This window comes from Pristiophorus japonicus, chromosome 5, assembly GCF_044704955.1.
Source record: "Pristiophorus japonicus isolate sPriJap1 chromosome 5, sPriJap1.hap1, whole genome shotgun sequence".
In the NCBI taxonomy this organism is placed as follows: Eukaryota; Metazoa; Chordata; class Chondrichthyes; family Pristiophoridae; genus Pristiophorus; species Pristiophorus japonicus.
The window spans coordinates 8,551,093-8,623,181 of NC_091981.1; positions in this window are offsets into that span (position 1 = coordinate 8,551,093).

Consider the following 72,089-nt stretch of genomic DNA (forward strand, 5'->3'; position numbering starts at 1 on the left):
GGATAAACTGTTTCCACTGGCAGGAGCGTCGGTAACCAGAAGGTCACAGATTTAAGATAATTGTCAAAAGAGCCGGAGGGGAGATGATACTAATTGGATACACCTCCCCAACAGGGAAATCCAGGCAACAATTGCCTTCCACACATGCTAGCCATCCAGAAGACCGAAAATAAATGTCACATTCTTTGTAAATCTCATGAGCAAACAGTCAACCAGCAAGCTTGGTCTGGTCTGGTCTGGTTATAACCAATCTTGCTTGCTGTTTGCTGGGCGCAAATTGGCTGCTGCGTTTCCCACGTTCCAACAGTGACTCCGCTCCAAAAGTACTTCATCGGCTGTAAAGCGCTCCCAGACTCGACAAACAATAAGAGAGAGATGGATGAGATATATTGATTACCCACGGACGGGTCTACATGGATTAGTCCGGCAGTATCATTTGTGGCCTCGGCCATTGATAGATTTATGTCTTTTGGCTTAGAGTAAAGTTTAAGCACCTAGACCACCAGGTTTCATTGACGTCTCGGGAGCAATGAACAAATAATGACCAGAACCATCGATAAAATGGGCGTTTCGCGAATTGGTAAACAGGAACAAATGAGTAAATAATTCACTAAAAGAAGTCAAGTTCAATCCAATCAATGATTTAAGGCTGGCTTTAATGTTTTTATAGAGCCATTCTTAAAATATCTATAGAGCGCTTTAAAAGTAACCTGCGACCTAGTAGCCTGTAACATTTTAAAAGTAACCTGCGACCTAGACCCTGCATTGTGTGCTGTGGACTAAGGCCTGTTCACTGCAACTCACCTTCTGTGCTCTCAGGTAACGCCTGCCGAGATGGATAAATATGTATTTCTAAGGAAATACCAAGTACACGTCAGTTGAGGGTGGAGTAAAGCCTGCTTCAGTATTCTAACCTCTGCTTTGGGCAGTGCAAAGTAGAAAAAGAAAGACTTGCATTTATATAGCGCCTTTCACAACCACCGGACGCCTCAAAGCGCTTTGCAGCCAATGAAGTACTTTTTGGCCTGTAGTCACTGTTGTAATGTAGGAAACATGGCAGCTAATTTGTGCACACAAGCTCCCACAAACAGCAATGTGATCATGACCCTGATAATCTGTATTTTTGTTATGTTAATTGAGGGGTAAATATTGGCCCCAGGATAACTCCCCCTGCTCTTCTTCGAAATAGTGCCATGGGATCTTTGATTTCCACTTGAGAGGGCAGACGGAGCCTCGGTTTAACGTCTCATCCAAAAGACGGCACCTCCGGCAGTGCAGCACTCCCAGAGCACTGCACTGCGAGTGTCAGCCTAGATCTTTCGTGCTCAAGTCCCTGGAGTGGGATTTGAACCCACAACCTTCTGAAGTCACACACCGTCCCGACTTGGGAATATATCGGCCGTTCCTTCATCGCCGTTGGGTCAAAATTCTGGAACTCCCTCCCTAACAGCACTGTGGGAACACCTTCACCACACGGACTGCAGCGGTTCAAGAAGGCGGCTCACCACCACCTTCTCAAGGGGCAATTAGGGATGGGCAATAAATGCCGGCCTTGCCAGCGATGCCCACATCCGTGAATTAATTTTAATAAAAGTGGGTCCTTTAATTGTATAATGTTCTCTTGTTTTCCAAATGTTCCAATGGCTGTAATCAAATAAGGTTGGATAAAGTTAAATATGCAATTTCTAATTGGTATCATTTATTGCATAACGTGCAGATTAATTTGGGTAGACAAAGCTAGGCTATGCCTAACCAGATAGATTTAGGTTAGTTTGGGCTGTGAGGCGTCTGTGAGCAGGCCATGTGCCAGCTCGCACCAAGTCCCGCTCACCCCTGTGCTCGCTGACCTACATTGGCTCCCGGTGAAGCAACACCTTGATTTCAAAATTTCCATCCTTATTTTCAAAATCTTTCCATGGTCCTCGCCCCCTCCCTATCTCTGTAATCTCCTCCAATCCCACAACTCCCCGAGATGTCTGCGCTCTTCTAATTCTGCCCTCTTGAGCATCCCTGATTATAATCGCTCCACCATCGGTGGCCGTGCCTTCTGTTGCCTGGGCCCCAATGCTCTGGAACTCCCTCCCTAAAGCTCTCCGCCTCTCTACTTCTCTTTCCTCCTTCAAGATGCTGCTTAAAATCTTCCTCTTCGACCCAGCTTTTGATCAGCAGCCCTAATTTCTTCTTATGCAGCTCGGTATCAAATTCATTTTTTGTCCTAAAGGCTCTATATAAATATACGTTGTTGTTGTTGTTGTTGTTGTCCCCTCACCCACTTTCAATTTTCTCCATGATCTTTGCCTTGGGGGGGTCAATGTACTCAACTCCAGGAACTAGATTTCAAACACTGGCCCTGATTGTGCGGGGCCGATGACTATGCATGCACAGAGTCCGGTGCCGTAAGTCCTCAGAAAGGCCCTGGAACTTGCGATCTGTCACGTACGCCCCCCAAAAACACTTCCGCTGGAGCAGAGGCAGGCTATTTGCCCATCTACTGCCCAGCAAATGGCCCCAAAACCCTTCCGCCTGGCACAAGCAAGCACGGGGCCTGCTTTCACCAGCGCAAGGGTTCAAATAAAGGCTGAATTAAAAATGTTGAACATGATTAAGACATAGAAAAACATTTCAAATGAGTTCAAGTAAATTTCGGGCTGGAATAAAATGTTTCGATTCTCTCTCAAACCGTTTTTATTTTTAGTTGAAGTGCTTAATCAAAGGGGAATTCGCGTTGATTTGTGAACGTGGGAGCATCTATTTCGATTGGAGTTGTGTTTCATTTGGGGATTTTATCGTAAGCTAATGAGGAATTGCCCCTTTCTGATTGGTTGGGCCTGACCCATGTGACCACAGGGACACTTCCGAAGCGCCTGCTTCCCTGAGACCCGTGGGCCTTTAGGCAGCCGTGCGCAAAGCTGCGCAGACACCAGATACTCCTGGATTTTTGTTTTTGGGGTGTGACGCGTACTCCGGAGGTACGCCTCTGACCGCAAATTCAGGGTTAATAGTTGCAGTGTTTTAAAACGTCCCAACAATGTACTGAAGATAATGCACTTGGGTTTTTTGTTTTGTCTTTTTTAAGACGTTTCATTTTGTCCTGGGGTTTTGTTTCAACAGATTAACTTCAGTTTCCCCCTAGTAAAGCAATCCAAATGATTAAATTTTTTATTATTTTATATCTCTAAATGAAATAAGAGGCACAGCGTAGAAGCTGCCCAGTGCTGTCATTTCTGCCGTGCTGATGTATTATCACCACGAGCGACTCTTATCAGATTATTTAATTTAAATATGCTTTAATAAAAAGTGAAGATCTACACAATATTTCTCTGCACTATTATCTCTCCAGCTATAACCATTAGGCATTGCTTTTTAATTTATTTCTTTATTCGCTTTAAAGTTTCATTATGGATCCCATTAAAAAGCTGCACATATATTTTCACACCCTGTCTGCACCATTGCGTTGTCCTAATTTTGCCCGCAGTGTCAGCTGTGGCTCATTGGGCAGCACACGTGCCTCTGAATCAAAAGGTTGTGGGTTCAAGTCCCACTCCAGGGACTTCGGCACCAAATTCTAAGCTGACACTCCAGTGCAGTACTGAGGGAGCGCCGCACTGTCGGAGGGCAGTGCTGAGGGAGCGCCACACTGTCTGAGGGGCAGTGCTGAGGGAGCGCCGCACTGTCTGAGGGGCAGTGCTGAGGGAGCGCCGCACTGTCTGAGGGGCAGTGCTGAGGGAGCGCCGCACTGTCTGAGGGACAGTGCTGAGGGAGCGCCGCGCTGTCGGAGGGGCAGTACTGAGGGAGCGCCGCGCTGTCTGAGGGGCAGTACTGAGGGAGCGCCGCACTGTCTGAGGGGCAGTACTGAGGGAGCGCCGCACTGTCGGAGGGGCAGTACTGAGGGAGCGCCGCACTGTCTGAGGGGCAGTACTGAGGGAGCGCAGTACTGAGGGAGCGCCGCACTGTCGGAGGGGCAGTACTGAGGGAGCGCCGCACTGTCTGAGGGGCAGTACTGAGGGAGCGCCGCACTGTCGGAGGGTCAGTACTGAGGGAGTGTCGCACTGTCGGAGGGGCAGTACTGAGGGAGTGCCGCACTGTCTGAGGGGCAGTACTGAGGGAGTGCCGCACTGTCTGAGGGGCAGTACTGAGGGAGCGCCGCACTGTCGGAGGGGCAGTACTGAGGGAGCGCCGCACTGTCGGAGGGCAGTACTGAGGGAGCGCCGCACTGTCGGAGGGCAGTGCTGAGGGAGCGCCGCACTGTCGGAGGGGCAGTGCTGAGGGAGCGCCGCACTGTCGGAGGGGCAGTACTGAGGGAGCGCCGCACTGTCGGAGGGCAGTGCTGAGGGAGCGCCGCGCTGTCGGAGGGGCCGTGTTTCGGATGAGACGTTAAACTGATGCCCCACTTGCTCTCTCAAGTCTTCTTCTTCTTCTTCTTCTTCATCTTAGGCAGTCCCCAGGAGCCGAGGATGACTTGATTCCACACTAAAATGAGTTCTCAGGTGACCGATGAGTCCAATGCGGGACCTACAGTCTCTGTCGCAGGTGGGGCAGACGGTGGTTGGAGGGACGATGGGTGGGGGGGCTTGATTTGTCATGCTCTCCTTCCGCTGTTTGTTCCTGGCTTCCAGCGAACAGACGTGAAGTGTTTGGTGCCTTCTCGGATGCTCCTAGATGTAAAAGAAACCACGGCACTATTTTGAAGAAGAGCAGGGGGAGTTATCCCCGGTATCCTGGGACCAATATTTATCCCTCAATCAACATAAACAAAAAAAACAGATCGTATCTGGTCATTATCACATTGCTGTGTGTGGGAGCTTGCTGTGCGCAAATTGGCTGCCGCGTTTCCTACATTACATGGCTACACTTCAAAAAGAACTTCATTGGCTGTAAAGCGCTTTGAGATGTCCGGTGGTTGTGAGAGGCACTATATAAATCCAAGTCTTTTTTCTTTCAAAAACATACGTGCAACATACGTGGGTATTAATGAGTGACGGGCTCCAACAACATGATTTTCTGATGCAGTGACCCCAGCTAACGTTAACTGGTAGGTATTTGCCATTCACACTTCAATCATTACAGACAGTAAGCAAGTTACATGAAGCTGAAATTCATGCAGTTCCTGCTCATTTCTTCTTTTGGAGGGGAAAAAAACAAATTTCATAAGCAAGTATAATTCAAGAAACCAAGCATGGGTGAATTCATCAATATGGATTCCTTATCAAGGACCCCACAGTACAACCTGAAGGATCAAGCCCTTCTCGCAAACAGTGGGCCACCATCGACTGCCTCGGAACCGGTCACGGTCGATGGTGCCACCTTCTCCATAGGTGAAAGATTAAAGCCTCCCCACCGTGCGACTGTGGAGCTCCGAATCAGACCCCGGAGCACCTCATCGAGCACTGCCCTCTGAGGGAATTCACAGGCAGCCTACTCGATATCCACGCACTTACACCGGAAGCTTTGGCCCGGATGTCTGACTTATGTATTGCTTTGCTGCTCCCATACAAAAGATGAAGAAGACGAATTCACCAAGTTGGCAATACCGTGGCAACTAGAAGGACCAAGAGAGAAGTCAGAGAAAGCTGACACAGCTGCTTCTTTAGAAAGAAAGAAATTAGAAAGACTTGCATTTATATAGCGCCTTTCCCCGACCATCGGATGCCCCAAAGCGCTTTACAGCCAATGAAGTACTTTTTGAAGTGTAGTCACTGTTGTAATGTGGGAAACACGGCAGCTATTTTGCGCACAGCAAGCTCCCACAAACAGCAACGTGATAATGAACCAGATAATCCGCTTTAGTGATGTTGATTGAGGGATAAATATTGGCCCCAGGACACCGGGGAGAACTCCCCCTGCTCTTCTTTGAAATAGTGCCGTGGGATCTTTTACATCAACCTGAGAGGGCAGACGGGGCCTCGGTTTAACGTCTCATCTGAAAGACAGCGCCTCCGACAGTGCAGCGCCCCCTTTGGAGACTTTGTGGTCCAATCTCCAAAGTAGAGTCATAGGAACAAAGGAGAAGGCCATTCAGCATCTCAAACTTGTTCCGCCATTCAATGAGGTTAGGGCTGATCTGTATCTCTACTCCATCCATTAGTCTTGGCTCCATATCCTTTTACACACTTGTCAAGCAAAAATTTAACAGAGCCATAGTCATCTACAACTCATAAGAACATAAGAACATAAGAAATAGGAACAGGAGTAGGCCATATGGCCGCTCGAGCCTGCTCCGCCATTTAATAATATCATGGCTGATCCGCTCATGGACTCAGCTCCACTTCCCCGCCCGCTCCCCATAACCCCTTATCCCCTTATCGTTTAAGAAACTGTCTATTTCTGTCTTAAATCTATTCAATGTTCCAGCTTCCACAGCTCTCTGAGGCAGCGAATTCCACAGATTTACAACCCTCTGAGAGAAGAAATTTCTCCTCATCTCAGTTTTAAATGGGCGGCCTCTTATTCTAAGATCATGCCCTCTAGTTTTAGTCTCCCCCATCAGTGGAAACATCCTCTCTGCATCCACCTTGTCGAGCCCCCTCATAATCTTATACGTTTCGATAAGATCACCTCTCATTCTTCTGAATTCCAATGAGTAGAGGCCCAACCTACTCAACCTTTCCTCATAAGTCAACCCCCGCATCCCCGGAATCAACCTAGTGAACCTTCTCTGAACTGCCTCCAAAGCAAGTATACCATTTTATAAATATGGAAACCAAAACTGCATGTAGTATTTCAGGTGTGGCCTCACCAATACCCTGCATTGCTGTAGCAAGACTTCTCTGCTGTTATACTCCATCCCCTTTGCAATAAAGGCCAAGATTCCATTGGCCTTCCTGATCACTTGCTGTACCTACATACTAACCTTTTGTGTTTCATGCACAAGTACCCCCAGGTCCCGCTGTACTGCAGCACTTTGCAATCTTTCTCCATTTAAATAATAATTTGCTCTTTGATTTTTTTCTGCCAAAGTGCATGACCTCACACTTTCCAACATGAAACTCCATCTGCCAAATTTTTGCCCACTCACTTAGCCTAAGTCCTTTTGCAGATTTTGTGTGCCCTCCTCACACATTGCTTTTCCTCCCATCTTTGTATCGTCAGCAAATTTGGCTACGTTACACTCAGTCCCTTCTTCCAAGTTGTTTCTGTTATGTTCAGAATAACTCCACAAGACTATATTGTAAGCTCAAACTGTTGTGACCTAGGTCTCTTTAATGTGACTCCAGAGTGGGGAAGCATCATGGTGAATCACCTTTTATACCTGCTTGCCCTGGGTGCACAGGTGACCCTTAGGTCTCCCACAGGTGTGGCCCCTGATGGCTAGTCTTACATATTAGGTGAAGTTTACATATTGCATAACAGTTTATATAGATTGTAAATAGTTGGGGTCCCAGCACTGATCCCTGCAGCACCCCACTAGTTACTGGTTGCCAACCAGTGAATGAACCATTTATCCTGACTCTCTGTTCATGTGGTGAACAGTTATAGGCAACCATGAGGAAAGGTTTCGGTGACTCCATAGATGCCCACAGATCCATGGGTGTAATCAGGAAATTCCCTGTGCCCGATGGCATGTATGGAGTGGCAGAAGAGCAGTTGGTTGACACTCATTTTAGGAACAATTTTGCACCTTGCGGCTCTTTGTCGGCCGGCGCGGACATGATGGGCTGAAATGGTCTCCTTCTGCGCTGTAAATTTCTATGTTACGATGTCGCCCTGCACAAGCGGTGCCTCTTCAGAAAGTATCAAGGCTATGACCAATCCTTAAAGGATACCCTTGGCAGTGATGCAGGTCCATCAGAGTTCATTCGATATAAAGGCAAGGGGCCTGCTGCATTTCCTGAAGTTGGGCCTTCTGCACTCCCTCAGCACTGCATTGGAGCGTCGGCCTAGATTTCTGTGCTCAAATCTCCGGAGTGGGACTTTAACCCACAACATTCTGACTCAGAGGCGAGAGTGCTGCCCACTGAGTCACTGACTGATATAACCAGAAATGCTTTCAGATTTCACTTCAATTTCTGAGTTGCCTTGGATGCTGTATGAAAATCAATGTGAAGCAGAAGGCAATACCTCCATTAAATCTCTTCGGCAGTTCTCCAGTCAGTCAGTTCTTGCTCTTTCATCCAAATATGATGGATTTGGCTGGCTGTATAAAGGCTCAAGACTAATTATGTTATTATGAAATATGTAGTTTTGATTTTTTTTTTAAATGTTTGCTTAAAACTGTATTTTGGACAGAAATTTCAGTTAATCAGGAAAGTAATTGCGGATATAATGTTCTCAAGAAGTGTTTTAAGTGAGTTAATTGGTTCAGTTACTTTTGTTTATTGGTACATTTTCCCGACTGGCCATTATAGCCACTTTCCGACACGTTTGAATTGCATATCCTGATCTCTTCAGTTCTGATTTGCTGCTCCTGGGCTCAAAGTAAAGTCCACTCGTGGGGAAGACCATAACTAGAGGCCATCAATATAAGATAGTCACCAAGAAATCCAAAAGGGAATTCAGGAGAAACTTCTTTACCCAGAGAGTGGTGAGAATGTGGAACTCGCTGCCACAGGGAGTGATTGAGGCGAATAGTATCGATGTATTTAAGGGGAGGCTGGACAAGTATATGGGGGAGAAGGGAATAGAGGGTTATGCTGATAGATTTAGCTGAGGAAAGATGGGAGGAGGCTCGAGTGGAGCATAAACGCTGGCACGGACTGGTTGGGCCGAATGGCCTGTTTCTGTGCTGTATATCCAGTGTAACATTGGTTAGACCACATTTGGAGTATTGTGAACAGTTCTGATCATATTATAAAAAAGATATAGAGGTACTGGAGACCCATCCACACTTTATATCGGAACATCCAAAGGTAGACATTTGGACAAGATGCTGCACTTCAACTGGCAGGTCCCAAAACGAGCCCTCCTCAAATGCTAATCTCCTTTAAATATCTAGTCAATCCCTTAAGTGTCAGCTGTGGCTCAGTGGCTCGCCTCTGAGTCAGAAGGTTGTGGGTTCAAGTCCCGCTCCAGGGACTTGAGCACAAACATCTAGGCTGCACTGTTGGAGGTGCCGTCTTTCAGATGAGACGTTAAACCGAGGCCCCGTCTGCTCTCTCAGTTGGACCTGAAAGCTCCCACGGCACTATTTCAAAGAGCAGGGGAGTTATCCCCGGTATCCTGCCCAATATTTATCCCTCAATCAACATAACAAAAAAAACCAGATTATCTGGGTCATCACTGAAATTTAGAAGAATGAGAGGGGATCTCATTGAAACATATAAAATTCTGACGGGATTGGACAGGTTAGATGCAGGAAGAATGTTCCCGGTGTTGGGGAAGTCCAGAACCAGGGGTCACAGTCGAAGGATAAGGGCTAAGCCATTTAGGACCGAGATGAGGAGAAACTTCTTCACTCAGAGAATTGTGAACCTGTGGAATTCTCTACCACAGAAAGTTGTTGAGGCCAGTTCGTTAGATATATTCAAAAGGGACCTAGATGTGGCCCTTATGGTTAAAGGGATCAAGGGGTATGGAGAGAAAGCAGGAATGGGGTACTGAAGTTGCATGATCAGCTATGATCATATTGAATGGTGGTGCAGGTTTGAATGGCCTACTCCTGGACCTATTTTCTATGTTTCTATCACATTGATGTTTGTGCGTAAATTGGCTGCCGCATTTACCACATTACAATAATGGTTACACTTCATAAAGTACTTCATTGGCTGTGAAGCGCTTTGAGATGTCCGGTGGTTGTGAAAGGCGCAATATAAATCCAAGTCTTTCTTTCTGTTTAATGTTTCCTCCACTGGCGGGCTTCTCTTAGGCAATCTGGTTCACAGATTCACCACCCACTGTGTAAAGCAATTAAATCTAAACAGCCTCCGCACCTTTCCTCACCTAAACTTGCTCTGTGTGCCTTGGTTCTTGAGCTCGTTGTAATCTTGATAATATAATCAGAGCTCAGTTTACTTCTTCCACAGAGATCTTGAATGGTACCTCTGCTGAAATTTCTCTTCTGCAGTGTAAACAATCCCAGTCTCTTCAACATCTTGTGGTAGCTTAGATGCCTTAAGCTCGGTGTCAGCTGTAGCTCAGTGGGTAGAACTCTTACGCTCTGAGATAGAAAGTTGTGGGTTCAATCCCCCCTCCAGAGAAGATCAGCCATGATCTCATTGAATGGCGGAGCAGGCTCGAGGGGACGAATAAGCACATAAAAAGCAGGAGTCGGCCATTTGGCCCCTCGAGCCTGTTCCGCTATTCAGTAAGATCATGGCTGATCTGATCATGGACTCAGGTCCACTTCCCTGCCCGCTTCCCATAACCCTTTACTCCCTTATCGCTCAAAAATCTGTTTATCTCCACCTTAAATATATTCAATGACCCAGCCTCCACAGCTCTCTGGGGCAGAGAATTCCATAGATTTACAACCCTCTGAGAGAAGAAATTTCTCCTCATCTGAGTTTTAAATGGGCGGCCCCTTATTCTGAGACTATGTCCCCTAGTTTTAGTTTTGCCTCTGAGTGGAAATATCCTTTTTGCATCCATCTTGTCGAGCCCCCTCGTTATCTTATAAGTTTCAATAAGATCACCTCTCATTTTTCTGAACTCCATTGTGTATAGGCACAACCTACTCAACCTATCTTCATAAGTCAACCCCCTCATCTCTGGAATCAAACTAGTGAACCTTCTCTGAACAGCCTCCAATACAGGTATATCCATCCTTAAATACGGAGACCAAAACTGTACACAGTGCTCTAGGTGTGGCCTCATCAATACCCTGCAGAGATGTAGCAGGACTTCTCTGCTTTTATACTCTATCCCCCTTGCAATAAAGGCCAACATTCCATTTGCCTTCCTGATTACTTGCTGTACCGGCATACTAACTTTTTGTGTTTCATGCACAAGGACCCCCAGATCTCTCTATACTGCAGCACTTTGCAATTTTTCTCCATTTAAATAATAACTTGCTCTTTGATTTTTTTCTGCCAAAGTAGATAACCTCAACATTTTCCCACATTATGCTCCATCTGCCAAATTTTTGCCCACTCACTTAGCCTGTCTAAATCCCTTTGCAGATTTTTTGGGTCCTCCTCACAATTTGCTTTCCCACCCATCTTTGTAGCATCAGCAAACATGGCTACATTACACTCAGTCCCTTCATCCAAGTCATTAATATAGATTGTAAATAGTTGAGGACCCAGCACCGATCCCTGCGGCACCCCACTAGTCATTGTTTGCCAACTGGAAAATGACCCATTTATCCCAACTCTCTGTTTTCTGTTCGTTAGCCAATCCTCTATCCATGCTAATATATTACCCCCAACCCCGTGAGCTTTTATCTTGTGCAGTAACCTCTTAAGTGGCACCTTATCGAATGTCTTCTGGTAATCCAAATACGCCACATCCACTGGTTCCCCCTTTATCCACCCTGCCCATTACAACCTCAAAGTGGTTTCCTTTTCATAAAACCATGCTGACTCTGCTTGATTGAATTATACTTTTCCAAATGTCCCGCTGCTGTTTCCTTAATAATGGACTCCAGCATTTTCCCAGTGACAGATGTTAGGCTAACTGGTCTATAGTTTCCTGCTTTATGTCTGCCTCCTTTTGTAAATAGGGGCATTGCACAGGACAGGTTCAGTCAAATAGAAACATAGAAACATAGAAAATAGGTGCAGGAGTAGGCCAATCGGCCCTTCGAGCCTGCACCGCCATTCAATGAGTTCATGGCTGAACATGCAACTTCAGTACCCCATTCCTGCTTTTTCGCCATACCCCTTGATCCCCCTAGTAGTAAGGACTTCATCTAACTCCTTCTTGAATATATTTAGTGAATTGGCATCAACAACTTTCTGTGGTAGAGAATTCCACAGGTTCACCACTCTCTGGGTGAAGAAGTTTCTCCTCATCTCGGTCCTAAATGGCTTAGCCCTTATCCTTAGACTATGACCCCTGGTTCTGGACTTCCCCAACATTAATAAGAACATAAGAACATAAGAATTAGGAACAGGAGTAGGCCATCTAGCCCCTCGAGCCTGCTCCGCCACCCAGCAAGTGATACACTCCAGTGCAGTGCTGAGGGAGCACTGCACTGTCAGAGGTGCCGTCTTTTGGATGAGACGTTAAATCGAGACCCCCGTCTGCTCATTAGCCTGAATCAAAGCTTTAAACGTGCATGCGAGTTCTGTGGCCAGATACAGCGTGGGTCGTAATTGAATGCAAACCCATGCTCTTCGTGAAAAGTTCCATCTGTGCCTTTCTGCAGCAGAAGAAGGTCTGCTGTCCAATGAGAACTATGCGTCGTGTCCAGTTGATGCCTTCTTTTCCACGAGGAAAGAGATGAAGGTGTTGCCCCTCTTCAACATAGTGATTATCACTTCTTTGCTGCACGGCAGTACTGCAGTGATGTCTCCTAGGGTGGTTTAGAAGGATGTAATATTATGAAAGCTTCATGCTGTGGAAAGATCTACCACTGGTCCAGATGTTGTGTGCCAGTCATTAGCCAACATATGGCATAACTCTTCAGCAGCCTGTCTTGTGTCTTGCTGGGTTTTTTGCAAACAGTTCCGCTCTGACATACCTGTGCGTCGGCCCTGGGGATGTTGACACAGACGGTCAAAATACCTGCAAGGTCACCTGCACCTCTGTTTGTCAGCTCCTCCCACAATCTTCTTCCTCGTCTCAATGTACAATAGGCCGAAAATTGCGGGCTGGCTGGGCCCGTTCGGAGTGTGCTCGCACCCAAAGAGGCTTCGCAAATTCTAGTTCTCGGGGCGCGATGTGCGTGCGTTGAGAACCTGGCTTTTGCGATCTAAAAAAAATTGACAGATCCCACGCATCCCCGGGAGAAGTTCAACGCGCAGCAGAGATTGGGCTAATTTCCCAACTCCTACCCAGCGAATTTCCTTCAAACTCTTACGCCTGGTAAAAGAAGGCATGTAGTCTATTTTTACCAACATAAGAGTTTAAAACATAGAAAAATTAAATTTAGTCACTTATTTGTATATTAAAAACCCTATCCATTGAGGTAAGTTTATTTCTAAGCCTATTAAAACACATTAAAAAAAAATTCATAAAAATAAGTATTTTTTCTGAAACATTTAATTACATTCAATTTCAATTAATTTTAAATGTGTGAAGTGTTTTTTTTATTTATTGTGTTGCGTTTCTTGTATTTTGGGGCTTTCCTCATTGATGGGCTGTATTCACTGGAGTTTAGAAGAATGAGAGGGGACCTCATAAAATTCTGACGGGATTGGACAGGTTAGATGCAGGAAGAACGTTCCCGATGTTGGGGAAGTCCAGAACCAGGAGTCACAGTCTAAGAATAAGGGCTAAGCCATTTAGGACCGAGATGAGGAGAAGCTTCTTCACTCAGAAAATTGTGAACCTGTGGAATTCTCGACCACAGAAAGTTGTTGAGGCCAGTTCGTTAGATATATTCAAAAGGGAGTTAGATGTGGCCCTTGAGGCTAAAGGGATCAAGGGGTATGGCGAGGAAGCAGGATTGGGGTACTAAAGTTGCATGATCAGCCATGACCGTATTGAATGGTGGTGCAGGCTCGAAGGGCCGAATGGCCTACTAGTGCACCTACTTTCTATGTTTCTATGTTTGTATGATAGCAATGTGAGCCCGTACAAACAGAACTCCCATTATTATCGATGAGAATACTGCATAGTGATTGGTGGCCCATATGATTCTAGGATTATGCATAAATATCTGGAGGACATATCTTGGTCCGAAGAAAGCCTCCGACCACAATTTTCTCCCCATATCTTTCAGAATTTCCCAAGGAACAGCCGCCCTCACTTATATAGGATTATGTAGGATATACAGCACAGAAACAGGCCATTCGGCCTAACTAGTCTTACTAACTAGTCTTACTAACTAGTCTTACTAACTTTGTAAGTTGCCTCATAAAACCCAGCAGAATATGAACAAATGTTTTGGCAGGATAAAAAAATAATAATGACAAAAACGGAAATTCCAATAAAAGCAATCAACGGAGGGAACAAGTGAAGCAAAGAATATCTGGCAATGCAAAAAAAAAATCGGAAATATTTTTTACAAAATTATCTTTTAATGAGGCTTACTAAGTTGGCCGAGCTGATTAAAGCCCCACTGTGCCCATCATGGACGGAGCCTTGCCTGAAGTCAGATCATTAGTTGTGAGATGTAAATGCTTATTATTTACTGACATTTTATAACCTTACTGAATAAAGTTTACTTCAAACCCGCAACATGTAAAATTCGCTCTTTTCCCAAATCCTATCTGTTGAAAAACGTTTTTTAAAAATCCCGAAACGGGACAGGCATCGAACCGCTTCTCCCACGTGAAGAAAGAAAAAGGTTGCATTCATGTAGTGCCTTTCATGAACTCTGCTGAAAAACGTGCCTATCACTAGCCTCACCTATCAGGCCCTGTGGTTAAACAACCTGGCAATGCTCATTGTCTAGTATCGCACAACAACAGCAACTTACATCCATATAGCACCTTTAACATGATAAAGCATCCCAAGGTGCTTTACAGGAGCGTTATCAAACAAGAGTTGACATCATATAAGGAGATGTAAAAGAAAGAAAGACTTGCAATTATATAGCACCTTTCACGACCACTGGTCGTCGCAAAGCGATTTACAACCAATGAAGTACTCTTGGAGTGCAGTCACTGTTGTAATGTGGGGAACGCGGCAGTCAATTTGCACACAGCGAACTCCCACACACAGCAATGTGATAATGACCAGTTAATCTGTTTTTGTTATGTCGATTGAAGGATAAATATTGGCCCCAGGACACCAGGGATAACTCCCCTGCTCTTCTTCGAAACAGTGCCGTGGGATCTTTTACATCCACCTGAGAGAGCAGACGGGGCCTCGGTTTAACGTCTCATCCGAAAGACAGCACCTCCGACAGTGCGGCACTCCCTCAGCACTGCCCCTCCGATGGTGCGGCACTCCCTCAGCACTGCCCCTCCGACAGTGCGGCACTCCCTCAGCACTGCCCCTCCGACGGTGCGGCACTCCCTCAGCACTGCCCCTCCGACAGTGCGGCACTCCCTCAGCACTGCCCCTCCGACAGTGCGGCACTCCCTCAGCACTGCCCCTCCGACAGTGCGGCACTCCCTCAGTACTGCCCCTCCGACATTGTGGCACTCCCTCAGCACTGCCCCTCCGACAGTGCAGTGCTCCCTCAGTACTGGGAGTGTCAGGCTGGATTTTTGTCCCTATGTCCCTGGAGTGGGACTTGAACCCACAACCTCTTGACTCAGAGGCAGAGAGTGCTGCCCACTGAGCCACTGCTGACACCATGGGAATGAAAATGTTTACCAAGTACGTTCCCCCATTTTTTAAATAACAATTTATTGATTTATCTTCTGCAATAATGAAAGTACCACAATGTTAATCCGTGAGATTCAAACCCCCCCGAGCACAGATAAATCTGATAAGACATTTCCCTCGTCGCACAAATCTCTCTCAGAAAGATAATCGCAAACACAGTTCATGAGGGTATTTCTTCTTTAACAAACTAGCAACATGAAACAGCGAAGTGCTTCTGTCATCCTTCACATGCCCTGAGCACAGCCAGCGTACCTGCCCACATTGTGTCGCTCAATCACTACCTCCCGAAAAGATCGATACATTAGTAAAGCATATTATTGGGTTGTCAAAATATATAGCACAGCCGGTTTGACTTCAATATAATGCAAGTGTCAGCTGTGGCACAGTGGGCAGCACAGTCGCCTCTGAGTCAGAATGTTATGGGTTCAAGTCCCACTCCAGGGACAGATATCTCGGCTGACACTCCCAGTGCAGTGCTGAGGGAGCGCTGTACTGTCGGAGGGGCAGTGCTGAGGGAGCGCCGCACTGTTGGAGAGGCAGTACTGAGGGAGTGCTGCTGCACCTTCGGAGGGGCAGTACTGACGGAGCACCGCACTGTCAGAGGGGCAGTACTGAGGGAGCGCTGCACTGTTGGAGGGGCAGTACTGAGGGAGCACCGCACAGTCAGAGGGGCAGTACTGAGGGAGCGCTGCACTGTTGGAGAGAAGTACTGAGGGAGCACCCCACTGTCAGAGGGACGGTACTGAGGGAGTGCTGCACTGTTGGAGGGGCAGTACTGAGAGAGTGCTGCACTGTTGGAGGGGCAGTACTGAGGGAGTGCTGCACTGTCGGAGGGGCAGTACTGAGGGAGTGCTGCACTGTCGGAGGGGCAGTACTGAGGGAGCGCTGCACTGTCGGAGGGGCAGTACTGAGGGAGCGCTGCACTGTTGGAGGTGCCGTCTTTTGGATGCGATGTTAAACCGAGGCTCCGTCTCCTCTCTCAGATGGATGTAAAATATCCCGTAGCACTATTTTTGTGCTCCACTTCCTTTCGGGGACAGTAACCCCAGTTTCGTGAGTGGGGCGGGAACTCACGCCTCAAGAAGGTTGCCGCCCCAAACGGGGGGAGGGGGGTGTGGCTATGCAATTTCCCGGCCCAAATTTCTGCTTGTTCATTGCATCTTCAGCTAATACTATCCTTTCACCAATATAAGGCTTATTGACCTCCATACCCAAATTCCTGATGTGCAGTCCAGACAGTCTAAGCTCCGTGCCAGACCGTAAATTCATAACACAACAAGAAATGAGATGAGGAGAAACTTCTTCACTCAGAGAGTTGTGAACCTGTGTAATTCACAGAAAGTTGTTGAGGCCAGTTCGTTAGATATATTCAAAAGAGAGTTAGATGTGGCCCTTACGGCTAAAGGGATCAAGGAGTATGGAGAGAAATGGAATGGGGTACTGAAGTTGCATGATCAGCCATGATCATATTGAATGGTGGTGCAGGCTCGAAGGGCCGAATGGCCTACTCCTGCACCTATTTTCTATGTTTCTATCAGATTGCATTTCTGTGGTGCCTTTAATCTAGCAAAACATCTCAAAGTACTTCACAGAGGTGGAATCAAATAGAAATGGCTACTGGGATGAAGAAAGAAAGTCTTGCAGTGATATATAGGTTTAATATAGCGCCACCTAATGGACTACTGCTCCACCTAGTGGACTACTGTGGTAATGCAGCCATTGCAGTGAATGCAATAAAGGCATCATGTGACAGGTCACCTGACCAGTTCCTGTGTTGAAGCCATCTTGTGAAGTCTGAGTGTGTTGTGATGTTGTAAGGTAGATACCACATTGGCGATGAAGGATGGGATAATTGGATTTCCCTAGCTCAAATTTTTGTCGGTGGATGATTCAGGCAACTGACAGGGAGACTTTGAGAGCTTCATTGTTTGCAGAACAGCTAAAAATCCAAGGTAAATTACAAGCACGCTTGGCCGAACTGAAAAGTCCAGAAGGCTGCGCCTATGAGAATAATAATTCACTTGGGTGAGTTTCGATGCGACTGTGAGACTTTCAAATGTATTTCACCACGAGCAGTATCACCGAAATCCCTGATGATGAAAACGTAACCATGTGGTGTTAGAAAGAAAACGGCTATTTACTTGACTGAAGCAGACCCCGAGGTGTATGAAACCCTGAAAAATGTGCTTGTTCCCGTCAAACCAAAGGACACATCACTTACGGAGATTCTCAGCACTACAGTCCCTGGAAATTGCTGAAAGTTATCATTTTGGAACATGAGATAAATTAATCGATGAAAGTATCAGTGAGTACATTGTAGCATTAAAAAAGCTAATTTCGGAAACTTTCGGGACCGAGTATTGCGTGATCACTTTAATTGTGGATGAAAATTTAAGCGATCAGAAGAAAGTTTTTGACCACCCCAATCTTGACTTTTGATTTAGCTTGTCAGACAGCTACGTTGATGGATGTGGCCGAAGAATGTTCCCGAAAATTTCACACCATTTCCAGTCGTCAGACAATCGAGGTGAATCGCCTGCAGGTTAAAAGTAAAAGGCAGCTGGGCCCCAAGGCCTCAACAACTGGCCAAGGTAACAGAGCATTGAAGTCGTGCTATCAGTGCCTGGGACAACTCATTGCTCAAAGTTGTCCATATATGAAGCCAGACTGTTTCTCCTGCAGGAAAACTGGGCACCTTGTGAAGGCATGTCGACTGAAGAGTAAACCATCTTTCAAGGCTATGAGTAGAAATCCCCAGAGCATAGAAGAAAAGAAACAGGATGAAGAGATACACATCATCAGGAGCACGAGCGCATCTAACAGTGATTCAGAAAGTGTGAGGTCATCCATCTGGGGAAAAATAACAGTAAAAGGGAATATTATTTGAATGGGGAGAAATTACAACATGCTGCAGTGCAGAGGGACCTGGGGGTCCTTTTGCATGAATCCCAAAAAGTTAGTTTACAGGTGCAGCAGGTAATCAGGAAGGCGAATGGAATGTTGGCCTTCATTGCGAGAGGGATGCAGTACAAAAGCAGGGAGGTCCTGCTGCAACTGTATAGGGTATTGGTGAGGCCGCACCTGGAGTACTGCGTGCAGTTTTGGTCACCTTACTTAAGGAAGGATATACTAGCTTTGGAGGGGCTACAGAGACGATTCACTAGGCTGATTCCGGAGATGAGGGGGTTACCTTATGATGATAGATTGAGTAGACTGGGTCTTTACTCGTTGGAGTTCAGAAGGATGAGGGGTGATCTTATAGAAACATTTTAAATAATGATAGACAAGATAGAGGCAGAGAGGTTGTTTCCACTGGCCGGGGAGACAGCCTCAAAATACGGGGGAGCCAATTTAAAACCGAGTTGAGAAGGAATTTCTTCTCCCAGAGGGTTGTGAATCTGTGAAATTCTCTGCCCAAGGAAGCAGTTGAGGCTAGCTCATTGAATGTATTCAAGTCACAGATAGATAGATTTTTAACCAATAAGGGAATTAAGGGTTACGGGGAGCGGGCGGGTAAGTGGAGCTGAGTCCACGGCCAGATCAGCCATGATCTTGTTGAATGGCGGAGCAGGCTTGAGGGGCTAGATGGCCTACTCCTGTTCCTAATTCTTATGTTCTTATGTTCTTATGATTTGAAAAGTATTATCCAAGTAGATGTTGCAGGAACCAAGATACCCATGGAAATTAACACTGGTGCATCCGTGAGCGTAATACCGGAATTGCTATATCTCACAAAATAGCATGAATTTCCCACTGGAGAATCCAAGATAGAGCTGCGAGGCTACTCGGGAGAGAACATTCCTGCGGTAGGTCATATCACTGTACCAGTGAAATACAAGGATCAATTTCAGAGCTTTATCTCTATTAGTAGTGGCAGGAGACCAGCCTGCCTTCGTAGGAAGAAATTGGTTGGGATCACTGAAGCTGGATTGGAGTGATATTTTCCTGTTGAAATGAGATTTTCATTGAAGGATGATGTCATCAAGCAGTATCCGAAGGTGTTCTGCGAAACAGGCAGTCCGGACCAAGATTTCAAGGTGAGTGTCAGGGTACAGAAGGACACTAGACCAGTTTACTGCAAGCCACGTCCCGAACCATATACAGTCAAAGAGAAATTTGAGCAAGAACTCAAAAGGCTAGAGCCTGAGAACATTATCTCTAAGATAGATCTATGCAATTGGGCTACACCCATTGTCGTACCTAAGTTTGATGGTAAGGTAAGGTTGTGTAATGATTATATAGTAACCTTAAATCAGGTTCTAGAGGGTTATCTACCCAATTCATTACCAAATATAGACGATTTGTTCACAACGCTGACAGGTGGTCAACTCTTCTCAAAATTGGATCTCACAAATGCCGACTTACAGCTTGAACTAGATAAGGAGTCCAAGTCATGCTTGACTATAAATACTCATCTCGGTCTATATCAATTTAATTGGAGTGTCTTCCATCCCCGCCATATTCCAAGGGGTGATGAACTAGATTTTGCAAGGCATTGAAGGGGTAGTATGTTATTTAGGTGACATTCTCATTTCAGCACCAAACAGACAAATCCATAATAAGATATTGAATGAAGTGCTCAAACGGCTAGAGAAGCACAGAGTATGAGTGACTGCTCGCAAGTGTGAGTTATTTCAAAACTCAGTGGACTACTTAGGGCACAGAGTAGACAACGATGGTTTACATCCAACCATGGGAAAGCTGGATGCAATTAGAAATGCACCCACTCCCAAGAATGTCACTGAACTTCGATCATTTTTGGGTCTTTTGAACTATTATGGGAAGTTCCTACCAAATTTGGCTACAGTGTTACATCCACTGAATGAACTGTTGAAAAAACAGGTCCATTGGAAGCGGTCAGAAGAATGCGATGCAGCATTCAAGGAATGTAAAAGCCAATTGGTAAAGAACACCATGTTAGTTCACTGGGACATGTCTGAAGAAAATCATGATAGAGGTAGAGTAAAAGAAAGTGTGAAATTAAATCAGGTGAGAGTGAAGAACCATCACCATAAATGGTTAAAGTGGTTACCAGGAAGCGTGGTGAAGATATGTGATCCTCGCACAAATTTGGTCAAGATGTTTGATCATGGACATGTTAGGTTTGTTAACATTGATCACATTTTACCTACAGATGTGGAAAGAGTTGAATCTTGGAATGATTCGATTATTTCTGATGAGTCGGATATCAGTAGATCTTGTTATCAGTAGAGTACCAGTAGCAAATCCTACATCAGATGTATCAGAAACAAGTCCAAGAGAAAGTCAGAATTTAAGTCTGAGTCCGAGTCAGGCAGACAGTCTGAAGTTGTAGATCAAGGGTATCCCTTCGAGGAAAACGTTCCTCAGGATCAGCCTAGAAAGAGTTTAAGTTCGATACCATCGTTAAAAGGTTCTGTTCGGGAGTGAAGGTATCCTCTTCAAAACAGAAAACCAGTGTTGAAGTTTGATTTGTAAATATGGTAAAATAAGTCCATATCTTTTGTTATGTATAACCATGCAAGTTATGTATGATGATTATGTTGTAATAATTACTTCTTCATTAAGGAGGGAGAAGTATAATATAGTTCCACCCAGTGGACTACTACTCCACCTAGTCGACTACTGTGGCAATGCAGCCATTGCTGCAAATTCAATAAAGACATCAGGTGACAGGTCACCTGACAAATTCCTGTGTTGAAGACATCTTGTGAAGTTTGAGTGTGTTGTGATGTCATAAGGAAGATACCACAATAGGCCAGCATTTATTGCCCATCCCTAATTGCCCCTTGAGAAGGTGGTGGTGAGCTGCCTTCTTGAACCGCTGCAGTCCGTGTGGTGAAGGTCCTCCCACACAGTGCTGTTAGGGAGGGAGTTCCAGGATTTTGACCCAGCGACGATGAAGGAACGGCCGATATATTTCCAAGTCAGGATGGTGTGTGACTGGGAGGGGAACGTGGAGGTGGTGGTGTTCCCATGCGCCTGCTGCCCTTGTCCTTCGAGGTGGTAGAGGTCGCGGGTTTTGGGAGGTGCTGCCAAAGCTACGCATTCCTGATGCTCGCTGCCCGCTGACCCTACCCAGGGAATGTCCCTCACAGTCAAACCGACTGCCAACACTCATTTTCTCGATAAAGAATTGCCCCTTGACTGAGGTACTGGAGATTCCGTGGCACTTATGGTATGCTATCCTAGGATGAAGAGAGAACAAATGAATCTTCATTTGGAAATGTATGCGCAAGATACAGCTAAAAGATTTCACTGTAATAACTCCTACGCTATTTACTTTCTCATCGTTCTTAAAAACAAATTAAAGGATTTACCCTTATTGTCAAAGGGCAGCTGTGTTGCTGTCCTCAAAGGGAAGATTTGTTTACCGAAGACCTTATTTTTTACAGAGCCGCATTTCACTTAGTGAGAAGTGGTTCTTGAAAGCTAGCAACAATTCAGAGTGTTTTGGGAGTAATAAAATCTCAAGGTCCCACTGCCGCATGTTATTCCACATTGCTACCTGCCTGTCTGATGGAGTGCCTTGCAACGGCTAGTACTGATAAGCAACTGGCTGCTTGTGCCTCAATGCTAAGTTTCCCAGAGATAATTCCCTTCTTCTGCTTCTGAGGCAGTCCCCCGGAATCAAGGATGACTTGCTTCCCCACTAATCTAATTTCTCAGGTGACTTATGAGACCAATGCGGGACCTACATTCTCTGTCACTGATGGGGCAGACGGTGGTTGGAGGGACGGGTGGGTGGGGTGGGGGGGGTGCTTGGGTTGCCGTGCGCGCCTTCCGCTGTTTGCGCTTGGCTTCCGCGCGCTCCCGGCGAAGAGACCCGAGGTGTTCGGCGCCTTCCCGGATGCTCCTCCTCCCCTTTGGGCGGTTTTGGGCCGGGGATTCTCAGGTGTCGGTGGGGTTGTTATATTTTTTCAAGGAGGCTTTTAGGGGTGTCCTTGAAGAGTTTTCTCTGCCCTCCTGGGGCTCGCTTGCCGTGACGGAGCTCGGAGTAGAGCGCTTGTTTCGGGAGTGTGGTATCGGGCATGCGGACAATGTGGCCCACCGACTGAAGCTGGCCGAGCGTAGCCATTGCTTCGATGCTGGGGTTGTTGGCCTGAGAGAGAACGCTGATGTCGGTGCGTCGATCCTGCCAATGGATTTGCAGAGATAATGCAGAACGTTGGCTAATGAAGCAAAAAACACTCCATCAAATAAGAAACCCACAGGTTCCAGAAAAAGTAGATGTGAAGCAAGGGGCCGACGCAAATCATTAACCAAAGATAAGATGGCCAGTTCCGTCTTGCTTCACAGGCAGTCCTCCTACGCGCAATTAGCTTCTCACAACTAATGAAAGAAGCAAGTATTTGTGTTTGAAGAACAAAGGGTCAGCCTAGAGACTCCTGCTCATCAGGATGTAGTCAGGCACTCCTGGAAATTCCACTGACAATAAGTAATGTGTTCATCTTCCCAGGCTCCAGCTTCTTCCCACGCTAACGACGCCTCCTTCCTCCCACACACAGCAATCACTTGATTGGATTGGTCCTGTTGATTCGTATTGAAACAGTCGCAATTATTTTGTCCCAAACTGTCTCAAGCCGTGGGCCAGTGGGTAGTGGTCCCTTTAACACGCTGCGCCGCCCATTCAAAATTTCCGCCCGTGCGTCGTTTATTCCCTGTATAAGCCGATGAGCCTCCAATCATCATCATAGGCAGTCCCTCGGAATCGAGGAAGACTTGCTTCCACTCTTAAAATTAGTCCTTAGGTGGCTGAACAGTCCAATACGAGAGCCACAGTCTCTGTCACAGGTGGGACAGATGGTCGTTGAGGGAAGGGGTGGGTGGGGGAGTCTGGTTTGCCGCACGCTCCTTCCGCTGCCTGCGCTTGATTTCGGCATGCTCTCGGCGACGAGACTCGAGGTGCTCAGCGCCCTCCCGGATGCACTTCCTTCCACTTTGGGTGGTCTTCGGCCAGGGACTCCCAGGCGTCGGTGGGGATGTTGCACTTTATCAGGGAGGCTTTGAGGGTGTCCTTGTAACGTTTCTGCTGCCCACCTGGGGCTCGCTTGCCGTGAAGGAGTTCCGAGTAGAGTGCTCGCTTTGGGAGTCTTGTGTCAGGCATGCGAAACTGGAACGTTGGCCCCCCATCCCCCAAGTCTTATCCAAGTTATGTCTCCTTAAAATAACGCGGTAGTCAGATGGGGCTCAGTGGACAGCGCTCTCGCCTCTGAGTCAGAATGTTGTGGCTTCAAGTTCCCACTCCAAGGACGTCAACACAAAATTTTAGACTGACACTCCAACGCAGTGCTGAGGGAGCGCTGCACTGTGTAAGGTGTACGCACTTTGACAGAAGGCACAGAAAGAGGCCAAGAATGAAAAACGAGTGCAGCGAAGGTTCACCAGACTGATTCCAGGGATGACAGGACTGACATATGAAGAAAGACTGGATCGACTAGGCTTATATTCACTGGAATTTAGAAGAATGAGAGGGGATCTCAGAGAAACATATAAAATTCTGATGGGATTGGACAGGTTAGATGCAGGAAGAATGTTCCCGATGTTGGGGAAGTCCAGAATCAGGGGTCACAGTCTAAGGATAAGGGGGTAAGCCATTTAGGACCAAGATGAGGAGAAACTTCTTCACTCAGAGAATTGTGAACCTGTGGAATTCCCTACCACAGAAAGTTGTTGAGGCCAGTTCGTTAGATATATTCAAAAGGGAGTTAGATGTGGCCCTTACGGCTAAAGGGATCAAGGGGTATGGAGAGAATGCAGGAATGGGGTACTGAAGTTGCATGATCAGCCATGATCATATTGAATGGTGGTGCAGGCTTGAAGGGCCGAATGGCCTACTCCGGTACCTATTTTCTATGTTTCTATGTCTATGTTAATACAAGCTTTTCGGGAGTGACTGGACAAAGGGAGAGAAAGGCTGCCAACCCGGGGCAGGTGATGACTCACCACCAATTAAATCCAATCTCTGCGGTTGAGAATCAGGCTGGTTTTATCCGTGAAAACAATGGGTTTGATACATTTGATATGAACCTACCGACGGGCCCCCGAACTGATTGGCCGTGTGGGGAAAAACAATTCTCTCTGGAGACTCCAAGTCTGCAAGAAACCAGGACAACAAAAGGGTCCCCACATTTTTATGAGAACAGAGTGCTTAAGATGAGGAGTTATCTTTTGCCCCGTAGACACCGTGTGCAAAGTGGGGACATTCAGGTCCATCATGGCAATCAGTCAAACGGATCACCAAAAACAACAAAACCGATCCAAACACATTATCGGAAACCGCAGCTCAACGGGTGTTTTATTCATAAAATGGATATATCATCATCATCATAGGCGATCCCTCGAAACGAGGATGACTTGTTTCCATGCCAAAATAAAAGGATGAATTCATAGGTGCTTCAATGAAGGACCCGAACGACATCCTGAAGGGTGGAAGATGCCCTGTGCGTGGATTTTTTTAACGTGGGGTGGCAGTTGCACACCAGCCACCACACGGGCTCGACAGAGCGAGGTCTTGGTCCAGTGGCAAGGGTTAACCAGGATGACTGGAGACCTGCTCTGCTGCACGGACCTAGTGCGCACACATATCGCAGTGTGGGCTGGCCCGTATATATACATGAGCTGGGAGCAGCTCGGGGCAAATGAAAAGGAATAGAATGAACACAGAAGAATCAGAAGAGAAGAGAACAACCAGAAGAGGGAACATTAAAGAGGAACAACCATTCACGGAACCAGCGACCACGAACCTACAATCTACGATTGCAGCAACTAACTGGACTGGTGATTGTATGTCTTCGGTCAATTCTCTCAGAAGTCTTGTTCTTTGTAATTTTTAGTTAGTTTTTGCATAATAAAAACTGACAATTGGGTTAAGCCTAAACTCTGCGTCACATGTAGTCCTTTCCTGTAATTCCCGAGGTCGACGAATCAGGGTGGAGTGTAAAACGAACACCCTACAACTGTCGGAGTTGCTGTCTTTCAGATGAAACCAAGGCCCTGTCTGCTCTCTCAAGTGAATGTAAAAGACCCCACAGCACTGTTTTGAAGAGGAGCAGGGGGAGTTATCCCCGAAAACCAGGATAATAATTATCCATTAATCAACAGTGAGGAGGATAGTGATAGACTGGTGGAATGGGCGGGCAGGTGGCAGATGAAATTTAATGCAGAAAAGAGTGGTGATAAATTTTAGTCAAAGGAAAGAAGAGAGGAAATATACGCTAAAGGCTACAATACTAAAGGGGGTGCACCATCAGAGGGACCTGGGGGTATGTGTGCGCAATTCGTTGAAGGTGGCAGGGCAGGTTGGGACCCTAGGCTTCATGAATAGGGGTGCAGGGATAGAAATTCAGGCCCGCCATAAAGCTGGTGCACCTACCGTTACTGAAGTGTTTTTTCTGCCGCCTCTTTCGCGAAATTTAGCTCTTCGTCATTTTTTTTTCAGGCGGACCGGAGGTTGGTCAAAATGGGGGAGGAAGTGGAGTGGTGAGCAGCAGATTGCCAGCACGAGGGGCGGGAGTGTGGGCGAGACCGAGTCACTGGCGCTGTCAATCATCAGCGGAGTGGCGATGACATCGCGACGCGTGTGCGTCACCACGTTAAGACTTTGGCCCACTGGACCACCGGGCAGGGTTTCGACCGGGCCAGCGGCCTGGCACCCAAGAGGGGGTGCCAGGCTGCCCATTGGCAGTCCAGCCGAATGCGGTGTGCAGGGGGTGGGGGGGGGGGTGGGGAATAATTGTCGGCCCAAACTGGCAGTCGGCCGATCAAAAAAAAAACAACATGGCGGCCGCGACAATGCGCCCTCCCCTTGACTAATCGCCGCACTGCCATGTCGCACACACTTCCAACAAGGTGCACCGACCAGAAAAAGCTTTCCGGGGCACCGTGCGGTGGGTCAAAGAATTTTCACGGTGGATTTAGATGGAGGTGCGGGAGATCGGTCGGGCACCCTGAGGAGGAGTCGGCAGCCGCGGGGCAGAAGTGGGAACCACCGGAAAATCCACCCAGGTGAATTTCGCTGGCGGCGCCCATACGACCGGAAATCGGTGGCTATTCAACTCCGCTGCGTAGCCGCCACTTTCCGACGGTAAGAGGCGTTCTCGGGAGGCTGGATTTCAGCCCCATCGAGTACAAAGGCGTAGAAATCATGATGAACCTGTATAAAACGCTGGTTCAGCCTCGACTGGAGTATTGTGTCCAATTCTGGGCACCGCACTTTAGGAAGGATGGTGAAGGTCTTAGAGAGGGGGCAGAAAAGATTGACGAGAATGGTTCCAGGGATGAGGGACTTCAGCTACGGGGATCGACTGGAGAAGCTGGGGTTGTTCTCCGTGGAGCAGAGAAGGTCGAGAGGAGATTTGATCGAGGTGTTCAAAACCATGAGGGGTCTGGACAGAGTAGATCGAGAGAAACTGTTCCCATTGGTGGAAGGGTGGAGAACCAGAGGACACAGATTTAAGGCGATTGGCAGAAGAACCAAAGGTGCCATGAGGGAAAAATGTTTTTACGCAGCGAGTGGTTAGGATCTGGAATGCGCTGCCTGAGAGGGAGGTGGAGGCAGACTCAATCGCGGCTTTCAAAAGGGAGTTGGATAAGTCCCTGACAGAAAAAAATGTTGCAGAGCTACGGAGAAAGGATGGGGGAGTGGGACTGGCTGACAGTCAGCACGGGCTCAACGGGCTGAATGGCCTTCTTCCGTGCTGAAACCATTCTATGATTCTATGCTATCTGGTCATTATCACAGTGTTGTTTGTGGGAGCTTGCTGTGCGCAGATTGGCTGCTGAGTTTCCCACATTAAAACAGTGACTGCACTTCAGAAAGTACTTCATTGGATGTAAAGTGCTTTGGGATGTCCTGAGATTGTGAAAGGCGCTATATAAATGCAAGTCTTTCAATTATATTCAGCATTGAGGTGCAAATGCAGTGAGGAGACAGATGAATCGACGAGCATTGCAAGCTCGAGCGAGTGGTATGGATCTCTTTCGAGTTTGGGATACACCGTGGTCCACACATCGAGGAAGTACTTGATATCTCCAAAAAGTGAGAGTCTAACCACCGCCCCTTGACATTCAACGGCATTACCATCGCCGAATCCCCCACCATCAACATCCTGGGGGTCACCATTGACCAGAAACTTAACTGGACCAGCCCCATAAATACTGTGGCTACAAGAGCGGGTCAGAGGCTGGGTATTCTGTGGTGAGTGTCTCACCTCCTGACTCCCCAAAGCCTTTCCACCATCTACAAGGCACAAGTCAGGAGTGTGATGGAATACTCTCCACTTGCCTGGATGAGTGCAGCTCCAACAACACTCAAGAAGCTCGACACCATCCAGGACAAAGCAGCCGCTTGATCGGCACGTTACCCACCACCATCAACATTCACTCCCTCCACCACCGGCGCACCGTGGCTGCAGTCTGCACCATCTACAAGATGCACTGCAGCAACTCGCCAAGGCTTCTTCGGCAGCACCTCCCAAACCCGCGACCTCTAACCGCCTAGAAGGACAAGGGCAGCAGGCGCATGGGAACACCACCACCTCCACGTTCCCCTCCCAGTCACACACCATCCTGACTTGGAAATATATCGGCCGTTCCTTCATCGTCGCTGGGTCAAAATCCTGGAACTCCCTCCCTAACAGCACTGTGTGGGAGCACCTTCACCACACGGGACTGCAGCGGTTCAAGAAGGCGGCTCACCATCACCTTCCCAAGGGGCAATTTGGGATGGGCAATAAATGCCGGCCTTGTCAGCGACACCCCCCAACCAGGGAACGAATAAAAAAAAAATAATGCAATACAGAGGAACTGTCTGCTGCACCAGATAGTGAAGTGATTACTCTGTGACGACGGAAACTTTTGATATTCCACTGTTGTCAAGCGAGCAAGATAAATGTGGACACCATTGCGCATCAAACCTCACAGTGCAACTTCTCTTCTTGTCAAACCGCATGATTTGATTGCGGCTGATCTGCCATTTGCTGTTGTGACAAAGAAAACGGCAAACAGAAAATTATAGGGTGTGCTGAGAAATGACTGAGGCCCTGACATTGTGGGATATTAATTTACAAACACTTAATGCTTCACCTCTACTACTTTAGCAGAAGCATTATGTGAATTATTGAAGCTTCGATCTCGCCGATCGTGACGGCAATTTAAGTACTTGACATTGTTTTAGATTCTATCTCCCGCTTGCTCCGAGAGAGCTGATCTTATTAGGGATAAGGTGCAGTAGGAGGGGCTCAGAATCCTTTCAGATCAACGAGGCAGAATCGGGTTAGTATTGTTTCACAGTTAGTTTGTTTGGTTTGCAATGCACAGATTTTTTTCTAAAATAAGGCTTGTTGCAATATCGACGGTTACACTGCCACAGGTCAAAGCCACCTAATAAAATAACAAGGCACCTTGAAAGGTGTCTAACCTGGTAACTCAGTTACTGAAATTCACATTCACAGTTTGAGAAATCAATTGATCTGAGCCTTGAAAACTGGGCGTGTTACATTGCTTTGAGCAGAATAGCAACGGCTCCCTCCCATTTACTTGTTACATTTGCTGTCAATTTAAATGACCAACAATTTTCATGCAGAAATATGACGTATAGAAGCCAGTGCTTTGAATGACTATATACAGGGAAATATCCATGCTTATCTTTGATATTTTTTATATATATTGGCTCCCGGTCCAGCAACGCCTCGAATTTAACACTCTCTGGGCTGGGTTTTCGGTTGCCTCACGCCTCAGTTAGCGGCCAGAGGGGGCGTTAATGGGATCGTAATAAGTTACCGACCGGGAGCACAGCGTTTAGCGCCCCGACCCAAAATTCATTCGAGGCTCATCAGGGGCGCAAACCAGTAGCGCCCGGCTGCTATCGATCGCTCTGATCCTGACGTATTCCTGGTGCAACTCCCACGCTTGCGTCCTGGTCGGTAAGTTCGGTGTGTGCGCCTCATTGAGCGCCCGCCAAGAACGACGTCTGGGAAAACAGTGGGTGCAGGCTTGCAGTGTCGTTAACTGGCGGCTACTTAAAGGGATGAGGAAGCGCTTCCCTCGGAGGTCACAGTCAGTGCAACGTTTACACACAGCACGGTGCGTGAGACTCCCAGTTTGCAGCAGTAGATAGATGTAACAGTGCGGGGGGGGAAAACTAGTGATTTTTGAAAACTTTAATGGGTGCATTATTGTGCCACGCCTTTAAGACTCGGCTTTTCCCGGGATCTGACCCGGAGTTCCGTGCATGCGCAATGGGTCCACAAAATGTACCGATCAAACTTTCATTATCGCTCCCCCCTCCCCCAGCTCTGGTGTGCAACGGCTGACTTATCGCCCCTGTCAACTCTTCGACCGATTCGGACCAATTTCTGGGCGGAGGGCGCAAACTTTTTCAAGGCTCTAAAATTACCGCTCCGCCTCGATTAACGCCCTAAATGAGGCGCGACCGAATTTTCACCCCTCAATCTTGTTTCCAAATCGCTCCAGGGCCTTGCCCCACCCTCTCACTGTAACTTCCTCCAGTCCAACAACCAATTGAGTAGACTGGGCCTGTACTCTCCGCTGTTTAGAAGAATGAGAGGTGACATTGAAAGATACGAGATTCTGAGGGGGATTGACCGGGTAGATGCAGGGAGGGTGTTTTCTCCCAGGGCTGGGGAGTCTAGAACCAGGGGTCACAGTCTCAGGATAATGGGTCGGCCATTTAGGACTGAGATGAGGAGGAATTCCTTCACTCAGAGGCTGGTGAATCTTTGGAATTCTCTGTCCCAGAGGGCTGTGGATGCTGAGTCGTTGAGAAGATGTGAGGCTGAGAGCAATAGATTTTTCGACTCTCGGGGAATCGAGGGAAACGGGGACTGGGCGGGAAAGTGGAGTTGAGGTCGATGATCAGCCATGATCTTATTGAATGGCGGAGCAGGCTCGAGGAGCCAAATGGCCTACTCCTGCTCTGAATTCTTATGTTCTTAAACAATGTTCACTTTAAGCCACTCGGCCTTATGACTGCACAGCTGGCTCACTGGTTGTTAAATGGAAAAAAACACGCATGCATGGAATTCTGAATGGGCCACGCAAATGATTCGAGGGAACCATGCCTATAACCCTCCGCGATATCTGTGTTGCTCTAGTTTTGGCCTTTTGCATATCCCAATTTCCTTTGCTCCACCATTTGTGGCCGTGCCTTCAGCTGTTGGGACCACATGTTCTGGAACTCCCTCTCTAAACATCCCCACCTCTCTGCCTCTCTCTCCTCCTTTAAGAACCTCCTTAAAACCTACCTCTTTTACCAATCTTTTGGTCACCTGTCCCAATATGTTTTTACGCGGCTCGGTGGTCAAATTTTGTCTAATACCGCCCCTGTCCAACAACAAACTTGCAGAGCTCCCGAGCATTGCTGATGGTCCAACCTTGCACTCTCTCTTCATGGCTCTCTCTCGCTGCTTCCAATCTTCCCAAGCCTTTGTTTTTCTGCTCCGCGAATTCCCCAAAATCTCCCTCCTCTGCTCAGTCCCCTCCTGCTCTCCGTTTACTGTGTCCGCTCTCCCCCTGCCCTCTTTCTCTTTTGGTCTTCTTATGCTTTCCATTTCTCTGCTCTTGTCGCACCGAATCCCGCTCACCCATCAGCCCCTGTGCTCGCTGCCCATGTCCTAACTCACACCAAATCCCGCTCACCCATCACCCCCTGTGCTCTCTGTCCCGTGTCCTAACTCGCACCGAGTCCCGCTCACCCATCGCCGCCTGTGCTCGCTGCCCCGTGTCCTAACTCGCACCGAGTCCCGCTTACCCATCACCCCCTGTGCTCGCTGCCCCATGTCCTAACTCGCACCGGGTCCCGCTCACCCATCACCCCCTGTGCTCTCTGTCCCGTGTCCTAACTCGCACCAAGTCCCGCTCACCCATCGCCGCCTGTGCTCGCTGCCCCGTGTCCTAACTCGCACCGAGTCCCGCTTACCCATCACCCCCTGTGCTCGCTGCCCCATGTCCTAACTCGCACCGGGTCCCGCTCACCCATCACCCCCCCCGTGCTCACCGACCTACATTGGCTCCCGGTTAAGCAACGTGCAATTTTAAAATTCTCATCCTTGTTTACAAATCCCTCCATGGCCCTCGCCCCCTCCCTATCTCTGTAATCTCCTCCAGCTCCACAACCCCCGAGATCTCTTCGCTCCTCAAATTCTGCCCTTTTGCGCATCCCTGATTTTAATCGCTCACCATTGGTGGCTGTGCCTTCTGTTGCCTGGGCCCCAAGCTCTGGAACTCCCTCCCTATACCTCTCCGTCTCTCTACCTCTCTTTCTTCCTTTAAGATGCTCCTTAAAACCTGATTTTTTGACCAAGCTTTTGGTCACCTGCCGTAATTCCTTATGTGGCTCGCTGTCAAATTTTGTTGTATAATGCTCCTGTGAAATGCTCTGGGACATTTTACTACGTTAAAGGCGTATAAATATAAAGTTGTTGTTGGTGTTGTCGAGTTGCTGACCGCTCACTCTTTGCTCACTGTCTTCTCTTCTTTTTCTCCCTTTCTCTCTTGGCACTGTGTTCTCCGATCCTCTTATTTGCTGCTCCTCATCTCCCTCCATCCTATCACTCTCTGTTCCAGGTCTTTCACTGCCCTCTGTTCATACTCCCAATATGTTCTGTTTATGGGCATCCCCTGCCCTCTCACACTTGGGGTCCAATTTTCCGTCTTCTGATTTCTTGGTGCAATGTAGCAACTGTGCCGAGAACAGTCAGCAAGACCATTTCAATTATTATATTTATTCCAAGGGGGATAGAGTATAAAAGCAGAGAAGTCCTGCCACAACTGTACAGGGTATCGGTGAGGCCACATCTGGAGTACTGCATACAGTTTTGGTCCCCGTATTTAAGGAAGGATATACTTACATTGGAAGCTGTTCAGAGAAGGTTCACTGGTTGATTCCAGAGATGAGGGCGTTGACTTATGAGGAAAGGTTGAGTAGGTTGGGCCTCTACTCATTGGAGTTCAGAAGAATGAGAGGTGATATTATTGAAATATATAAGATAATGAGGGGGCTCGACAAAGTGGATGCAGAGAGGATATTTCCACTCATAGGAAACTCAGGGAAACATAGAAACATAGACATAGAAATTAGGTGCAGGAGCAGGCCATTCGGCCTTCGAACCTGCACTGCCATTCAATAAGATCATGGCTGATCATTCAACCTCAGTACCCCTTTCCTGCTTTCTCTCCATACCCCTTGATCCCTTTGGCCGTAAGGGCCACATCTAACTCCCTTTTGAATATATCTAATGAACTGGCCTCAACAACTTTCTGCGGGAGAGAATTCCACAGATTAACCACTCTCTGAGTGAAGAAGTTTCTCCTCATCTCGGGGACATAGTCTCAGACTAAGGGGCCACCCATTTAAAACTGAAATGAGGAGGAATTTCTTCTCTCTGAGGTTTGTAAATTTATGGAATTCTCTGCGCCAGAGAGCTGTGGAGACTGGGTCATTGAGTATATTTAAGGCGGAGATAGACAGATTTTTGAGCAATAAGGGAGTAAAGGGATATGGGGAGCGGGCAGGGAAGTGGAGCTGAGTCCATGATCAGATCAGCCATGATCTTATTGAATGGCGGAGCAGGCTCGAGGGGCCAAATGGCCTACTCCTGCTCCTATTTCTTAAGTTCTTATGTTCTTATATATCCTACTCTCTGTGGATTCAACCCATAACCCACCAAGACGCCATTGGGAGTGGAAATTTGATTTCAGTGCCATGGCTAACTGTGCCAAATACTCCTGTCGCTTCACATCAAGACAACAACAACTTGTATTTATATCGCACCCTTAATGTCGTGAAATATCCCAAGGCGCTTTACAGGAGCGTTATGAGACAAAAAATTTGACACCGAGCCACATAAGGAGAAATCAGCGCAGGTGAGCTTGGTCAATGAGATCGGTTTTAAGGAGCGTCTGGAAGGAGGAAAGAGAGGAAGAGAGACGGAGAGGTTTAGGGAGGGAGTTCCAGAGATTGTGGCCCAGGCAACAGAAGGCACGGCCACCAATGGTTGAGCAATTATAATCAGGGATGCTCAAGAGGGCAGAATTAGAAGATCGCAGATATCTCGGGGGGTTGTGGGGCTGGAGGAGATTACAGAGATAGGGAGGGGGCGAGGGCCATGGAGGGATTTGTAAACAAGGATGAAAATTTTTAAATCGAGATCTTGCTTAACTCGGAGCCAATATAGGTCATCGAGCACAGAGGTTGATGGGTGAGCGGAACTTGGTGTGAGTTAGGACACGGGGCACCTCTAGTTTATGTAGGGCAGAATGTGGGAGGCCAGCCAGGAGTGCGTTGGAATAGGCAAATGGAGATCATCAGACGAAGTGGAGAGAGCTGGGAAGTTCAGAAGAGGGAGTGAGAGGGTAAGGGAGAGCTGGGGAAGGGTCAGAGGGCAAGGGGAGACTGGCAGCAAAAAGTGGGAGATCAGGGGATAAGTCAGATTACAAAGTGAAATGGTTGGGGAAATCTGAGGTTGGGATAACAAGAACATAAGAAATAGGAGCAGGAGTCAGCCATTTGGCCCCTCGAGCCTGCTCCATCATTCAATAAGATCATGGCTGATCTGATCATGGACTCAGCTCCACTTATCGCTCAAAAATCTGTCTATCTCCACCTTAAATATATTCAATGACCCAGCCTCCACAACTCTCTGGGGCAGAGAATTCCACAGATTTACAACCCTCTGGGAGAAGAAATTTCTCCTCATCTCAGTTTTAAATGGGCGGCCCCTTATTCTGAGACTATGTCCCCTAGTTTTAGTTTCCCCTCTGAGTGGAAACATCCTCTCTGCATCCACCTTATCAAGTCCCCTCATAATCTTATACATTTCAATAAAATCACCTCTCATTCTTCTGAACTCCAATGAGTAGAGGCCCAACCTACTCAACCTTTCTTCATACGTCAACCCCCTCATCTCCGGAATCAACCTAGTGAACCTTCTCTGAACAGCCTCCAATGCAAGTATCTCCTTCCTTAAATACGGAGACCAAAAATGTGGTGTATGTAGCACACAAATCACTGACTCCACACGGTCTGGTGTAAATCTAACTGCTGTGACCTTCGTCCTTTATTGTTCAGCTCCAGAGTGCCTCTCAGGTGTGGTGGTCAGCCTTATATAGCCCTTGTTGCAGGTACTACCAGGTTTCCCACCACAGCGCCCTCTGTGGTGTGGCATAGTGCTTACATTACATTTACGGTACTGGGACGATACACACATCATTACATAACATCACCTCTCCCCGCCCCCCGCACCAGGACGCACATCATTACAAAACAAAAACTTTAGGATAAGAACAGGAGCTCGGGAGAGGGCAACCGAAGAGCAGGTGCTGGAAGCAGGAAGCTTTGTATTGGCTGATACTTGCTGCAGAAAATCAAAGCTGTTGGATTAAGAATGTATTTTTGGGTCTGGAAAGAGTAACCTTTTCTGTGTGGTGATTTCTAGCAAGTACTTCAAAAATCTGTGTTAATTACGCTACTTTACAATCAAATTTCTGTTTATCCCAATCAGTATTGTGATGATTAGTAATGTTTTGTTGATTGGAGAATGTTATAATCCTATAGTTTAAAAATGATTTAGCAATAAGTTAAAATTAACCTGAGTAAATATTCAATGTTATTTTGTCTTAGAATGGGTTCTCCGACTGTTTTACTTAAATTGTGCACATTTATTCACCAGTTGCCGTTGAACTGAACTCGAACTAACTAAAACTTTCAGGAGTTCATTTACAGCGACAAAGAAAAATTACATTTTGAACTCTGCACCCAACGGGCCAGAAATTCACCTCTGCTCCGTTTGGGCTGGATCATTGGAATTAAATGAGGACTTAACGCCAGGACAGATAGGGCAGAGATTGGAGGAAACCGAGACCGTTTTTGTGTACAAAAATGAATGGGGGTGGACAAAGGGCGGCAGAGAGTGGGAAGAGAGTCAGGAGCGGGGCGGAAGGCGAGCGATGTCATTTAGCGTGCCGCTGACATGTTGCAATATCTCTCCCCTTCACTTAAAGGGGAGGGATGCTACGAGACCCAGTGAGACCTCTGTTGTGCCACCAGGGAGTGCTTTGGCTGGGCTGGACCATATACAGTAGACACCTCAAATCGCTGGAGCAATATCACCAGTGATGTCTCCGCAAGATCCTGCAAATCCCCTGGGAGGACAGACGCACCAACGTCAGTGTTCTCGATCAGGCCAACATCCTCAAATTCTGGTTGCACTTCAGTCCCCATGCTCGTTGGGCATGTACATTTTTGGGCATGTACAGTAGGCACCTCAAGTCGCTGGAGAAATACCACCAGTGATGTGTCCGCAAGATCCTGCAAATCCCCTGGGAGGACAGACGCACCAACATCAGTGTTCTCGCTCGGGCCAACATCCCCAGCATCGAAACACTGACCGCACTCGACCCGTTCCGCTGGGCGGGCCACATTGTCCGCATGCCCGACACGAGACTCCCAAAGCAAGCGCTTTACTCGGAACTCCTACATGGCAAGCGAGTCCCAGGTGGGCAGAGGAAACGTTTCAAGGACACCCTCAAAGCCTCCATGATAAAGTGCAACATCCCCACCGACACCTGGGAGTCCCTGGCCAAAGACCGCCCTAAGTGGAGGAAGAGCATCCGGGAAGGCGCTGAGCAGCTCGTCGTCGAGAGCATGCAGAAACCAAGCGCAGGCAGCGGAAAGAGCGTGCGGCAAACCAGTCCCACCCACCCTTTCCTTCAACCTCTGCCGTCCCACTTGTGACAGAGACTGTAATTCCCATATTGGACGGTTCAGTCACCTGAGAACTCACTTTTAGAGTGGAAGCAAGTCTTCCTCGATCTTGAAGGACTGCCTATGATGATGATGATATCCGGGCCAGCGGCCCGACACCCAAGACTGGGTGTCGGGGCTTCCCCTTGGCGGCTGATAATTTTTACAAAAATGGCGGCTGCGATGGTGCGCCCTCCCTTTAAGGACGGGCGGTGAGGGGTCGGAGCCGCCTGGTGAGGGCGGAGAGTCGGGGCAAGGTGTGGGGAGCACATTGCGGACGTGTCGTGCCTTCTGCCTGCCCCCCGGGCGGAAATGCCATACCGACCGCTTACCGGCCCTTAATAAAAGGAGCACTTTCGGCCCCACCCGTGTTCAGGCAGTGTAAACAGTGACACTCAGTACTCCCACAGTCAACCTGCATATTACCGCTCTCCTCATTTACCTGTTTTAAACGTGTAATTCAAATGCAAGTCCACAAACTTGGATTCTGTCCCTTTTCGCAATAGGAACCTTGGCCCGGTGTTTCCAACTTGGGCACGCCCAAAAACGTGCCCAAAATTGCGGCCCTTTTGAAGACACCAAGTTGTGCCCAAGCATCCTGCCAAACTTTTTGGAATGCACCCAAACTTAATGTGGCCGCAAATCAGAGTAAATCAACTTGCACAATCGGATCCCAAGAAAAGATCGAATCCAACGCAAGTACATCTCTTTTTTAAAAAATGTATTGATTGACGGGATGTGGGCATCGCCCAGCATTTATTGCCCATCCCTAATCGCCCTCGAGAAGCGGGGTGGTGAGCCGCCTTCTCGAATACAACTGAGTGTCTCGCTGGGCCATTTCAAGGGGCAGTTAAGAGTCTGGAGTCACGTATAGGCCAGACCGGGTAAGGGCGGCAGATTTCCTTCCCGAAAGGACATTGGTGACCCAGATGGGTTTTTACGACAATCCGCTGGTTTCATGGTCACCATGACTGACACTGGCTTTGACTCGCTTGAATATTTGCTCCTCTTCTAACCCTCACTCATGTCCGTCAGGCAGAAAAGGCTTATAAGAATTTGAAATCGGGAAGCTTTTCAATTTTTAAGGTGACTTTTACGCGGGCAATAAAAATAAGAAACAGAACTTGCAGAGCGAGTGGCGGTGAGGATAAATTTCTGAAGAAGAAAAATCGTAAAATTGCAATTAAGAGGTCAGAAAAATAACTTTGATTCCTGCTGCGTGTGAAAATCTGGTCTCAATGTAGAGAGATCTCCTCTCTCTCCCCCGCACAAAAGCAATGGGAGGATACTGGCGATCGGGACACAAGCGGGGCATGGCCAGTTGTTACTGGCGGAGATTCGTTCAGGTGGGAGGGTTTGATTGACGGATAAACAACAACAACTTGTGTTTATATAGCGCCTTTATCATAGTGAAACATCCCAAGGATACGGGGTAGGCAATTTAGGACCGAGCTGAGGAGAAATGTTTTCACTCAGAGGGTGGTGAACCTGTGGAATTCTCTACCACAGAAGGCTGTGGAGGCCAAGTCACTGAATATATTTAAGAGGGAGATAGATAGATTTCTAGACACAAAAGGCATCAAGGGATATGGGGAAAAAGCGGGAATATGGTGTTGAGATAGAGGATCAGCCATGATCATATTGAATGGCGGTGCAGAATCGAGGAGCCGAATGGCCTACTACTGCTCCTATTTTCTATGTCGATGTTTCTAAGGCGTTTCACAGGAGTATTATGCGATAAAAATTTTACACCGAGCCGCATAAGTAGAGATTAGCGGAGGTGACCAAAAGCTTAGTCAAAGCGGTAGGTTTTAAGGAGTGTCTTGAAAGAGCATCTTGAAAGAGAGGTAGAGAGGCGGAGAGGTTTAGGGAGGGAGTTCCAGAGCTTGGGGCCCAGGCAACAGAAGGCACGGCCACCGATGGTTGAACGGTTATAATCGGAGATGCTCAGGAGGGCAGAACTAGAGGATCGCAGACATCTCGGGGGGTGGGGGGTTGTGCGATTACAGAGATAGGGAGGGGCGAGGCCATGGAGCGATTTATAAACAAGGATGGGAATTTTGAAATCGAGGCGTTGCTTAACCGGGAGCCAATGTAGGTCAGCGAGCACAGGGGGTGATGGGTGAGCGGGAATTGGTGTGAGTTAGGACACGGGGCAGCGAGCACAGGGGGTGATGGGTGAGCGGGACTTGGTGTGAGTTAGGACACGGGGCAACGAGCACATGGGGTGATGGGTGAGCGGGACTTGGTGTGAGTTAGGACATGGGGCAGTGAGCACAGGGGTGATGGTTGAGCGGGACTCGGTGCGAGTTAGGACACGGGGCAGTGAGCACAGGGGTGATGGGTGAGCGGTACTTGGTGCGAGTTAGGACACGGGGCAGTGAGCACATGGGGTGATGGGTGAGCGGGACTCGATGCGAGTTAGGACATGGGGCAGCGAGCACAGGGGGGCGATGGGTGAGCGGGACTTGGTGTGAGTTAGGACACGGGGCACAGAGGGTGATGGGTGAGCGGGACTCGGTGCGAGTTAGGACACGAGGCAACGAGCACAGGGGGTGATGGGTGAGCGGGACTTGGTGTGAGTTAGGACACGGGGCAACGAGCACATGGGGTGATGGGTGAGCGGGACTTGGTGTGAGTTAGGACATGGGGCAGTGAGCACAGGGGTGATGGATGAGCGGGACTTGGTGTGAGTTAGGACACAGGGCAGTGAGCACAGGGGTGATGGGTGAGCGGGACTTGGTGCGAGTTAGGACACGGGGCAGCGAGCACAGGGGGTGATGGGTGAGCGGGACTTAGTGCGAGTTAGGACACTGGGCAGTGAGCACAGGGGGTGATGGGTGAGCGGGACTCGGTGCGATTTAGGACACGAGGCAACGAGCACAGGGGGTGATGGGTGAGCAGTGTCATGTATTCAACCAGCATTGTAACCCATGTATAATCTGACCTAAGTTGTACACTGTGAGAACACTGACTTGTGGGAGACACTCCTAACCTAGACCTTCAGATATAAAAGGGGAAGCTCCACCCACTTCCTGCACTTGAGTGCTATGAAATAAAGGACAGGTCACAGAACTGTTTACAGGTAACCTTCAGGGTCGCTGACCGAGGGCCGTGCGGCTCTTTGTCGGCCGACCCGGACACGATGAGCCAAAATGGCCTCCTTCTGCCCTGTAAATTTCTCAGTTTCTATTACCGCCCGAGAGAGGCGAGCCGGTATGCAACGCCCCCCTGGTTGCGACACCGGTTGATTTCTGATTCCCGCCCGACACGTAGCGCCCCGTAGAGCGCCCCCTGGTGGGACCGCCTGTGACAGCGGGCGTTCTGAGCTGTAGCGGCCCCAGTGAGGTGAATTATGTTGACCTGAGGTAAGTGCGATTGGGTTTTTGTATTTTATTTATTCTGCGATTTATGTTGAGGTGGCGCGAGTTATTTACTGAGAAAGTATTTGGCGTGTTTTTACTCCCCGAGGCCTCTCTCAGGGCGCTCCGAGGCCGGCTGTTTAGCTCGTTGATTTTCACTCGCTCAGCCGGCCTTGCGCCCTGAGAGAGGTGTACAACGCCTCCCTTAGCTCCCCGCCCCACACTCAGGGCCCAGCTGGTGAATTTTGTCGACTGAGGCGCAAACTGTTCCCGGGCGCAAACTTTACCGTCCCGTCGCCATTACCGCCCCGAATGGAGCGAAGCCAAAAATCCCACCCCTTCATCTTCTGCAACTCATTCCCACCCTCAGCCTCCCCTTCCTCCCACAATCTACAGGTGATTAATAGCCGAGCGTGCTGTCACCGCAGCATTACCCAGCCTTCTCGTACCTTCTCAGCCTCTGCTCTCACGGCCTTTAGCTCTTCACCCCCGCATCGCCAATATAAAAACAATTAACCTATTTTATCTCCTGTCAGGGCTGTCAACGCAGGAGCTGTTTGGGGGAAATGTCTGATCGGAAACACCGAGACAGATCACAATCCCCTTTCAAACAAACGGCCGGCACCTGAATAAATTCCGCAATTCACACAATGAATAAATTAAACTGCAAATGAACAAGATTTTTTTTTTAATCGGCTTCTTTATTCCTCATTTTGGGAAGTCCGGCGACATCAAACAAATAAAACTCTGGAACAGGGCGTACTCAACAACTTCGGGCTCATGGACAGCAGTCGCGCCCATTGTAGTTACGCTGAACTCCAAGTCATCGTCAACACCTTCACCGAGGCATACAGAAGCATGGGCCTTACACTAAACATCCGTAAGACAAAGGTTCTCCACCAACCTGACCCCGTCACACAGCACTGCCCCCCCCTGGTCATAAAGATCCACGGCACGGCCTTGGTCAGCATGGACCACTTTCCATGCCTCGGGAGCCTACTATCAGCAAGGACAGACATTGACAACGAGGTTCAACACCGCCTCCAGTGCGCCAGCACAGCCTTCGGTTGCCTGAGGAAGAGAGTGTTCGAAGGCCCTCAAATCTGGTACCAACGTTATGGTCTACAGGGCTGCAGTGATAGCCGCCCTCCTGTATGGCTCAGAGACATGTACCATATACAGTAGACACCTCAAATCGCTGGAGAAATACCATCAACGCTGTCTCCGCAAGATCCTGCAAATCCCCTGGGAGGACAGACGCACCAACGTCAGTGTTCTCGATCAGGCCAACATCCCCAGCATCGAAGCACTGACCGCACTCGACCAGCTCCGCTGGGCAGGGCCACATTGTTCACATGCCTGACACCAGACTCCCAAAGCAAGCGCTCTACTCGGAACTCCTACACGGCAAGCGAGCCCCAGGTGGGCAGAGGAAACATTTCAAGGACACCCTCAAAGCCTCCCTGATAAATTGCAACATCCCCACCGACACCTGGGAGCCCCTGGCCAAAGACCGCCCTAAGTGGAGGAATAGCATCCGGGAGGGCGCTGAGCACCTCGAGTCTCGTCGCCGAGAGCATGCAGAAACCAAGCGAAGGCAGCGGAAGGAGCGTGCGGCAAACCAGTCTCACCCTCCCTTTCCTCCAACCACTGTCTGTCCCACCTGTGACAGAGACTGTAATTCCCGTATTGGACTGTTCAGCCACCTGAGAATTCACTTTTAGAGTGGAAACAAGTCTTCCTCGATTCCGAGGTACTGCCTGTGATAATGAGTTATGCATGTGTGATATATTCTTACATCACTAAGTGACACGCTACACAAGATGGCTCCAATACAGAAACAGTCATGTGACCTTGCCACATGATCCTTTATCATTTTCATCAGTAGTTGCAGTGCATGAGTAGTCCACTAGGGAAAAGTTCTATCACAACGTGTTGCTCACCTATACCAAAGATTTTGCGATGTTTTAAGCCACGTAATTTGGTTGCACCCAGAATATGGGTGTACCTGGGCCCAAGCACGGAGAAAAGTCCAAACCCACAGGTCTCTGGCTTTGGATGGAGCTCGATTGGAACAGCAATAGTAGGTAAAGGAGTACACAATGTTTGAGGGGGAAGGCCATTCTCCCAGGACACATTGAGCCAAAGAAAGAGTCAGGAGAGACACAGTCCAATTCTGGGCACTGCACTTCAGGAAGGATGTGATGGCCTTAGAGATGATGCAGAAAAGATTTCCGAGAATGGTCCCAGGGATGAGGGACTTCAGTGACGTGGATTGACTGGAGAAGCCGGGGTTGTTCTCCTTGGAGCAGAGAAGGTCGAGAGGAGATTTGATCGAGGTGTTCAAAATCAGGAGGGGTCTGGACAGAGCAGATAGAGAGAAACTGTTCCCATTGGTGGAAGGGTGGAGAACCAGAGGATACAGATTTAAGGCGATTGGCAAAAGAACCAAAGGCGACACGAGGAAAAACATTTTCCCGCAGCGAGTGGTTAGGATCTGGAATGCGCTGCCCGAGAGGGTGGTGGAGGCAGACTCAATCGCGGCTTTCAAAAGGGAGTTGGATAAGTACCTGACAGAAAAAAATGAGCAGGGCTACGGGGAAAGGGCGGGGGAGTGGGACTGGCTGAGGTGTTCTTGCAGAGAGCCAGCATGGGCTCGACGGGCCGAATGGCCTCCTCCTGTAACTGTTCTGTGATTCTATTATGTGACTCTAGTCTGAAATGAAAGGCATTGGAAAGTAAATAGCCAAATTAAATTGCTTGGTGTACAGGAAGAAAAGGCAAGGGACACAAAATTATTCCTCCCACTTAGACACACATGTAAGTTACAGATTAAAGGAGGAAGCACGTGTTATTTTGAAAGGCGTGACTTGCACTGCGGGACAGTCAGACAGATAGAATATCCCACCAATCTCACCTCAGGTCGTGCCCGTTCGTCCGTCCGGATATCTCAGCAAGGCGCAGCAAGTGCGCAGGACAGGACAAGCAGTTGACAGACATGTTCCCGCGTAGGATAGAAAAACCATAGCGAAATACTGTGGACACTGGAATCGGAAATCGAAACAGAAAACGCTGGAAATCTCAGCGGGTCAGGCAGCATCGATGGAGAGAGAAACAGAGTTAATGCTTCGGGTCACAGAAACATAGAAACATAGAAAATAGGTGCAGGAGTAGGCCATTCGGCCCTTCGAGCCTGCACCGCCATTCAATAAGATCATGGCTGATCATTCCTTCAGTACCCCTTTCCTGCTTTCTCTCCACAACCCCTGATCCCCCCAACTGCAAGGGCCACATCCAACTACCCCCCCCGAACACATCCAACGAACCGGCACCAACAACTCCTGTGACGAAGGGTCATCGACATGAAACATCATCAGAGGCAGTCTCTCGGAATCGAGGAAGACTTGCTTCCACTCTTAGAATGAGTCCTTAGGTGGCTGAACAGTCCAATACGGGAACCACAGTCCCTGTCACAGGTGGGACAGATAGTCGTTGAGGGTAAGGGAGGGTGGGACTGGTTTGCCGCACGCTCTTTCCACTGCCTGCGCTTGCTTTCTGCATGCATGAAACGTTAACTCTGTTTCTCTCTCCACAGATGCTGCCTGACCTGCTGAGTATTTCCAGCATTTTCTGTTTTAATTTCAAATTCCAGTATTTTGCTTTTGTGTTAGTGTTTAATTCACTGTCACTTCCTCGAAGAAGTCCTGCTCTTCCCTCAGACGGGATTCCCGTTTGTGTCTTTTGCCTTGTTCACCTTCTTTGCTTTCTGTTTCCCTACTCGTGTTTGATGAGCTATCTGCCAAGACTCGCTTTCACAGCTACATCTCTTTCCTCAGTAACTGCCTCCGCCTCGGGCTTAATCCGCGCGGATTCCAACTGAAATTCCACCCCTTCAGGTCTTGGGTCCACCCAGGATTACAGATATCTCCGAGATATTCAGCGTTCCTCAAACCACTGCTCTCGCCGCATCCTGGCGTCCACACTCAACGCTATGCGCCATCATCATCATCATCATAGGCGGTCCCTCGAACGAGGATGACTTGCTTCCACACCAAAAGAAATGAGTTCACAGGTGTTTCAATGAAGGACCTGATATTCCAGCCCTCAACTCCAATTGAAGGGTGGAAGATGCCTGTGCGTGGATTTTTTTAACGTGGGGTGGCCGTTGCACACCAGCCACCACACGGGCTTGACCGAGCGAGGTCTTGGTCCAGTGGCAAAGATTAACCAGGACGACTGAAGACCTACTCTACTGCACGGACCTAGTGCCCACACATATCGCAGTGTGGGCTGGGCCCGTGCTGCCCCTGGGCCCTCGCCTCTCCTGGGCCCCGTACCCTCATTCACCGCAGCTCCGCCACGATCTCTCACCGCTCCTCTGCCACAATTTCTCGCTGCACCTCCGCACCAAACCTTCGCCGCACCTCCGCCACGATCTCTCGCCGCTCATCCGCCCCGACCTTCTCTCTCTTCTCCGCTGTGCCTGGGCCCCGCCGATGTTCCTGCCCACGCTCCACATGGCGAACTGGGCCTCGACGACGTCACCCAGTCACCCTCCTCGAAGTTGTTGCATACTTGGAACGGCTCGCGCTGGAATATGTAGCGGTATGCCCACGATGTTGTAGGGCCTCCACTCCAGCTCTCTGATCATCCCATTTCACCTGGCTATGTGCCACCGGAGTTCTGACGAAGGATCGTCGACCCGAAACGTTAACTGTGTTTCTCTCTCCGCAGATGCTGCCTGACCCGCTGAGCGTTTCCAGCATGTTCTGTTTTTATTTGGGGCAGAAAAACAGTTCCGCTGGAGAGCGAGCGTATACTACGCCGTGACCCCCTCGTCCGTGAGCCTGATGAGATTACAGTCCGCCTTTTTATTCAGTTCTGAATTGACTTAGTGCAAAGATCTGCTGTTTGGCAGAGCTCATTGTTGCTGCTCAAAAGAGGTTTTAGTTCAATTTAATTTACATTTTGGTTCAACTGTGATTCAAGCCTTGATATCAGATGTACTTTTGTTGCTGTACATCTGCTTCTGATCTTTGAAATTCTGTAATTAAGAGGACAGCTCAAGATGTACTTGTAGATTTACAGCGGCTCAGTGTAAGCATCGTCAAGCTGCTGGCTTTCACTCTGTCACAACAAAACCGTTGTCTGCTTTTTTTTCGTTGCCTTTTGCAGGCTGCTCATGGTCAAATAATAAAAACTGTCACACGCTCTTTGTAATGTATGCATCATCATCATAGGCAGTCCCTCGTGGCGTGACTTGCTTCCATGCCAAAAAGGGATGAGTTCACAGGTGTATCATTGAAGGACCTAATATTCCAGATCCCGAACTGCATCCTGAAGGGTGGAAGATGCCTGTGCGTGGATTGTTTTAACGTGGGGTGACCGTTGCACACCAGCCACCACACGGGCTTGACAGAGCGAGGTCTTGGTCCAGTGGCAAGGGTTAACCAGGACGACTGGAGACCTGCTCTGCTGCACGGACACATATCGCAGTGTGGGCTGGCCTGGGCTGCACCTGGGCCCCTGGGCCCTGAACTCCCGCCTTTCCTGGGCCCCGATCACATCCCTCCACAGTCTCTCGCCGCTGCTGCTGTATCTGTCCACCCTCCAATCACCGACCTGGACCTTGATGACGTCACGCTTCGCTGCCGTCGCCCTCCTGCACCAGCTCGCGCTGTGCCTTGCAGAGGTACGCCGCCATGCTGCTCCCTGGGCCGCCCCTCGCCGCTCCTTTTATGGCCCTCACCTGCCGCTGGTGTTCTCACGCAAGTCGGGTCCTCCGCACTGCACCTGTGAGCCAGTCACGTGACGCTCGCAGGACTCAACAAAACCCCAGTCAGTTGGGTTCGGGGGATCCACGATGGGGCAGATGGTTGTGAGCCCAGTGGATAAACTGGTAATGTGCAGTGTGATTATTAAACCTTTTGCTAATAAACCAACTAGTTCTTAATAGCAATGAATGTGTCGCTATTAATTCTTAAGCAAAGAACCCATGAAGCAAATACATTACACACTTGAATTTTCCTATTGGATAACTCTCCCAAGGGCTCGGTCGCCCGATAGAGCAGAAGGTGGGGCCATCCTTGGGGAAAATGGCAGCCTGGGGGAACCTGTTTCTTAACTTGTGGCATTACCATCTCATTTTTGCCTTTTGTCTCTTAAATCGTCTCAGAATAAGGGGTTGAAGGGATGCAAAATTCACAAGAAACCCCCCCTGTGTTTGGGCTCATTCGAAAGGAAATTTAATTTGGGACTATCTACCGAAAAGTTTGGAACTCTAAAGTGCTTATGGAAGAAACTAAAAACTTTAATAGAATTTTGAATTTTAAAAGACAAACTCAAGGCTGTGGGCAGACCTACGGAACTAGCAAGAGACAATTTAATTAAGTGAAGCTACCTAGGTTTGAGGACTAAGTTAACCTGTCTGGAAGAATGAGTATTCGAAAATCCTTCTCCACAAGAGACATTAACATCACAAAATCACCCAGAGATAGCTACCCATCAACATGGGTCTGGACAACTATTTCAGCATATACATCACAAAGAGGCCCAATCCAGCCTGTATGTGAAAGACTAAGCACAAATGGACATTGCAATTACCAAACTAATATTTCCATCAGGAAACAGTTTTTGAACATCACCCAAAACATTTCAACTCTTAACGAGCCTGACAAAATATTACAAAGAAGAACCAAGCCCGGCAAAATTATACAAAGGATTTTGAACAAGATTGGGTGCCAAGATTAGAACACTGAAATTGTATAACTGGCCCCTGTTTTCAACAGAGGTTGGGCAGTTGCTAGGTAGCTATAAGGCTGCTACCACCTCAGATGACACTTTGACTGACAGACTAGTACCACACTACGCTGTTTCATCACGACAAGGAGAGAAACCAACGCGATAGTTGTAAACTAATTTCTCCAGCCTCCAAGTCCTGAAGTCCTGAAGGAAGGAAGAACATCACCATCGCAGCAGTGACCGACCACAGTCAGTGTGGTATCAAGGGAAAAACAACCGCGATCTACCGTTAACTATCAAAAGGATTTGTACGCATAGTCCTTGCCTGCCCTGGAGTCCAACCTAGCTAGAATTAGGTATTGGGCGGTGGGGGGTATAATTTTACTGCAACCCCCTTTGAATGTGTAGTGTATGGTACTTTGTTAGAGTGATTATAAGTTTGACCTTGTACCTTTCCTCATATTGTCTTTTATTAGAGTGATTGTAAGTTTGGCCTTGTATTTTCTTACTAGAGTAGTCAGCCTGCATTACCTTGACTGTAATAAAACCAAAGTTTCTTTTGCATCAAACCAGTGTCCTCTGCACTTTTGTCACACCCACCAAATAAATCCAGAGTACAGAACCCAAGGGAGTGGGAGCGATTCGAACCGCTCAAGTTGGTCAGAAGGGAACCTGACCCCCTCATAGAGACCACACCTCTTACAGGGTCGCCCATTTAAAACGGAAATGAGGAGGAATTTCTTCTCTCGGAGGGTCGTGAACCTTTGGAATTCTCTACCCCAGAGAGCTGTGGAGGCTGGGTCACTGAATAGATTTAAGGTGGAAATAGGCAGATTTTTGAGAGATAAGGGAGTGAAGGGTTATGGGGAGCGGGTGGCGAAATGGAGCTGAGTCCATGATCAGATCAGCCGCGATCTTATTGAATGGCGGAGCAGGCTCGAGGGGCCAAAATGGCCGACTCCTGCTCCTATTTCTTATGTTCTTATATTTTTAAATCTCTCCTGCCTATCACAGACCTTTCCTTTTGTTCTTTCCTCCCCTCCCCCTGTCCCTGCCCCTGCACTTCCTTAAAAACCTGTTACATCTCAAACTTTACCAGTACTGATGAAGGGTCACTGACCCGAAACGTTAACTCTGTTTCTCTCTCCACAGACGCTGCCCGACCCGCTGAGTATTTCCAGCATGTTCTGTTTTTGTTTCCGGTTCCAGCATCCGCAGTATTTTGCTTTTGTTTTGGCACCCTTTCGCTGAGTTTAAGTGTGTAACAGCATCAACAAAAGTTTCAGACGTAAAGCCGGAATCTCAAGTTTTTTTATACTATGTCATAAAAATAACATTAGAGCCATGTGACAAATATTAAATTAATCACTAAACTAATAAATAACAATAACAAATAAAAAAACTTTATTCACCAAGATGTTTGGAGCCACTTCATTCTCGACTGACAAGATGGCCGGCGAAGATAGTTTGTGGTCTTCTATAGCCAATCACAAATATGTTTTTAAACGAAAGAAAGATATATTTATATAGCACCTTTAATGACCACTGGACATCTCGAAGCACTTTACATAGAATTACATCGGATATACGGCACAGAAACAGGTCATTCGGCCCAACCAGACCATGTCGGTGTTTATGCTCCACTCAAGCCTCCTCCCGTCTTTCCTCATCTAACTCTATCAGCATAACCCTCTATTCCCTTCTCCCCCATATACTTGTCCAGCCTCCCCTTAAATGCATCGATACTATTCACCTCAACCCCTCCCTGTGGCAGCGAGTTCCACATTCTCACCACTCTCTGGGTAAAGAAGTTTCTTCTGAATTCCCTATTGGATTTCTGGGTGACTATCTTATATTGATGGCCTCTAGTTATGTTCTTCCCCACAAGTGGAAACACTCTCTCTGTACCCACCCTATCAAAACCTTTCATAATTTAAAGACCTCTATTAGGTCACCCCTCAGCCTTCTTTTTTTGAAGAGAAAAGAGACCCAGCCTGTTCATCGTTTCCTGATATGTATACCCTCGCATTTCTGTATCGTCCTTGTAAATCTTCTCTGCACCCTCTCCAGTGCCTCGATATCCTTTTTATAATATGGTGACCAGAACTGTACGCAGTGCTCCAAGTGTGGTCTAACCAAGATTCAATACAGGTTTAGCATAACTTCCCTACTTTTCAATTCTATCCCTCTAGAAATAAACCCTAGTTCTTGGTTTGCTTTTCCTATGGCCTTCCTGTGGCACAACATTTAGTGATTTGTGTATTTGTACTCCAAGATCCCTTTGTTCCTCTATCCCACCTAGACTTACACCCTCCAGGTAATGAGTGACCTTACAGCCAGTGAGGTACTTCTGGTGTGTGGTTGAAACTGAGGGAGTGCTGCACAGTCTGAGGTACCATCAATCAGATTAAATGCCGTTTTGGAAACAGCAATGTGATACCAACCAGGTCATGAGGTAGAAATTGCCCCCCCCCCGCCCCCCCCCCCATTCGAAACGGGGCGGAGCTGCGGTTCAGGTCGCCTCTTGAGCGACATTCATCTCTTTGTTCTTTTTTTATTTTGACCCGGAGGTCGGTGTTAACGGGGGCGGTGACAACACTTGAGGGGCCGAAGTTGGGGGCGGTGCAGAGTCACCGCCGCGATGACATCATCACGGCGTTGCGTCACCACAGCTCTCCCCTTCTCTTAAAGGGGAGAGCCTCTGTGATTTCAAAACTGGGCCACCAGGGTGGGTTTCGGCCGGGCCAGCGGCCTGGCACCCAAGAGCGGGGGTTCCAGGCTGCATGTTGGTGGCCCTGTCGAACCCGGGGGGGGGCATAATTATCGGGCCCGACCCGGCAGTCGGCTGACAAAAATAAACTTGCCGGCAGCGGCAGTGCGCCCTCCCCTTTAAGGGAAGCCGCACAGCCGATGCAGAAGGTCACTGGAACACCGGGAAAAAGCTTGTTTTGGCACCGACTGGGCGTGCCGAGGATTTTCCCAGGGGAATGTCGCCGTCGGAGGTGGGGGGGGGCGGGGGGGTTAGATCGGCGGTGCGCGCGGTGATGATGCGCTTACCGCGGATCGGCAGCGGCGGAGCGGGAAGGGACGGATCGGGGCACCGGCGGGAAACCTCGGGAGGGCAATTGGGCAAGTAGCGGCCATTGCACCAAAAGCCGATGGCCACTCCGCTCCGCGGTGTGGCCGCCGATTTGTGGTGGTAACAGGTCTTAAGGAGAGGGGAGATTTCGGCCCCCATCTGTTTTAGTAATTGAGGGATGAATGTTGACCCAGGACACCGGGGAGAACTCCCCTGCTCTTCTTCGTAACAGTGCCATGGGACCTTTACATCCACCTGAGAGAGCAGACGGGACCTCGGTCTAACGTCTCATCCGAAATACCTCACCTCCGACAGTGCAGCGCTCCCTCAGCACTGCACTGGAGTGTCAGCCTAGATTTTTATGTTCAAGTCTCTGGGAGTGGGAGTTCTTTTTCTTTTTTCTACATCATTGTGGCGAAAAATATTGATGCAAAAAAAGATGCAACATCATTAATTAAAAAAGCAAAAATAGATGTTAAAAGAAAGTAAGACTTTGCATTTATATAGTGCCTTTCACGACCACTGCACGTCCCAAATCGCTTTACAGCCAATGACGTGCAGTCGCTGTTGTAATATGGGAAACACAGCAGACAATTTGCTCACAGCAAGCTCCCACACACAGCAATGTGATAATGACCGGATAATCAATTTTAGTGATGCCGATTGTTAATTCATTGGCAGGCTTAAATATTTTTTTCAGTATTGGCCGTGTAGCTCCTATATTTTAGACTTTCTTGAATCTGGAGAGTGATCGCGTCGAGGAAATACAAATTCTAAGAGACAGACACATCCTTCTCTGTGAGCCAGCCTGGGATCACCGAGCGAGCAAGGACCATTGGAAACCAATGAAGAAGCCATGTGCAACATGGTATGTCCCTATACAGCAACAGTTTACTAACAGTGTGTGGGCGACTCCCCTTTAATAGCGATCCATGCCCAGAGTTCTAGCGCTAAAACTGACACAGTCCCAGGAGCTTCTGTTCTATCTTCTCATGTCAGCTATTCCTCATTGTAGGAAGGAAGGGAGGGAGGGAGGGAGGGAGGGAGGAAGAAATAAAGGCAGACAGAGAGAAAGAGAGAGAGAAAGAAAGAAAGATAGAGAGAGAAAGAAAGAAGGAGTGAAAGAAAGAAGGAAGGAAGGAAGAAAGAAAGTTGTATTTATACAACATTTTATTGCATCCTCAGAACATCCTAAAGCATTTCATGTCCTCCCAAATAATTACTTTTAAATGTCAGTCACTGACATTGTGTAGGCAAATATTTTATGTAGAGCAGGGTCTCAGAAACCGCAAATGAGTGAACCACCAGGTTATGCGGTGGTGTTTCCGGGAGGAACATTGGTCAAAGTGATGTCCCAGTATCTCAAACAATGGAGAAAAACACAGGAACCAAATAACAGATGGGCGGAAAAGTGACGATCTCGCAAACCCCTCGGGTTCAAAGACCACAAGTTCACTACTGATGTTTTAAGACCACAAGGTCTGATTGCAGTAAATTCTGTGAGGGGCAATCTGAGGTCATGTGGAGAGTAATCGTTTTTCTGTAGGTTGGCAGCTGCTTGTAAATCCTTGACCCCTCCTCAATATCAGTAAAACAGCAGGTCAGGACCTTGCTCTCTTGTTTAAATACTTCCTCCGAGACTACTGTCACGTGTAGCACGTTAAAGTGCAATCCAAATTGTGACCGACACAGAAGTGCGAAATGATATATCTATCCAAACACAAAAACAACAACTTATATTTATACAGCGCCTTTAACAATGTCCAAAAGTGCCTAACAGGAGCGATTATCAAACAAAATTTGACACCGAGCCACAAAAGGAGATATTAGGGCAGGTGACCAAAAGCTCGGTCAAAGAGGTCGGTTTTAAGGAGCATTTTAAAAGAGGAGAGAGAGGCAGAGAGGTGGAGAGGTTTAGGGAGGGAGTTCCAGAGCTTGGGGCCCAGGCAGCTGAAGGCACGGCCACCGATGGTGGAGCGATTATAATCAGGGATGGTCAAGAGGTTAGAATTAGAGGAGCGCAGATATCGTGGGGGGGTTTTGGGGCTGGATGAGATTACAGAGATAGGGAGGGGGCGAGGCCAAGGAGGGATTTGAAAACAATACACACACATGAATATAGATATATGTGTGCAACTAGATTAATTCTGTCTGCGTTTTGTGCAAGAGATGTCTACTGTTTACTACAGAAGCAAGGGTTGTTGACAGTAATCTATCTCACCAAGGCAGTTGGCTACTGGGGTCTAAGGATGGTTCCTGAGATGGCTGTCTTATGAAGAAAGGTTGAACAGGTTGGGCCTGTACTCATCGGAGTTTAGAAGAATGAGAGGTGATCTTATTGAAACATATAACATACTGAGGGGGCTCAACAAGATCAATGCAGAGAGGATATTTCATTCGTGGGGGAATGTAGAACCAGGGGGCGTAGTTTCAGAATAAGGGGCCGCCCATTTAAAACTGAGATGAGGAGGAATTTCTTCTCTCAGAGGGTTGTAAATCTATGGAATTCTCTGCCCCAGAGAGCTGTGGAGGCTGGGTCATTGAATATATTTAAGGTGGAGATGGACAGATTTTTGAACGTTAAGAGAGTCAAGGGTTATGGGGAGCGGGTGGGGAAGTGGAGTTGAGCCTAAGATCAGATCAGCCATGATCTTATTGAATGGTGGAGCAGGCTCGTGGGACCAAAATGGCCTACTCCTGCTCCTATTTCTTATTTCTTATGATAAAAAGGATAATAATGGAAGGCGCAATGAGGTAAATTTGTGGTTCGGTGCTTCTAGCACAGAGTTAATATTGGAAAGAAAGAAAGACTTGCATTTATATAGCGTCTTTCACAACCACCGGATGTCTCAAAGCGCAAATTAAGTACTTTTGGAGTGTAGTCACTGTTGTAATGTGGGAAACACGGCAGCCAATCTGCGCACAGCAAGCTCCCACAAACAGCAATGTGATAACGACCAGATCATCTGTTTTAGGGATGATGGTTGAAGGATAAATATTGGCCCCAGGACACCGGGGATAACTCCCCTGCTCTTCTTCGAAATAGTGCCATGGGATCTTTTACATCCACCCGAGAGAGCAGACGGGGCCTCGGTTTAACGTCTCATCCGAAAGACGGCACCTCCGACAGTGCGGCACTTCCTCAGTACTGCACTGGGAGTGTCAGCTTAGATTTTTTGTGCTCAAGTCCCTGGAGTGGGGCTTAAACCCACGACCTTCTGACTCAGAGGCGAGTGTGCTACCCACCCTAAGTGGAGGAAGAGCATCCGGGAGGGCGCTGAGCACCTCGAGTCTCGTCGCCGAGAGCATGCAGAAAACAAGCGCAGGCAGCGGAAGGAACGTGCGGTAAACCAGACTCCCCGCCCACCCTTTCCTTCAACCACTGTCTGTCCCACCTGTGACAGAGACTGTAATTCCCGTATTGGACTGTACAGTCACCTGAGAACTCACTTTTAGAGAGGAAGCAAGTCTTCCTCGATTCCGAGGGACTGTCTGTGATGATGATGACTGCTGCTTAAGAATGAAACCTACCCATGGCACACGGCATCTTAAAAAACTTAAAATGTTCATAGAGTGAATGTGGGCAGTCTTCTTTATGAATATAATCATAAGAGTCTGGTTTGCCGCACGCTCCTTCCGCTGCCTGATCTTGTTTTCTGCATGCTCTCGGCGACGAGACTCGAGGTGCTCAGCGCCCTCCCGGATGCTCTTCCTCCACTTAGGCCGGTCTTTGGCCAGGGACTCCCAGGTGTCGGTGGGGATGTTGCACCTTATCAAGGAGGCTTTGAGGGTGTCCTTGTAACGTTTCCTCTGCCCACCTGGGGTTCGCTTGCCGTGTAGGAGTTCCGAGTGGAGCACTTGCTTTGGGAGTCTTGTGTCGGGCATGTGGACAATGTGGCCTGCCCAGCGGAGCTGGTTGAGTGTGGTCAGTGCTTCGATGCTGGGGATGTTGGTCTGATCGAGGACGCTGACGTTGGTGCATCTGTCCTCCCAGGGGATTTGCAGGATTAAGCAGCAGTGGGGCATAATTGGTCCAAAGCTGGAGCGAATAGAAATTGGGGAATTGACACCGGGGACATCTCCCCTGCTCTGCTTTGAAATAGTGCCAGGGGATCTTTTACCTGAGAGGGCAGACCGGGCCTTGGTTTAATGACTCATCCAAAAGATGGAAAACTGTAAGGGGGTTATAGGGCTGAAATCCTGACGCGTCTCACAACGCAGGCACAAATTCTGTGTTGGGTGCCTAGAGGACAAATTCCCATCCCCAAACTCTCTATACAAGCATTACATCCTTCACTATCCAGGACGTGCAGTGCCTATTGGTGACGTTCAGGAAATGATTCGGGATTTAAGACAATATCCGAGTATTGCAGCAGCTGGAATGCATAAAAACCCCACTCAATAAAAAATATAGAAAGCGGACCTATATGTCTTTTCAAAATGATGGACAGTAGAACGTTTTTGAGGTTCTCTTTTAAGATTATTGCCTTCTGTCTGGACAAAATGGACTGAATTTCCTTAATTGCTGAGGTCAACAAAAAGTTAGTGATGTGATTTTCTATGCGCAAAATCCAGCAAGAGTTTAATGAGATAGTCAGCCAGCTAAATGATTTTGACCATAATTTGGCCTGTCTAAATCAGTCTGTAAGCACGTTTGAGACTACAGATCAAGCACGACCTTGACGATGCTTGGATTAAATGTTTTACATATTCATTTTGCCCGACTGGCTGGTCGGTATTTACTTGCTGAGCCGTGGAGTGGCTGAGAGGGAGGCGATGGCTTGCTTTCTGACAAGAACAGAATTTTCTCTCAATTTAGTAGGACTACTGTGAATTTTCTACATTTCCCTCGGAGGTGCCGTCTTTCGGATGAGACATTAAACCGAGAACCCGTCTGCCCTCTCAGGTGGACGTAAAAGATCCCACGGCAGTATTTTGAAGGAGGGCAGGGGGACTTACCCCCTGGTGTCCTGGGGCCAATATTTATCCCTCAATCAACATAACAAAAAAAACCAGATTATCTGGTCACGATCACCTTGCTGTTTGCCTCCCTGATAAAGTGCAACATCCCCACTGACACCTGGGAATTCCTGGCCCGAAATTGCCCTAAGTGGAGGAAGAGCATCCGGGAGGGCGCTGAGCACCTCGGGTCTCGTCGCCGAGAGCATGCAGAAGCCAAGCGCAGGCAGCGGAAGGAGCGTGCGGCAAACCAGACTCCCCACCCACCCTTTCCTTCAACCACTGTCTGTCCCACCTGTGACAGAGACTGTAATTCCCGTATTGGACTGTTCAGCCACCTGAGAACTCACTTTTGGAGTGGAAGCAAGTCTTCCTCGATTCCGAGGGACTGCCTGTGATGATGATTCTGTTTGTGGGAGCTTGCTGTGCGCAAATTGGCTGCCGAGTCACCAACATTACAACAGTGACTACACTCCAAAAGTACTTCATTGGCTCTATAGCGCTTTGGGACGTCCGGTGGTCGTGAAAGGCGCTATAGAAATGCAAGTCTTTCTTAACCGGCGATGGTGACAAAGCTTGCCTGAGTCTTCACATACTCGCCAATGCCTAATCCCTTAGCGGAAGAAGCCCACATTCCTGGCACCATCCTGAAACTTCTCTCCAAGTGTGAATAAGAATTACAGCGACAGACCGAGAATGTAAATGATGAAGACAGCTAAAGTTGCCTGTTGACCTTGTGACCTAAATCAGCCGAACCAGAAATCCATTAAATGAATTAATTTTCTTCATCCCGTTATTGATTATAGCATTCACATGTCCACAGTAAAAGCCCTGTACAGAATCAAAACTGTTTTATGAGTGAATGATTATGGAATGGAAATGACAGTAAAATGCTTCATAAACAAGGTTGTCAGGCTGCATTCTCCATTGATGATTCTACTGGACATCAAAGTCATATTACTCTATCATTTAAACGATTATTCATGTATGAAAACCCATTGTGATGTCGCGTTCTCTAATATTTAACCATTACACAGTGTGTGGTGTGTTCCATTTAGGAAAAAGAAACATTGGGAATGATTGTCAGTTCTATTGTGCTTTTTCTGCTACAACGAAAATTGCATGTGCAATGACCTTTCCCCTCAATTTTCTCCCTTCTTCTCTTGAAGTCGCTGATTCTTAATCGGTTACACTTCAATGGCACCGGCAGCCCTCTCATACCCTGCCCCAGCGTGTTCAAATCCCTCCAGCCCCTCGCCTCTCTCCAGCTCTGTAACCCACCCCCGCCCTCCCCGCCAGACTTACAACCCTCCGAGATCTCTGCGCTCCTCTAATTCTGGCTGCCTGCACCCTCTCCAATTTTAATCGCTCCACCATTGGCGGCCGTGGCCCACAGCTGCCTAAACTCTGGAATTCCCTCCCTCATCCTCGGCCCACCCCCCCCCCCCCCTTACTCTCCTCCTTTAAGATGCTCCTTAAAACCTACCTCGTTTGGTCCTCTGTCCAGTGTCAGCCCGTGGCTCAGTGGGCAGTACTCTCGCTTCTGAGTCAGAAGGTTGTGAGTTCAAGTCCCACTCCAGGGACTTGAGTGCAAAAGTCTAAGCTGACACTCCCAGTGCAGCGCTGAGGGAGTGCTGCGCTGTCGGAGGTGCCGTCTTTGGGATGAGACATTAAACCGAGGCTACGTCTACCCTCTCATGTGGATGTAAAAAAAAAATCTCATTGCAATATTTCGAAGAAGAGCAGGGGGAGTTATCCCCGGTGTCCTCTCAAATATTTATCCCTCAATCACCATCACGAAAACAGATTATCTGGTCATTATCACGTAGCTGTTTGTGGGAGCTTGCTGTGCGCAAATGTGCTGCCGCATTTCCGACATTACAACAGTGACTATACTTCATTGGCTGTAAATAGCTTTGGGAAGTCCAGTGGTCATGAAAGGTGCGATTTAAATGCAAGTATTTCTTTCCTTAATATCTCCTCAGATTATGTCAAATTTTGTTCGATAATGCTCCTGTCAACGATGCCTCTGCAAACATAGAAACATAGAAAATAGGTGCAGGGATCATTCCCTCAGTACCCCTTTCCTGCTTTCTCTCCATACCCCTTGATCCCTTTAGCCGCAAGGGCCATATCTAACTCCCTCTTGAATATATCCAATGAACTGGCATCAACAACTCTCTGCGGTCGGGAATTCCACAGGTTAACAACTCTCTGAGTGAAGAAATTCCTCCTCATCTCAGTCCTAAATGGCTTACCCCTTATCTTTAGACTGTGACCCCTGGTTCTGGACTTCCCCAACATCGGGAACATTCTTCCTGCATCTAACCTGTCCAGTCCCGTCAGAATTTTATATGTTTCGATGAGATCCTCTCTCATTCTTCTAAATTCCAGTGAATATAAGCCTAGTCGATCCAATCTTTCTTCATATGTCAGTCCTGCCATCCCAGGAATCAGTCTGGTGAACCTTCGATGCACTCCCTCAATAGCAAGAACATCCTTCCTCAGATTAGGAGACCAAAACTGAACACATTATTCCAGGTGGGGCCTCACCAAGGCCCTGTACAACTGCAGTAAGACCTCCCTGCTCCTATACTCAAATCCTCTTGCTATGAAGGCCAACATACCATTTGCCTTCTTCACCGCCTACTGTACCTGCATGCCAACCTTCAATGACTGATGAACCATGACACCCAGGTCTCGCTGCAACTCCCCTTTTCCTAATCTGCTGCCATTCAGATAATATTCTGCCTTCGTGTTTTTGCCCCTAAAGAGGATAACCTCACATTTATCCACATTATACTGCATCTGCCATGTATTTGCCCACTCGTCTAACCTGTCTAAATCACTCTGCAGCCTCTTAGCGTCCTCCTCATAGCTCACACCGCCACCCAGTTTAATGTCATCTGCAAACTTGGAGATATTGCACTCAATTCCATCATCTAAATCATTAATATATATTGTAAAGAGCTGGGGTCCCAGCACTGAGCCCTGCGGCATTCCACTACTCACTGCATGCCATTCTGAAAAGGACCCGTTAATCCCGACTCTCTGCTTCCTGTCTGCCAACCAATTCTCTATCCACGTCAGTACATTACCCCCAATACCATGTGCTTTGATTTTGCACAGAAATCTCTTGTGTGGGACCTTGTCAAAAGCCTTTTGAAAGTCCAAATACACCACATCCACTGGTTCTCCCCTGTCCACTCTACTAGTTACATCCTCAAAAAATTCCAGATGATTTGTCAAGCATGATTTCACTTTCATAAATCCATGCTGACTTGGACCAATCCTATCACTGCTTTCTAAATGCTGCTATTTCATCCTTAATGATTGATTCCAACATTTTCCCCACTACTGATGTCAGGCTAACTGATCTATAATTACCTGTTTTCTCTCTACCTCCTTTTTTAAAAAGTGGTGTTACATTAGCAACCCTCCAGTCCATAGGAACTGATCCAGAGTCGATAGACTGTTGGAAAATTATCACCAATGCATCCACTATTTCTAGGGCCACTTCCTTAAGTACTCTGGGATGTAGACTATCAGGCCCTGGGGATTTATCGGCCTTCAATGCTGTCAATTTCCCTAACACAATTTCCCGCCTAATAAGGATATCCTTCAGTTCCTCCTTCTCACGAGACCTTCGGACCCCTAGTGCATCAGGAAGGTTATTTGTGTCTTCCTTTGTGAAGGCAGAACCAAAGTACTTGTTCAATTGGTCTGCCATTTCTTTGTTCCCCATTATAAATTCACCCGAATCCGACTGCAAGGGACCTATGTTTGTCTTTACTAGATCCTGCAAATCCCCTGGGAGGACAGACGCAACAACATCAGCGTCCTCGATCAGGCCAACACCACCAGCCTTGAAGCACTAACCACACTCGACCAGCACCATTGAGCAGGCCACATTGTCCACATGCTGACACAAGCGCTCTACTCGGAACTCCTACACAGCAAGCAAGCCCCAGGTGGGCAGAGGAAACGTTACAGGGACACCCTCAAAGCCTCCCTGATAAAGTGCAACATCCCCACCGACACCTGTGAGTCCCTTGTCAAAGACTGCCCTAAGTGGAGGAAGTGCATCCGGGAGGGTGCTGAGCACCTCGAGTCTCATCACCGAGAGCATGCACAAACCAAGCGCAGGCAGCGGAAGGAGCGTGCAGCAAACCAGTCCCACCCACCCTTTCCCTCAACCACTGTCTGTCCCACCTGTGACAGAGACTGTAATTTCCGTATTGGACTGTTCAGCCACCTGAGAACTCACTTTTAGAGTGGAAGCAAGTCTTCCTCGATTCCGAGGGACTGCCTATGATGATGATGATGCACCTTGCGGTATTTTATTAAGTTAAAGGCGCTTTATAAATATAAGTTGCTGTGTTTATTGAATGTGATTCTAGACAGTGAGCGTTGCATGATTGGTTAACCACAGGGTATCAAAGGTGAGACGAGTGATCGGCAAGCTCTTTAGCAGAGTTTACTGGATGTACCCTAATCAATTGGCATGGAAGCTAAATGTAAGCACTCCAACTACTGCCACAGCTGTGGCCAACTTACTGTACGTATATCTTGTCTTCTGCATGGCTTAGTAACAGAACCAGCAGGGAATTTTCCCATTGTGGAGGTCACAGGCTAATTTTCACAATTGGAAGACATCCATTTATATCGATCATTAAAATGTCATGAGCAGGTACAGCAAATAATCAAAAAGGCAAATGGAATGCTGGCCCACATATCTAGAGGACTAGAGTACGAGAGGGTAGAGGTTATGCTGCAGCTGTACAAAGCCCTGGTTAGACCCCACCTGGAGCACCATGAGCAGTCTGGGCACCACACCTTCGGGAGGATATAGAAACATAGAAACATAGAAAATAGGTGCAGGAGCAGGCCATTCAGCCCTTCTAGCCTGCACCGCCATTCAATGAGTTCATGGCTGAACATGAAACTTCAGTACCCTCTTCCTGCTTTCTCGCCATACCTCTTGATCCCCCGAGTAGTAAGGACTTCATCTAACTCCCTTTTGAATATATTTAGTGAATTGGCCTCAACTACTTTCTGTGGTAGAGAATTCCACAGGTTCACCACTCTCTGGGTGAAGAAGTTTCTCCTCATCTCGGTCCTAAATGGCTTACCCCTTATCCTTAGACTGTGACCCCATTGGGAACATTCTTTCTGCATCCAACCTGTCCAAACCCGTCAGAATTTTAAACGTTTCTATGAGGTCCCCTCTCACTCTTCTGAACTCCAGTGAATACAAGCCCAGTTGATCCAGTCTTTCTTGATAGGTCAGTCCCACCATCCCGGGAATCAGTCCGGTGAATCTTCGCTGCACTCCCTCAATAGCAAGAATGTCCTTCCTCAAGTTAGGAGACCAAAACTGTACACAATACTCCAGGTGTGGCCTCACCAAGGCCCTGTACAACTGTAGCAACACCTCCCTGCCCCTGTACTCAAATCCCCTCGCTATGAAGGCCAACATGCCATTTGCTTTCTTAACCGCCTGCAGTACCTGCATGCCAACTTTCAATGACTGATGTACCATGACACCCAGGTCTCGTTGCACCTTCCCTTTTCCTAATCTGTCACCATTCAGATAATAGTCTGTCTCTCTGTTTTTACCACCAAAGTGGATAACCTCACATTTATCCACATTATACTTCATCTGCCATGCATTTGCCCACTCACCTAACCTATCCAAGTCACTCTGCAGCCTAATAGCATCCTCCTCGCAGCTCACACTGCCACCCAACTTAGTGTCATCCGCAAATTTGGAGATACTGCATTTAATCCCCTCGTCTAAATCATTAATGTACAATGTAAACAGCTGGGGCCCCAGCACAGAACCTTGCGGTACCCCACTAGTCACTGCCTGCCATTCTGAAAAGTACCCGTTTACTCCTACTCTTTGCTTCCTGTCTGACAACCAGTTCTCAATCCACATCAGCACACTACCCCCAATCCCATGTGCTTTAACTTTGCACATTAATCTCCTGTGTGGGACCTTGTCGAAAGCCTTCTGAAAGTCCAAATATACCACATCAACTGGTTCTCCTTTGTCCACTTTACTGGAAACATCCTCAAAAAATTCCAGAAGATTTGTCAAGCATGATCTCCCTTTCACAAATCCATGCTGACTTGGACCTATCATGTCACCATTTTCCAAATGCGCTGCTATGACATCCTTAATAATTGATTCCATCATTTTACCCACGACTGAGGTCAGGCTGACCGGTCGATAATTCCCTGCTTTCTCTCTCCCTCCTTTTTTAAAAAGTGGGGTTACATTGGCTACCCTCCACTCCATAGGAACTGATCCAGAGTCAATGGAATGTTGGAAAATGACTGTCAATGCATCCGCTATTTCCAAGGCCACCTCCTTAAGTACTCTGGGATGCAGTCCATCAGGCCCTGGGGATTTATCGGCCTTCAATCCCATCAATTTCCCCAACACAATTTCCTGACTAATAAAGATTTCCCTCTGTTCCTCCTCCTTACTAGGCCCTCTGACCCCTTTTATATCCGGAAGGTTGTTTGTGTCCTCCTTAGTGAATACTGAACCAAAGTACTTGTTCAATTGGTCTGCCATTTCTTTGTTCCCCGTTATGACTTCCCCTGATTCTGACTGCAGGGGACCTACGTTTGTCTTTACTAACCTTTTTCTCTTTACATACCTATAGAAACTTTTACAATCCGCCTTAATGTTCCCTGCAAGCTTCTTCTCGTACTTCATTTTCCCTGCCCTAATCAAACCCTTTGTCCTCCTCTGCTGAGTTCTAAATTTCTCCCAGTCCCCAGGTTCGCTGCTATTTCTGGCCAATTTGTATGCCACTTCCTTGGCTTTAATACTATCCCTGATTTCCTTAGATAGCCACGGTTGAGCCACCTTCCCTTTTTTATTTTTACGCCAGACAGGAATGTACAATTGTTGTAATTCATCCATGCGGTCTCTAAATGTCTGCCACTGCCCATCCACAGTCAACCCCTTAAGTATCATTCGCCAATCTATCTTCGCCAATATATTGGCCTTGGAGGGAGTGCAGCGTAGGTTTGATACCCGGACTCCAAGGGGTTAAATTATGAGGAGATATTACATAAACTAGGGTTGTATTCTCTGGAATTTAGCAGGTTTAAGGGGTGATTTGATTGACGTTTTCAAGATATTAAGGAGAACAGAGAGGGTGTGAGAGAGAAATTAGTCCCGGGGGTTGGGGAGTCGAGGAGTCGGGGTACAGTCTAAAAATTAGAGCCAGGCCTTTCTGGAGTGAAATTAGGAAACATTTCTACACACAAAGTATGGTAGAAGTTTGGAACTCTCTTCCGCAAACGGTGATTGATGCTAAATTAATTGCTAACGTTAAATCTGAGATTGATAGCTTTCTGTTGACCAAAGGTATTCAGGGATCTGGGGCAAAGACAGGTGGATGGAGTTACGTCACAGATCAGCCGCGATCTGATTGAATGGCGGAACAGGCTCGAGGGGCTGAATGGCCTTCTCCTGCTCCTATATTCCTCACTCGTTTAATTCCAGCGTCATTCATGAAACACAGTGATGCAAAAGTGCATCAAAGTGAATTCCCTGGGAGATTTGCACCAGACACTACACAATGGCTGATAGACAACTTAAAAGGCAGAACTCTCAACTTGATGGGGATGGTGCTGGGGGTGCGTAAAACAGACGCTAGTGCATCAGCCGTCTGTTAAACATCCCACCCGATCTTTCCTTCCACTGAACTCAAATGCAGTCGGTTCACCATCGCCCATTTTTGCACTCTGCCCAAGTTGAAAGTTCGGCCTAAAACTGTACTTCACAGACAATACGGCAAATAATCTAAGAGAGGACGTCAAAAAAATGAAGGTGTAGTGTATGCACCTGTGAGAATGCTCACAGGTTTGCAGAGCTGTTGCCGACTGCCTGCCTCTCTTCCGTGGGTACATCCGAGTCAGGGTGTCCCTGGAGATGGAGCACGCGGTGTCCACCGGTACGCTCGCGGCCTTCCGCGAGAGGTGGGCGCCGGAGGGACTGGAGTGCATCATCACCCCCGGCAACCAAATTTTAATTTGATTTAAGGTTTCGTTAAAGTTTAAATTGTTAATTTGTGGATTCGAGTGCCCTTGCCAAAAGGGGGCATTTGATTTACGGCTCAACTAAAATAGTTGTAGAGCTGTTGCATTGTGAGTGGCTTAGCCAGTCAGGTTAGGTTCACAAGACTCAATAAAACCCCAGCCAGTTGGGTCTAAGTCATTCACGATGAGGTGTGCATTTGTGAGCCGAGTGGATGAACTGGTAATGTGTAGTGTGATTGTTAAACCTTTGTTAACAAACCAACTAGTTCTCAATAGCAATGTGTTGCTATGAATTCTTAAGCAAAGAACCCACGAAGCAAATACATGACAGAAGTCATTATCTTTTGGGACCACAGCCTATCCACCAAGCTCTGGTGGGAACCTTGTAAGAAAATCAATGCACTTCTCCCAGATTATCAGAGCTGAAAGCGCCTTGAGCAATAGTTTTCTCACATTGCTATCGGGCAGAGGAAGGACAAGATGACTGCTGTCGAAAATTTGCAAAGGTCACAAGGGGGTAAGCTTTCAGTTTTCAGTATTGCTGGAGCAGGACCTCACTTGTCAGCGGCCCATATCAGGAATTAAAGCCTGTGTCTCTCACAATTGTCTATCCTCAACAGGCAAACATTTCAAGTGACAGCACTACTGCAAAGTCCTGTCCCCTCAGTACAGATTCACACGAGGCATGTAGTGAAGTCAAGGTCACTCTGGACCTGCACCTTTATTTCACAGCTCTGGAATGCTGCACTTGCCTGAGACCTGTCCTTATATACCTGTCTCTTGCAAGTGCACCCCTGGTGGTAAGGTATGCTGGTGGTTACAGGTCATATCTTATTACAGTCATGTATAGCATGTTAGGATACAGTTATATATAATAAAGTAAGATACATGACAACACCCTCCCCCAAGGTCTTATTGTCTTTATAGGTTCAGTCTCTCAGGTGGTCTACGCTCTCGCGTGAAGCGTCTGAGTTGTGGTTCAGTTGTTTGCCTTGGTGTCTGTTTTTCTTTGGGTGTGGTTGCTGGTATCTCGCCTGGGCTGTCTGTTTCAATTGGTGTGATTGTTGTTGACTCGCCTGGGCTGTCTGTTGGGATTGCCCTTTCCTCAGGTTGTCCACCAGGTGTGGTGCGAGTTCCACATTGTAATCTGCCTCTGGTTACGCAGTGTTGTTGGTAAATCTGCTTTTGACTTGGTCTACATGCCTCCGGCAGATTTTGCCATTGTCCATTTGTATTACCAGTAGCCTGTTTCCTTCCTTGCCTGTTACTGTCCCTGCAAACCATTTGGGACCCCTACCATAGTTTAGTACAAACACTTTGTCCCCTATCTCATTCCATCTCCCCCTCGAATTTCTGTCATGGTACTCAGTCAGCTTACGGCGCTTTGCCGCAACGATTTTGTGCATGTCTGGGAGGATTAATGGGAGCCTTGTTTTTAAAGTCCTTTTCATCAACAGTTGCGTGGGGGGATCCCAGTCAGTGAGTGTGGACGAGATCTGTATGCCAGCAGCAGTCGCGACAGGCGACCCTGCAGCGTGGGACATTGGATTTTAAGCATGCCTTGTTTAATGATTTGCACTGCTCTCTCCGCCTGGCCGTTGGAGGCCGGCTTGAACGGTACCGTCTTGACGTGATTTATGCCGTGGTCAATTATAAAGTCTTGGAATTCTGCGCTGGTGAAGCACGGACCATTGTCACTGACCAATATGTCAGGGATTCCGTGCATTGCAAACATGGTTGCGAGGCTCTCCACAGTGGTGGAGGTTGTGCTCGAGTTTAAAATGGTGCATTCGATCCACTTTGAAAATGCATCTACAACTACGAGGAACATTTTGCCCATGAATGGGCCCGCATAGTCTACGTGCACCCGCGACCACGGTTTGGTAGGCCAGGGCCAGGGTCTCAGTGGAGCCTCCCTGGGGGCATTGCTGAGTTGGGCACAAATGGTGCACCTTCGGACGCAGAGCTCCAGATCCGCGTCAATACCAGGCCACCAGACGTGGGATCTGGCTATGGCCTTCATGAGAACGATCCCCGGGTGCTCACGGTGGAGCTCCCGGACAAATGACTCTCTGCCTCGCAGAGGCATGACTACTCGGCTGCCCCACATCAGACAGTCTGCTTGTAGTGATAGCTCATGCATGCGCCTGTGAAAAGGTTTTAATTCCTCGGGGCAGGCATCGCGAGCCTCTGCCCAGTCACCGGTTAGGACATATCTTTTTACTAAGGATAACGTGGGGTCGTTGGCCGTCCAGGCTCTGATTTGGCAAGCCGTCATGGGCAAACCTGTGGACTCAAAGGCATTGATTGCCATGACTATCTCAGTCCTGTTCGTCAGACCCTTCCATGGTTGCCAGGGGTAGCCTGCTGAGCGCATCGGCACAGTTGTCTGCGCCTGGTCTGTGCCTTATGGTATAGTCGTAGGACGCCAGCATGAGTGCCCACCGTTGAATTCGCGCCGAGGCATTGGCGTTTATTGCCTTGCTCTCGGATAGGAGGGACGTGAGGGGCTTGTGGTCAGTTTCTAACATGAACTTGGCCCCGAAAAGGTATCGGTGCATCTTTTTGACACTGTACACGCACGCGAGCGCCTCCTACTCTACCATTCCGTACCCGCGCTCTGTCCGCGAAAGTGACCTGGAGGCATAAGCTATGGGTTGTAATTTGCCCGCACTATTGACATGTTGCAAAACGCACCCGATCCCATACGCTGACGCATCGCATGTGAGAACTAGCTTTTTACCTGGGTCAAAGAAAGTCAAAACACTGTTGGAACACAGAAGGTTGCGTGCCTTATTGAAGGCGTGTTCCTGGGCGTCCCCCCAAAACCAATCGCACCCCTTCCTGAGTAACACGTGGAGAGGCTCCAGCAGCGTGCTTAAGTTCTGCATAAAATTCCCAAAGTAATTGAGTAGCCCGAGAAAGGCGCGCAGTTCTGAGACATTCCGGGGCCTGGGTGCCAGGCGAATTGCTTCTGTTTTGGACTCTGTTGGGCGGATTCCATCAGCGGCAATCCTTCTGCCCAAAAATTCAACCTCGGGTGCGAGAAACAGGCACTTGGATTTCTTGACTCGTAGGCCTGCCCGATCCAACCGCTTTAGTACTTCCTCCAAATTACGGAGATGGGAGTCGGTGTCCCTGCCCGTGATAAGTATGTCGTCTTGAAAAACAACCGTCCCCGGGATGGACTTGAGCAGACTCTGCATATTGCGCTGGAATATGGCAGCTGCCGACCTGATGCCGAATGGACATCGAGTGTACATGAAAAGGCCTCGATGTGTGTTGATGGCGGTGAGTAGCTTGGATTTCTCGGTCAATTCTTGCGTCATATACGCAGATGTGAGGTCTAATTTTGAGAAAAGTTTACCTCCAGCCAATGTGGCAAATAAGTCCTCCAATCTGGGCAGAGGGTACTGGCCCTGTAGGGAGACTCTGTTTATGGTAGATTTGTAGTCCCCACAGATTCGTACGGATCCATCAGGCTTCATGACTGGGACGATGGGACTTGCCCAGTCGCTAAATTCCACAAGTGATATAATGCCTTCCCGCAGAAGCCTGTCTAGTTTATGTTCAATCTTTTCCCTCATCACATAGGGTACAGCTCTGGCCTTGTGATGGACCGGTCTAGCATCCTGTGTGATGTAGATTTTGACTTTGGCTCCTTTGAAAGTGCCCACACCTGGCTGAAAGAGATGTTCAAATTGCTTTATAACTGTTGAGCAGGAGGTCCGTTCCTCTAATGACATGGCATGGACATCATCCCATTTCCAGTTTAGTTTTGCCAGCCAGCTTCTCCCCAGCAATGCTGGCGGGTCTCCGGGGGCAATCCACAGGGGAAGTCGGTTCACTGTCCCTTTGTATGTGACAGAGAGCATGGTGCTGCCGAGGACTGATACGATTTCTTTGGTATAGGTCCTTAGTGTGGTGTCGACCCTTGTGAGTTTTGGTCTGTCTCTTTTATGCGGCCACAGTTGTTCAAATTGTTGAACGCCCATGAGAGATTGACTCGCTCCCGTATCCAGCTCCATGTTGACAGATATCCCGTTGTGTAGGACCCTCATCATTATAGGAGGCGTCCTGTTGTAGGAGCAGCGGCCATTGATCGTGTTGACCCGCCGTACATCGGTGTCCGGGTACTGTCCCCACCATCTTCTCGTCCGCTTTCCGACCCATCCGATTCGTATACCAGCCGAGCTGCCGTTTTTTTGCACATGCGGGCCAAATGCCCTGTATATTCACAATTTCTGCAAACAGCCTGCTGAAATCGACATCCCCTTGACGAGTGCCCACCCCCACACCTCCAGCACAGACCTGTTCCATTGTTCAAAGTGTTCCCAAAGAATGAGCTGCGTCTGGCTGATCTCTCTTGAGCTTCTCTCAGTTTGTAGTTGATTGCTCACATTGTGAGTTGATGAGATGTGAACGGCCGTTCCTGTGGCCTTTGATGGCTTCTGCCTGCTGTCGAGAGCCTGTTCTCCCGGTTTTGTCTGTGTGTGGGGGTAGCAGCTTGTTTAGTGCTGTGAACTTCTTGTTCCGATATTTCGTTAGTTGTCGTACCTGCATTGTAAATCAACCTAATTTCTTCTTCCCCTACCAAGAATGTCTGTGCAACCAGTGCTGCTGCCTCTAAGGTCAGGTTCTTGGTCTCTATGAGCTTTCGGAATATGCCTGTGTGGCCTATTCCTTCAATGAAAAAGTCTCTCAGCATTTCTCTCCTCAGTTCATCGGAGAACTCACATAAACTATTCAACCTCCGAAGTTCCGTCACAAAGTCGGGTATGCTCTGGCCCACACAGCGTCTGTAGTTGTAGAACCTGTGTCTGGCCATGTGTAGGCTGCTCGCTGGCTTCAGGTGGTCTCTTACCAGTGTGCTCAATTCTTCAAACGACTTGCTTGCTGGTTTCTCGGGTGCCAACAGATCCTTCATTAAAGCGTATGTTTTCGAGCCACAGCTAGTCAAGAGATGGGCTCTTCTCTTGTCTGCCTTATCGTCGCCTAACCAGTCTTTGGTTACAAAGCTTTGCTGGAGCCTTTCTATAAAGTCCTCCCAATTGTCTCCCGCATTGTACTTTTCATCTGATCCATTGTTCGCCATTCTGTGGATTCTGTAATCCCGTAACTCGTCGCCACTGTAAAGTCCTGTCCCCTCAGTGCAGATTCACATGAGGCATGTAGTGAAGTCAAGGTCACTCTGGACCTGCACCTTTATTTCACAGCTCTGGAATGTTGCACTTGCCTGAGACCTGTCCTTATATACCTGTCTCTTGCAAGTGCACCCCTGGTGGTAAGGTATGCTGGTGGTTACAGGTCATATCTTATTACAGTCATGTGTAGCATGTTAGGATACAGTTATATATAATAATGTAAGATACATGACAATTTTCTCACATTGCTATCGGGCAGAGGAAGGACAAGATGACCGCTGTAGAAAATTTGCAAAGGTCACAAGGGGGTAAGCTTTCAGTTTTCAGTATTCCTGGAGCAGGACCTCACTTGTCAGCGGCCCATATCAGGAATTAAAGCCTGTGTCTCTCACAATTGTCTATCCTCAACAGGCAAACATTTCAAGTGACAGCACTGAGATGTTGACTGTGCTACGTTGAAGTATAAAAGGCAATATCGGGTCGTTTGAAGGGTGAAAAACAAACTCAGGGGGGTAAGAGATAATAATATGACTTGCATGAGTACAAATGGCATCATTTCAAAAATGTTACGTTGTACAGCTAGTTTCTGCAGATGACTTGAATCAACAAAATTGTTCCATCGTTTTCACCTTCAGCCACAGTTTTATTGAAAGAGCTAGTTGAAGCTCGACGCAGGGCTCAGCTGACTTACCACGAGGGTGGCTAAGCTATACATAGATTGAAAGTAATTGGTAGAAGGATTAGAGGGGAGTTGAGGAGACATTTTGTCAGTGAGAGGATGGTGGGGGTCTGGAACTCACTGCCTGAAAGGGTGGTAGAGGCAGAAACCCTCATCGCATTTAAAAAGTACCTGGATGTGCACCTGAAGTGCCGTAACCTACAGGGCTACGGGCTGAGAGCTGGAAAGTGGGATTCGGCTGGATAGCTCTTTGTCGGCCGGCGCGGACACGATGGCCTCGTTCCGTGCTGTAAATTTTGATGATTCCGTGATACAGACCAGGAGGGTCCATGGATTGATCCGTGGCTTGTGCTGGCCGTAACTGAGCTCAGTTGGTGCAATGTGGACAATCAAAGGGCTACATCCCCCTCCTGGGGTTCGGGAGAGGCGAAGGGCTGGTTTGTCACCCCGGAGCGGCGGCAATGGCGGGGGGGGGGGCGGTGAGGTGCTCCGGGCGGGCGGACAGCCTCCAGCGACCCGCGGCGATCCTCGGGTCCGGTTTAGCGGCGGCGCGGAGCAGCACCGCCCGGAGGAGCAGCGCCCGGTGTATGCAACGCCCCCCCCTGGGCCGCGACGCCAGCGCGAGTTTTGTCTCCCGCCCGACCCGTCCGCCCCGCAGTGATCAGGGCGGTCCCACCATCCCGACAGTGGAGAGGTGAGTAATGGACTCCTGCGGTAAGTGCGATTGCTTTTTCTTTAATTTTTTTTTGCAATTTGTGTTGTGGTGGTGAGGACAATATTTTGGGAATATTTTTGTGTTTTTTTTTGTCCCCTCCCCGGCGTCTCTGGGGACATGCTCCCGGCCCGACTCTTTACCTCGGGAGTTTACCATCCTAACGCCCCACGAGGGGTGTACAACGCCTCCCTTAGCACTGCGCCCCCCGACTCAGGGCCCAGCTGCCCAAACTTACCCACTGAGGCGCAAACTGTTCCCGGGCGCTAACCTTCCCGCCCCGCCACCATTACCGCCCTAAAACATCAAAGCCGAAAACCCAGCCCTATGCATCCAATGTCCCTGATCCTCATTACTGATCAACAACCCTTGCTGGAAAGTGCTTGCTTGCAGACATCAGGCGAGAGAAGAGTCAGATCTGGCTGTAATGCCCTCTGAGAACAACTCGCTCACTGACACTCAGCCTAGGCTCAGACATGAAGAATCTCAGCTTATATTCTGTCTTTTTGAAATAAAGTGGTTGTAACGTTACAAAAATGGTTAAAAAGAAGTATTTTTTTTATTCCTTCACGGCAAGGCCAGCATTTATTGCCCATCCCTAATTGCCCCTTGAGAAGGTGATGATGAGCTGCCTTCTTGAACCGCTGCTGTCCATGGGGGTGAAGGTGCTCCCACACAGTGCTGACATATGAAGAAAGACTGGATCAACTAGGCTGAGATTCACTGGAATTTAGAAGAATGAGAGGGGATCTCATAGAAGCATATAAAATTCTGACGGGATTGGACAGGTTAGATGCAGGAAGAATGTTCCCGATGTTGGGGAAGTCCAGAACCAGGGGTCACAGTCTAAGGATAAGGGGTAGGCCATCTAGGACTGAGATGAGGAGAAACTTTTTCACTCAGAGAATTGTGAACCTGTGGAATTCTCTACCACAGAAAGTTGTTGAGGCCAGTTCGTTGGATATATTCAAAAGGGAGTTAGATGAGGCCCTTACGGCGAAAGGGATCTGGAGGTATGGAGAGAAAGCAGGAATGGGGTACTGAAGTTGCATGATCAGCCATGATCATATTGAATGGTGGTGCAGGCTCGAAGGGCCGAATGGCCTACTTCTGCTCCTATTTTTTATGTTTCTATAAGGGGTCGGCGTGGGGCGATAAGGGGTCGGCGTGGGGCGATCCGGAGTCGGCGTGGGGCGATCCGGAATCGGCGTGGGGCGATCCGGAATCGGCGTGGGGTGATAAGGGGTCGGCGTGGGGCGATCCGGAATCGGCGTGGGGTGATCCGGAGTCGGCGTGGGGCGATAAGGGGTCGGCGTGGGGCGATCCGGAATCGGCGTGGGGCGATAAGGGGTCGGCGTGGAGCGATCCGGAATCGGCGCAAACCACTTTTTGTCGGTAGAGCCTTGGGGGCAATTCCTGGGGAAGGGGGTAGTGGGGGGCACTCCATTATCGCATCCCGGAAGCGCTAGCTGGCCTTTCTGAGAGTGGCAATTTCGGCCCCCAAATGTCCAGTATAGCTCTGCAACCCGCTCATCGTGCTCGAATAATAATGCCAGAACCAACAACATAACCACGCTATCACTGCCAGAAGAACAGAATGAGTGGAGTTCTATCTCAGTTATAAATCTGTCTCTAGAGCTCCCAATCAGTCATCTAATCAATACCCACGCTGACATGCCACATTCAACTCTACGTGATAAAAAGTGCCTCGAGTCATTTTCTTTACACAATTTTGGCAAGGCCATTGTCCCACTGGTCGGAATGATGGCTCTCTTCTATTTCAGTTTTAAAAAACACATGCACGTCCAGCAAGGAGTCAAGAGACACCAAGCAGGAGTGAGAATGCTGGTCAATTATTCTTTGCTGACCAATATGATTCTGCGGCCAACTGTCGCATCCTATTGGCTCCGAAGTCGTGTCCTAACTCGCACCGAGTCCTGCTCCCCCATCACCCCATGTGCTCGCTGACCTACACTGGCTCCCAGTTAAGCAATACCTCGATGATGAAATTCTCACCCTTGTTTTCAATCCCTCCATGGCTTCGCCCCTCCCTGTGAACTTACTCATGTTAATTCGCAGCCAAGCCTCCTCCCAATCCCATGAGAATACACCCCAAACACAAGATGGATGTTAATGGGCAATAAATCAACGTAAACAACCGGGGCCCAGAGAAACGCTGAATCCACAACCCGATATTTCTTCTTTGAGTCTCAAGGGTCGAAATTCGGTTTGTGATGTCACCCGTCAGTGCCGGAGAGCGGTGGCTAACGGGCAGAAAAAGGACTTACTGTCGGTGGCGAGCGTGTTCCTCGCCTCCCGAGAAATTTAGCCGGGCGGTTGGGGGGGGGTGTGATGCCAAGATGTACCGCTGCGCGCTCTGCCGCCATCCACTTGGTGATGTCATCGAGCGCGCAGCGCCCCCTTGCCGCCGCAGCTGTGACATTGGTTGGCCTTACCGGCAGGCGTCCGTCCGTACAGCCCGGGAAAACTGGCACCATCCAGAGATCAAGGTAAGTTGTTAACTGAAATGTTTTCAGCATTAATGGCACCGGGGGAGTGTGGGTGTGGATGAAAAAAAAATTTCGAAAACTTTTTTTTCCAGTTTTATCCGCTAGGATACCGGCAGCTCGCCGTCGGTGAATTCAGTCGGCCTCCAGAGCTCCCATTCCATTGGCACCCGGGGAACGAGTGCGCAACACCCCTTTTCGTGCTGCTCTCTCATCTTTGCGGAAAAATACCGAATTTGGCAATTTGAGGCGGTGATTACCGACTGGCGGTAAAATGGCCGTTCAGGCGGTGTCACCGCCTCAAAAACGGCGTAACCAAATTTTGACCCCTCATTATTTATGTTTCGGCTCATTTAACCATCATTTAGTTTGAGAAGCTACAGTCGGGGAAGTCTGTTCAGTTTTTTAATTACACTTTGCCGTAAAAATCCATTCAAGGAAACAGAACATACCGAGCCGGTCTCAGTAAGGATCATTATTATTTTAACAAGCTTGAAAGGTGGAATTTCTTTCCTTGCCGTTGAGAGAGACCTTGATCCCCGCCGAGCTATCACAACCGTGGGATACTTGCGCTCGGGAGTCGGTGAGGGGTAAGCCCAGTTTGGTGGGCGGCAATTCATTGGGCCGGAGGATTTGATGGGCGGACTGCAAAATTTTGTGGGTAACTCATGTCCAAAATTCCATCACCATTTAAGGTACGTGATTGGTCTGCACCCAGATTATGGGGGGATTATGCGGGCGCAAACACAAAGGAACCTCCAGGCCATGCTCAACTAACTCC